General features: G+C 63.3%; 2 protein-coding genes across 3 annotated transcripts; one reads left to right on the top strand and one right to left on the bottom strand.

Annotated features, from left to right (window-relative positions):
• Nucleotides 1-37,152: 37,152 nt before the first annotated feature.
• WWP2 (WW domain containing E3 ubiquitin protein ligase 2) lies at nt 37,153-59,779 on the bottom strand. Its single transcript, XM_048515328.1, has 21 exons — nt 59,690-59,779; nt 58,608-58,671; nt 57,824-57,971; nt 57,051-57,169; nt 52,688-52,825; nt 52,251-52,347; nt 51,953-52,029; nt 49,449-49,514; nt 48,538-48,669; nt 48,155-48,323; nt 45,574-45,663; nt 45,036-45,210; nt 42,867-42,921; nt 41,733-41,814; nt 41,298-41,426; nt 40,947-41,025; nt 40,243-40,314; nt 40,059-40,147; nt 39,434-39,593; nt 37,973-38,106; nt 37,153-37,324 (listed from the first exon to the last, which is right to left on the bottom strand). Exons 2-21 carry the CDS (start codon nt 58,654-58,656, stop codon nt 37,180-37,182), a joined length of 2,205 nt encoding a protein of 734 aa, XP_048371285.1. The 5' UTR covers nt 58,657-58,671; nt 59,690-59,779; the 3' UTR covers nt 37,153-37,179.
• Nucleotides 59,780-59,856: 77 nt separating this feature from the next.
• Nucleotides 59,857-63,996, top strand: NOB1 (NIN1 (RPN12) binding protein 1 homolog). Of its 2 annotated transcripts, none has more exons than XM_048515793.1 (9): nt 59,857-59,971; nt 60,067-60,185; nt 60,304-60,437; nt 60,960-61,031; nt 61,367-61,522; nt 61,628-61,795; nt 62,839-62,936; nt 63,041-63,185; nt 63,524-63,996. In XM_048515793.1, exons 1-9 carry the CDS (start codon nt 59,865-59,867, stop codon nt 63,791-63,793), a joined length of 1,269 nt encoding a protein of 422 aa, XP_048371750.1. In that variant the 5' UTR covers nt 59,857-59,864; the 3' UTR covers nt 63,794-63,996. The 2 variants fall into 2 exon arrangements, with proteins under 2 accessions (XP_048371750.1, XP_048371751.1); XM_048515794.1 differs by having other exon boundaries at nt 60,067-60,199.
• The last annotated feature ends 4,736 nt before the right edge of the window (nt 63,997-68,732 follow it).

Raw genomic sequence — 68,732 nt, 5'->3', positions numbered from 1 at the left:
TTATGTAGGCTAAGCCAAGGGGCCAAACATCACCACAGCACTTGGTGCTCTACACAACCAATCAAACTTCCAACAGCCAAAAGCCTTCCTGGTCCCATCTACTTTCTATAGCCCTCGAAGGGTGCCCTGGTTCCCAAGACCAGCCGCCAAAAGCTCCAGTGGGGATCTGTATAATGTACGAGCATCCCTCCTCTAGCTTCTGAGTGGGCAGGTCCCAGAGAATGACAGGCCACAGCATTGTGCAAAGACTAAGCCCAGGTTCGTAACCTGCGGTTTCTCCAATGTTCATGGACTGCAATTCTCATCAGCCGCTGCCAACATGGCCAATTGTCCATGCTGGCAGGGGCTGATGGGATTTGTAGTCCATGAACATCTGGAGAGCCACAGGTTGCAGACTCCTGGGCTAGACAGACTAGGGCCCCTTCCGCACGTGCAGAATAATGCACTTTCAATCCACTTTCACAATTGTTTGGAAGTGGGTTTCCGCTGTCCCCAAGCACAGCCGCAAGCAGACAGTGGTTTCAGCAGGTGCACCAGATTTTGACTCCTGTAACGCTGGTGAATCACAGGCGTCATTAGAGACAGCTTTTATGGCTTTTCCTGGCTGTGGTCAGGAACAGGGAGCCCAGAAGGCAGCGGCGCAGGAAGCGTCGCAGGAGCCGCACTGCCTTGGCGGGCCTCCTTGGTGAAATCCAGGGGAGCCGCAAGGCAGTGCGCTTCCTGCAGCTGTGCGCACTGCTTCCTGAAAAGCTGCTGCACTGCCTTCTGGGGTGCTTCCCTGTTTCCCGGACCAGGGAGCCGCTAAAGGTAGGTGTGCTCCTGTGGCTGCTGGTGCGCCCTGCCAAGCAGGAGTAAAAAAATCTGGTCACCTTTAACTTCGAGCCACTCTGATTGCGGGGCGGGAAACCCGAGAGCGCCAGGCAGTAATAAGGCAATGCTACTCCTGCAGCCGCAGGCGCTACTCCCGCGCTCGCCGCGACTGCTCTTTCGGGGCCTCGGGCGGGAAACAGGGAAGCGCCCCAGAAGGCAGTGCGGCAGCGCAGGAGCGCGCACACGGCTGCAGGAGCGCATTGCCTAATCGGGACAATTTTAAAACCCCGCGGGACACATTGCGGAAAAGCGTGAGTGTCCCGCCAAAAGCGGGACGGCTGGTCACCTTACTTGAAAGTGCATTATTCTGCATGTGCAGAAGGGGCGTTAGAATCCCCACTGCCTGGCAGGGCAGGAGACGAGATTGGAAGACAGGCAGGTGACTTTGATGAAACAGCACCAAGCCCAAGATCCCCCCTCTGCAATTGAAGAGAAGCCTCTGGAAAGATGGAACTCATTACGACCATCTGCAGCTCCATCCTTATATTTCCTCTCTAGCAGCTCATTCTTCAAAAACTCAGTAGCTTCCTCCCTTTACATTTGTAAATGCCGTTGACTGTGGATAAAATCCATGTTTACTTTGTATCGGGGGCCTGTTTTAATCGCCAACAGATGTTCTGCTCTGCTCTGCTTTGCTTGGCACTCACCCTCAGAGGGGAAGAAAAAAGAAAAAGAAATCTTTATTTTGAATTTAAATTGTAGATCGTTGCAGACTAAATAAAATGCCAAATTATTATTGGAAGCAACACGGCTGCTGCAATAACCAGACTTGACATTTGTGCTCCATACAATTATAATTTTTGTTTTCTGGCATTGTTTAACACAAGATGGTTTCCACATTGGGAGACTTTTTTCCCCTTTTCCAGAATGATCTGCAATGAGGCCACAGACATTTCAGATTTATTTGTGCTTAATACTTTCCTGTAAGTTGATGGAATACTGGGACTTTTAGGCTACGTACAGTAGAGAGATTTTTGAACAGGCACCGTCCCTCGGGCCCACATTTCAATGCACATTATCCTCCCGAACCCATCTGAGAAAGGCCCCCGGTGCCTGCAGACCTCTCTATAAATATGCAACGTCTCCAAGGGCTGATCTGGCCATTCGATTCTCTTTTCTTAATCTCTGGTTTCTTTCATATTTATAGACCTGATCTTTGATGTGCAATAGGCATGCGCCGTTCCTCTGGCTTATATTTATCTCCCATTTGTGTCCACTGGAACTTCCATCAGCAGCAAGAAGGAGCAAACAAGCCCTCCGAGTCTTCTCTGCTTCCTGGATTGCACAAAAAACTCGCCCGTGCTTGCTCCCCACCCCTCAAGTGGCTCCAGCTGCCTTCTCAGTCACTTCGCTCTGCTCTTTGCATGACAAAACAAACGGCGACCCCCTGAAGCACAGCCGGCACGTCCACTGCCGCCTGTATGTTGTGCACGGGGCACCCCACCGGGTAGGCCTTTTATGATCACTGCAGAGCCTTGTGTGATCTTTTCTGGACTGCAGCACTGCCGAAGTGCCTGGAAAGGACCATGAGCAATTCTGTCGCTGAACTATTGCCTCAGTAGTTGGAGTACTTACAAGAATGGTGGGATACAAAAATTTTAGTAACAGGTTCCCATGGTGGTGGGATTCAAACTGTGGCGTAGCGCCACTGGGGCTGGGTGGGGCACGACGGGGGCATGGCCGGGCATTCCGGGGGCGGGGCATTGCTGGGCGGGGCTGTGGCAAGGACGCAGCCGCTGCACCGGTCCTTGGGCGGGAAACAAATGCACGCAGGCACAAGCTGCCACGCACGCCGGTGCACCTCCTGCTAGACTGCTTCAAGTTCTGCGCGCTACTGCTGAGAGGAGGGGCGTAACTAAGGCAAAAATCACATGGCAAAATCACCCATTAGTAACCCCCTCTCGGCACACACAAATAATTAGTAACCTACTCTCAGGAACCTGTGAGAACCTGCTGGATCCCACCTCTGCTTACAAGATTGTTATGAATTCTAGTTTGTAGTTATTATTATTTATTATTGATGAATTTGAAGGTCTGGATTAGAGACTTCCAGCTCTACGTCTGGCCAATCCCATAAATGATGCCCAAAACAATGCCCAAGAAATTCAAAGGTGACTCAAGTCTCACGTCTGAGTGTTGCTGCACTACAGAGGTCAACATCCACTCAACTATTCTCCTGGCTGCCCAAAAACTATTCTGCTACTGTGACCCTTAATAGGAATAATTCAAGCACACAAAGAGAGTATAGAACTATTCAAAACAGAGTCTTTCAAGAGGGTATCTTTACATAGGTAACAGGGTTGCACTACACAAAATGGCTTACCCAGATGATTATGGACTGTGATCTAGGCTACTGCACTTTGCTTACTGAAACCAGAACCCGGTCATGTAATTTTTAATAATTGCTAATTGTTAATAATTCTGCTTTGCTTCACTTCTGTATCTTGGATTCCTGGTTGATTCTACAATCCTAATCCTATTGCATTTTGTATTAAATGTCTCATTCTGTTGACGGTACTGACTCACTCTGTGTAAACCATCTTGAGTGAAAAAGGCAGAATATAAATACACAAATAAATAAATATTTGTCCACAGAACCAACTTCACTCTGGCTAAGGCATAAGGCCCAGTTTCTTGTCTCCTGGAAATTCCAAGTAGCCTCTCCTGCGAGGGGCACCTTCGTTCCACACCGCTGGCCTACTGGCTAGCAACCAAGAGCTTCGGCCTGAGCCAGGCACTTTGCCAGTCAGGAGAAGAAGGAAGCCTCCTCTCTGTATAGGGAGAAGGTATAGCTTCAGGCACAGGCTGGAAGCTGCATCCTGACCTTTTAACACACTGGTCTGAGTGAACAGATCACGAAGAAGAAGAAGAAGAAGAAGAAGAAGAAGAAGAAGAAGAAGAAGAAGAAGAAGAAGAAGAAGAAGAAGAAGAAGAAGAAGAAGAAGAAGAAGAAGAAGAAGAAGAAGAAGAAGAAGAAGAAGAAGAAGAGAGGAGGAGGAGTTTGGATTTATATCCCCCCTTTCTCTCCTGAGGAGGAGGAGTTTGGATTTATATCCCCCCTTTCTCTCCTGCAGGAGACTCAAAGGGGCTGACAATCTCCTTGCCCTTCCCCCCTCACAACAAACACCCTGTGAGGTAGGTGGGGCTGAGAGAGCTCTGAAGAACTGTGACTAGCCCAAGGTCACCCAGCTGGCGTGTGTGGGAGTGTACAGGCTAATCTGAATTCCCCAGATAAGCCTCCACAGCTCTGGTGGCAGAGCGGGGAATCAAACCCGGTTCCTCCAGATTAGATACACGAGCTCTTAACCTCCTACGCCACTGCTGCTCCTAAGCAAAGCTCTTTGCAAGCCTGAGCCAAAAAGGAAAACCACAAAGATAGTCCCAGATCATTTCCACCCGATGTATGAACCTGAAAAGATGCCAGCGGGCTGAGCCCCAACCACGCAGGTGAGTGCTGGCCCCCCGTCCTGAGATGTCAGCCACACACTCAGGCCTCCTTCCATGGATGCAGAAAAACATTTCGTCCAGGGCTGGGGCATGATGCCTGCTTCATAAAATACGGGAACATTTATAACAAATGCCTCGTTAAATCTCAAGAGGAATGGACTCTTTCGATGTGAAGTTTTCCCTCCAGAAATCCTGCAAATCATAGCCAACCATCAAGAGTTTAACATATTCTGAAAATCTGTTTGTGGTTTCCAGTTCATTTTGGAATATTATATCTGGTCAATGCTCAAATAGCCAAAGGATCCCTTGACATTTCAATGTGACAAAGTGTATTTAAATGTTTCTGGTAGGGTAGATTTACATTCCAGGTAAACGTGCTTTCTAAAAGTCAATTAACATTCTATGTTTCAAAATCCCATTTTCTGTCCAGTTTACCCTGTAACCTTATAAAAACCAGGGAAGAAATGTCAGTTCCTAACAAAGTTCTGTGCTGCTTTTTCTTTTCTTTTTTTAAATCAAAAGGCATCCTTCCCCCACCCACCCACCCCACCCCACCCCCCACTTCTTTTCAACACTGGAATTTTTCAATATCATCAAGAATGTATTTAGCTTGGGAATCTGCCTGAGGAAAGAATGAGCAATTTATGTCCTAATTCTAAACACTTGTGCTGGCAACTCTGCCCCCAATCCCTATGCATGCCAAAGACACGGATGTGTCTCATCTACAGATGCCAGCCTGCAGGTGGAACCCGGGGATCCCCTAGATTAATTATAGCTCAACTCCAGACAACTCCAGAGATCATAGAATCATAGAGTTGGAAGAGACTACAAGGGCCATCAAGTCCAACCCCCTGCCATGCAGAAACACACAATCAAAGCACTCCATCCAGCCTCTCTTTAAAAACCTCCAAAGAAGGAGACTCCACCACACTCTGAGGTAGTGCATTCCACTGTTGAACAGCCCTGACAGTCAGGAAGTTCTTCCTAATGTTTATGTGGAATCTCTTTTCCTGTACCTTGATTGCTCCCGGTCCTAGTCTGTGGAGCAACAGGAAACAAGCTTGCTCCCTCATCAACATGGCATCCTTTCAAATATGAAAACATGACTATCATGTCCCCTACTTAACCTTCTCTTCTCCAGACAAAACATACCCAACTCCCTAAGTCTCTCCTCATAGGGCATGGATGGATTCCAGATATTTGACCATTTGGGTTGCTCTCCTCTGAACCCGTTCCAGCTTGTCAATATCCTTCTTGAATTGTGGTGCCCAGAACTGGGCACAGGGTTCCAGGTGAGGTCTGATCAGTCCCCTAGGAGATCATGGAGTCTTGGAGCATGGACTCTGGTGCTGTGTCCCACTGTCCTCCCCAGGCTCCATCCCAAATCCCCAGGAGTTTCCCAACCTGGATCTTTCAACCCCACCCCCCATCCACTGTTGATGGCCACGGAGGACCCCACAAGCCACATCCTGCGGTAAGCATTCATGTGCTGGTTCTGGTAGCAATCATCAGCACAGCAAAGGGGCATTTCCAGATTAAAATGTAGAAGGAACTTCATTCAGGAACTAAGAGGCTGGACAGTGTAAGAGGAGAGAAAGAGACTCTGACTTCCCAGAACAGCAGGGTCTGGCCCTGAGAGGAGCCATCTGAAGGCAGACAAGGAGAGGAGTGAAGATGCTGACCAGGCTCCCCAGCGGCCCTCCTGCTGTCCCCTGGAGGTCTTCGCTGCTTCTTGGTACACCAGGCACTGCCTCTTCCAACAGGCTGCTGTGGAAAACAGGGGACTGAGCACTACTCACCTGAACGCTTCCTAAAATGAGATCAAAGCAAGAGCCGGCAGAGAAATTCCAGGGGCAGGATGGGGGAGGAAGGACCCGGCACATGTTGTGGGTGCCTGGGCCCTTCTCAGCTCCCACGCCACAGCAGGGGGGCACCTGCATCTCCTGCAAGTGGGATGTGCCAGGCCAGAGCCATCCAGCAGGGTAAAGAAAGCCCCTTCGCCTGGCTGCATCTCCCGGCTCGCCAGGCCTGCTAGATCCCCCTCCACTCTTAGCCTGCCCCTGGACTCCAGGCCCTGCTCAGGCATCTTCCGCAGGAGCCTCAGGCCAGACAAATGTAGCCCAGGAGCTGGGGGCAACACCTGGCCCATTCTGCAGGCTCCCCATGCCGCCTGCGTGGCAACACCCGAGAGGTCTCCTGTGCCCTGAAGCGGCTGGGGCATCAGCAGCTGCTGGTCCAACACTGGTGGAAGAGGCCACCTTCCAAAGCTCTGAGGGAGCCTCAGTCACACAACGCGGGTGGGGCGGGACGGGGGAAGCTAGCTAAGGTGATGCCAGGTGAGGTGAAATGGGTGGCCCTGAGAAGGGGGGGGGGTCAGGGACAGGCTTTCCTCCAAAGCAGGCCTCTAGTTGGGGAGGCACCTCTGGGTGTAAGGGAAGGGGACTGCAGAACATCCTCACAACACCAAAATGGGGGTGTCGTTTTTTTCCATGCTGTTATTTTCATGCATTTGCCATTTGAAGAGCTTCTCGTCCCTTAGAAAAGCAAGACCCCTTGCCAATTCATGTTATAGGTAATTTTTATTTCCTTTTTTCTAAACAAACCCCTAATTCTTGCAACATTTACTCCTTCTAATAAGCACTGCCAGCCTCGTAAAAGTTCAGTACCTTCAAGCCTTCATTATTGTCTGGAGACTGATTTAGCTTCCAAGAAAACTTATTAAAACTCCGCTATTAATGGAATTTAATTGGGGGTGGGGGAGAAACATTTGTGTTTTTAAATTATTCTTTAAGGTTGTTTTGAAATGCCGGCCCGTCACTGTCCCTGGCAGCGCTCACATTCCACGCCCCTGACTCATAAATTAAATCAGCATTTTAATTGGACCCATGTTTTGTGGTTCGTGGTAGGACACTCAGATCTGCTGTGAAGCCACAATCTAAAAGTCCTACAGAGTGATTAATTGCTCACCTGGCAGATGTAAAGATGGCACGCTGAAGAAAGACAGCATGCACATCCTGGCCTTTATATCTCTGGGGGGCTTCTGTACTTGGCCGGCAGCCCTGGTGTTTAAAAGAGATTCCATCCCCCACCCGCTGGCCCCCTCCTCTGGCCATTGCCCCCACCAGATCCCTCCTGAGCATCACACCCCTGCAGAGAGCTCCAGGGACCCTCAGACTCACCTGGTAGAGGCCTCTGCATCCTGTCACTCTTCCGGCTTGGCTGGGGAGACTGCAAGAGGTTGTGAGCATGTGCGGAGAAAGGCGCGAGCATTTTATCTGAGTCCTATTGAGAAAAGCCCTTTGCCCCAGTATTTCAAGCATTATGATTGCACTCTGTGTGTGCTCAGGAGCCTGGCTGCAGGCTTGTAGCTAGAAGAAAGGGTTAAAGGGAGGACCAGTGAAGCTCTCATGCTCTCTTCACTATAATGGCAGGACAACGGCTTCCTACTTCCTACTTCCTACTTCCTACGCCAGTGATGGTGAACCTATGGCATGGGTGCCAGAGGTGGCACTCAGAGCCCTCTCTGTGGGCACACGCAGAGTGCCCCCCCACACACACACACATCTAGGCTGGCCTGGGTTGCTGATCTCGATTATTAGCATTAAACCTAAGACCTAGTTTTGGTGAAGTAGTGTAGGTAACCCTGTTAAGCACTGTTAAACTAAAGCGTGATCCTTTACCTGAGAGTAAGCTCGGTTGCTGGAAATGGGGCTTGCTTCTGAGTAAACCCACCTAGGGTCGTGATTCACATGTTGGAAGAGTTGCACGGTTGCTTCAAAGCAAAGCCATTGACTACCACCAAGCTTACTCCTGAGTAATGCACGCCTCGAAGCCAACTGTTTTTGCTAAACGAAAACCTCAGTATTCAGGTTAAATTACCGTGTTGGCTCTTTGCGATAAATAAGTGGGTTTTGAGTTGCAATTTGGGCACTCGGGTCTCGAAAAGGTTCGCCATCGCTGTCCTATGCAGAGCCACAAAGCTGGGAAGATTGAAGGGATAGAAGGAGAACTGGATTGTCAAAGGCTTTCCTGGCCGGAATCACAAGGATGTTGTGGGTTTTCCGGGCTGTCTGGCCGTGTTCCCAGTAGCATCTTCTCCTGAGGTTTCGCCTGCATCTGTGGCTGGCATCTGCAGACGGTCTGAAGAGGGGCATCCTCTGAAGATGCCAGTTTGTTTTGGCAGCCCTGGGGAGTGGGGGACAAGGGGTAATGTGGCCAAGCGAATCTCTGATGTCATGGGGAGGGGGCTGCATAATGCACAGGCCTGCCTCGGAGAAGCCAGGGGGGTAGGAGAGCTGGTAGGCCAGGAACAGGCTGTGCAGATGATGCCGTTCCAGACCATGGGCATGCCGCTTGCTGCTGCCCACGTGATCCTGTGGTGGACTCTTGAGGGGTGGACTCACCCTCCCCGTATTCCACATGCCAAGCATGGGCTTGCCAAGAGCACACACATAACATCCCTCCCTGGCACCAAGACTCTGGGCGCATGTTGAGCTGTTTACTACTTATTGACAAACATATTTATTATTTCTTGTGATTTCCCACATACTAACAGCCTCAAAGCAAAAGCTTAAAATCACAGAAACAATGGCTTTTTTGAAGACAAGCAGATTTCGGGGGGGGGGAGCCACTGGCCCCGCCTCCTCTCACCAACCAGCCCCCAGTGAAGACACCTGGCAAGGAGAGTCCTCAAGGGCCGTGCCGCTTCTTCCTTGGGGCTTTCTCTGAACTTCTGTGCTGAAACACAGGTCGCACCGTCTCTGGCTTCGTGTGTGTGTGTTAAGTGCTGCCGAGTCACTTCCAACCCATGGCGACCCTATGAATTAAGGACCTCCAAAATGTCCTGTGACTGTCATTAAAAAACCTTGCTAGGATCTTGCAAACTTTATGGTCAGTCCAAGTTGGGTCTTCATCTATTCCTGCTGCCTTCAACTTTTCCTAGCATTATTGTCTTTTCTGGTGATTCTTGTCTTCTCATACTTTGTGACCAAATACAATAGCCTTAGTTTAGTCATTTTATCTTCTAGGGAGAGTTCAGGCTACAGCCTGCTGGTTTGTATTTTTGGCAGTCCACAGTGTCTTTAAAACTCTCCTCCAACACCACATTCCTTAGGAATTGGGTTTCTTCTTCCAGTCAGCTTTCTTCATTGTCCAACTTTCACACCCATACATAAGAATGGGGAGTATTATAGCATAAATTAACTTGATCTTCATCGCCAGTGACACATCCTTACACTTAAGGGCTGCTTCTGGCTGCTTCATGGCGACCTTCCCAGTCTGGCCTTTGCTGGACACATTTCCAAGTGGCTGGGAGGGAGTGAAGACCTCATTGGCTGGGAATTGGGTGGAATGGCTGCTGGTGCTGTTGGGTTGGTTTTCCCTTTTACGGTGTGGCCAGGATGCCAGGGCCAGGGAAGTATTTTCATCCTGTCTTCCCTCCTCCGAGGGGGAAGGGGAGCAGCCCTAGAAGGCAAATAAAAAATCCAGTTTCTTTCAAATGTCATGCATATAGAAAAAACCACTTCTAATGTTGGTGGAACACACATTGCAAACGTGTGCAAACCAAACGTACATAACTGGGCTTCGTAACAGAAAACAGTGCATACGGCAGAGAGAGACATCCAGGGGCAATTTTCCCATTGGTCTTGTGCCAGCTGTGGCTAGAATGTCCCTTGTCTACACAGTACACAACCCATGTGTTACTTCTGTGCTTTAAATTAACCTGTAACCCACTGTTTGTCCCTGTAAGGTATGTGGAGTGGGGAAAAGGTTGTGGCTTAGGGCCCTGTTCCATGTAGCAGTATGGACAGCTCTCTAGCTTCCTTTCTAGAAGGTTTAGAGAAGAACGCGAGAAGAGCCTGCCAAACCCACGGGGTCGTACCGGGGTGGTCCTGCCCTAGAGCCCTGATGCTGGCAGCCAGGCCTGTTGATCAGCTGCCAGGCTGTGACCAGCTGGCCAAGAAACAAGGCTCAGCAAACAGGGCATAGAGGATGACGAGGCCCTCCTCCCGCAACCTCTGGCAGGGGAGCATCCCTTTGATCCCTACAGCTGGAAGCCATGGAGGAAGCTCACCCCCCATGAACCTGGACCAGGACCAGAGGTGGGATCCAGCAGGTTCTCACAGGTTCCCGAGAGTAGGTTACTAATTATTGGTGTGTGCCGAGAGGGGGTTACTAATGGGTGATTTTGCCACGTGATTTTGGCCTTAGTTACGCCCCTCCTCTCAGCAGTAGCGCACAGAACTTGAAGCAGTCTAGCAGGAGGTGCACCGGCTAAGTGCAGGCACGCTCAAGTGGCGCCAAGGCATTCAAGCTTTCCCTCGGGCCTAAGGATCGGCCATGCCAGCTGCCGCGCCCTTGCTACAGCCCTGTTCCCCCCCTCGAATGCCTCGCCACGCCTGGGCACATGCCCTCCGCCTCTAGCCCCCATTGGTGCTACGCTACAGTTTGAATCCCACCACCATGGGAACCTGTTACTAAAATTTTTGGATCCCACAACTGACCAGAACACAGGGGGTGGCGAGTTGCTTTGTCCTGCTGGGTATATCAAGTCCTCACACCCCAGGCCAAGGAGGACCCCCTGGCCTATTCAAAGCCCCTGGGGGGGCAAGGGGAGAATCCATGGGAGGGGAGGTTGTAAGCCCCCTCCCTGCCCAAGCAGGACAGGGATGCAAAGACGGCACCCCTCCCCTGCCCCAGTGCCCCACCGCAGCTGCTATGAACAGGCAGAAACATTTTCCGGACACACACGGAGCTCTCAGCCTGCTTGTCCCCCACACCAACCCCCTGCCCCCGCCCCCTTCATGGCACTACTTCTTGGCCTCATCACAAGGGTTTAACTTATAAACTGTTTGAACTACACTCGCTTAAAAACTAAAAACACCCCTGCCCCGAATTTAAAGGGAGCTGCTGCTTAGTTTTAGCTAAGCAGAATCATCACCACGAGTGTTGGGGGGCCGGGGGGGGGGGGCTGGGGGTAGCGGGAACCAAAGGCCACGATGCTGATCCCTGCCGGCAGGAGAGAGAAGGGACAGGCACGGACTTCCATCCCTCTCACTCGCTTTCCCATCACAAGCTGTTTCCCGCACGTTTCCTTTGGGGGGGAATCTGCTCAGCTGCGCGCCAGGCGGCATCTGCCGAGGCCCGGCTGTTGGGAGGCTGCCAGGAAGGCTGGGATTTTAATCCCTCAAGCGCAGCTGAGCATGTTAACAACCAGGCAGGCCCAGAAGCAACAAAGACGGGCTTATTTCCCGCTCTGCCTTCCAACAGGTGGCCACTTTAGCCCTTATCCTGCCTCCTGCGGCGGGGAAGAGAAAGTGGGAAAATATTTTAGCATCAAAAATGCATAAGATCTGAGTGAAAATCAGGGGTCATCCCACCATTTCAGGGCTCCGTATTTCCTTCCATGCCACTGGAACCATCTGTGGCTGCAATTCTGAGCAGCTCAGTTGAGATTTGCCATCTACCTGGCCTTCAGCTGCAAATTGTTCTGGCGCTCACAAGCCAGGATTATGAACGGCCGGGTTGTTTCTGGGCAGAGATACCTCCAGAGCCGTACTGGTGGGAGTCCTCTGCAGAACGGCAAACAGACCTCCCCACAAGAGAGAGGAATTAACTTGCATCAGTCACGCCAGAACACGGTCTGCGTCCCGGGGTCCCACAAGCCCCTCTTGGGCGGGCTGTGTGATCCTCTCCGCTCCGCCAGGGCTATGCCAGGCTATCTCGCCAGGTGCCCAATCAACATCGACTGGCAGCAACGCTCTCCCCTCGTTCCAGCTCAGTTCCTTGTAGCATTACTAATGGCGTCCTCCAGAGAATCACCACTGGGAACACAGAGCGACAGCAATCATTTGCTTCTGTGCATGCAGTGCAATTTCATGCCCGACAGGGGGTGGCCGTGGGGAGGGGAGGGGAGGGGGAGGGAAGCACCAACTGACTTCAACAACAATTGAGCTGTTAATGTGCGAGGGGCTTTATGCTGCTCACCACGAGAGGGACAGCTGATGGAGCTGCAGAGAGGAAGAGGTGCCAGAACTTCCTGGGCTGAAAGAAAATTACAGCAGCAGCCAACGCCTGACTTCCCAAATCACCAGTGATTGGGGAACAACCAGGCATTCCCACCTGCCCTTGCGGCCAGAGTGTGCAGGCCGTCTCCCACCAGGTGCCACCTGTCAACAACAGCACAGGGAAAGCCTGCAGGACCATTGTAGACCTTCTTGAACCCAAGCAGCGCTCCTCGTGCTCCTGAGAGCTGGACAGCAGCAGGACGTACAGAAGGTGAGCCCAGAGCATCCAGTCTGCTGCTGACCAGCGTGGTGTGGGACACTGGCCCTGCTGGCAGGGGCTGATGGGAGTTTTAGTCCATGAACATCTGGAGTGCCATAGGTTCGCCACCACTTTGCTTGCCTCCCTCTGGCAATGGACATCTGACCAGCAGACACAAGGGGAAGTCCGATGGAGGGAGTCCTCCCCACAGCTGCTGCCCCTCAAGAGCACCATTTTGCTCTTTCTGCACAGTTCTTCTAAGACGGCCCCAGTTCTGTCTTTCTCACCTGTGGACGTTCATCCTGGGAACATGCAAGGGAGGCCTTCTGACGTCAGCTCTGCAACTTCATCCATGACCGAGCCCTGCCAAGGGTTCCTCGGGCCCCCACAGGAAAGAGGCCTTGGCCAGGCTGTGAGCACGAGCTGCATGAACTGGTGCTGGCGTGGGGAGATGTGGGGCAGGTTTTTCCAGCTGTGAGACTCCAGTCCTCTTGGAAGCAACCTTGCTTTTGATGTGAGAACCCGCTCCCTCTGAGAGCTGTCCAGGAGGAGGCTCCAAGCACTTTCCCTTCTGCAAAAGACGTGAGAATCCAGAGGCAAGAATCGGTTTATATATTTATGGATGGATGGATTTAAAACATTTATTAGCCACCTTTTTCCCTTGTGGAACCCGAGGCATCTTAGGCTATAAATAAAACAATTATTAAAAACACCATATGAATAAAGCAACAGAGTTTAAAAATCCATAAAAGGCCACAATTTAAAAAAATCTAATTAGGATTGCCAATAAATAAACTAAAAAGCCACCAAATCAGTCAAATGCAGCCCATGAAGAAGAAGATGAGGAGGAGGAGGAATTTGGATTTATACCCCACCTTTCTCTCCTGTAGGGAGACTCAAGGTGGCTTACAAGCTCCTTTCCCTCCCCCTTCCCAACCAACACCCTGTGAGGTAGTTGGGGCTGAGAGCTCCAAAGAACTAGCCCAAGGTCACCCAGCTGGCATGTATTGGAGTGCACAAGCTAATCTAGTTCCCCAGATAAGAAGAAGAAGAGTTTGGATTTATATCCTCCCTTTCTCTCCTGTAGGAGACTCAAAGGGGCTGACAATCTTCCCTTTCCACCCCTCACAAAAAATACCCTGTGAGGTGGGTGGGGCTGAGAGTACTCAGAAGAACTGTGACTAGCCCAAGGTCACCCAGCTGGCATGTGTGGGAGTGCACAGGCTAATCTGAATTCCCCAGATAAGTCTTCACAGATCAAGTGGCAGAGCGGGGAATCAAACCTGGTTCTCCAGATTAGAGCGCACCTGCTCTTAAGCACTACGCCACTGCCGCACTGTTTGGGAAGAAAGTGGTGAGAACTTTGAGGCTGCTGTTGCTGCTGCCACCAGGTGAGGCGACGGCTTCTCTACAGACCTTCTAGAGAAAATGTCAAGAAATTTCTGCTCAGGAAAGTTCCCTGGCTGACTATCCTCTTTTATTAAGATTTTATGAGGGTGTTTGAATGTTTGAAATGTTTATGTTGAACAACATTTGTTATTGTGGTGGTCAGCTGCTGGGGCTGGGCGTGGGGGGTCAGACAGTCCTACAAACGACTGGAAAGAAAAGCTGAAAAGTGCTTCAAGAGGCCTCTGTGAATGCAGTCTTGACCGTTCCACAGCCCAGGAGATGATGGCAGCCGGCCCGGTCAGCCAAAGGAGGCCTGTTGGCAGAAGGGCTGGGCACAGGGACGTAGGTAAGGGAGGGGTTCTCGGGCTTAAACACACACACCCCAATTGCATGTCCAGTGGGGGCAGGCGCTCCTGTGCACCCACACAAGCACAGCCCACATCACACGCTAGCAAGCCGCAAGCCAGCCGGAGCCCAGGAAAGACAGACTTTCTTTCCCAGGCTCCAGCTGGCTTGCAGGCTGGAGGTGGGGCTTGGAGAGGTGTGGCCATGCCCAGGGGTGGATGTGGGGCCACGCCCCCTGAGCCACGCCATTGCGAACCCACCCCATAAAATTTCTATACCTACCTCCCTGGCTGGGCAATATCTCTGTTGGAGCCCCTTGCAAGCCCCTTGACGTCCAAGTGGCACCACCGGAAGCCAAGACCAAACCAATTCTATGCCAGCTGGGGGCAAACAACTGGATGCCCAGCTCAGTCCTCTTCACTCCCCACTTGTGGCTTTTTTAGGAGCAGGTATAGAACGCTGGGCTTGACGGACTCTGCGCAGATCTCCTCCTCACGAGGAGTTCAAGCAGAGAGGCAAGGCAGGTTTGCGAAGGCCCAGGAGCTCCAGCCACTCCAGTGTCCCTCAGTGTCAACAAAAGAAAGTTGGTAGACATCCAAAGAAAAACAGCCCTTTTCTAAAGCACTAACTGCAGCTGGCTTCTGTCTCTGGGGCCCAGCGTACCTGCTCTAAAGGGCCATGATGAACCCACCCACCCCCTGTGATTTTCTCTTTCTGGTCTTCCCAGAGTGCTTCCCAAGGCACGCTCCTTCCACGTGGGATGCCTGGTGGCAACGGCTCACATGCTCCACTCAGGCACTCTTTCACACTGTCCACTGCACTGTCCTCAAGGAACGGTACAACATCAATATGGCAAAATGTCCACATTACTGGCCTGGCCTCACCTGTTCTGCGTGTCTTAAGGTGAGCCGTGGGTGAGTAAGGCAACTATTAGTCCAGAGGCCAGAACAGCAGCCTCCACTGCGACTCCAGACACCTCCCCTGGGGGCCAATGAGGCACAGCCCATGCATGCCGCACTTTGGGGCCTCCTCAGCAGCTTGTGCTGCAGTTGATGCCTTGAAACCGCAGCTTCCCAGCACCAGCAATTCCTCTGACGTCCCTTTGTGCGGTCAGTGGGCCCAGTTAGAGGAATCTCCTGCCCCTTCAAGAACTAGACAAGGAGACACAAGGTACCGAGGGATCGTTCTTCCTCCGAGGGGCTGTCCAGTCAAAAATGAGACCCCTCCCAAATCCTGAATATCTCCAAGATTTGCAACAACAAAAAAAGGATATTGCAGTAAGGGAAGAATTTTGTCACAGATGTGTTTGCCATTAAGCACAACCCAGCAAGCTTAGTTCAGGCTCTTTGCTGCAGTTCTGAAGTTCCTGAAGGGCGTCACGAGGCACAGAATCTCTCTGGCACTTCATTAACATCATGGATGTTGTGTTTTCTTTACTGAACTTGAGGCAAGATTCACCAAACTTCCTCCAACCGAAGCACTTCGACATTCCAGAGACGTCAGTGCAGAGACCGCAGGCCCCAGACAGTTCACAAAAGCGGAATGCGAAAGCCGAGATGCCTCTACATGGTGCTAATGCAGTCGGCAGATGACCTGACGCGGCTTCCCTGCCTCCCATAAATCTGAATTAATTGTATCATTTTATTTAAGTTTCCAACTTGCTGTGGTGCATTAGCATATTAAAATTAACTCTGCAGGCTGTAATCAATTCACTTTAATAAACCAACTTACTAGGACGAATTTGATAAAATTCTAGTACCCCCTCGTGGTGCCACCTTCATACCCCAGTAGGGCATTGCCTAATATTGTATTTTAAAACTTTTCTTCCACCAAGCTCAGTGGATAACTAATTAACCTTTTCTAGAATCCAAGAGGAGGCAGCCGGGGAAGACGGGATGACCGCCAGAGTCTGGAAACTGATGGGAAACGTGACATTTCCTCAGGAATGGAAGAAAACTTCTTCAGTCAAAACAAAACCACATGCATTTAGGTATCAACAAAACTGACCAGCCTCATTTATGATATGCCAGAGTCAAAGGGAATGGTGCCTTGCCCACAACGCACCACAGCAGTCCTCTTTGTTAAAAAAGCAAACAATTCAGGAATGACCTGCAAACAGGAGCCTCCCTTTGCCTTCCCTCAGGTGCCATTTTTCACTTTTCCACACAAAATCAAGCATGGGACTATCCCAGCATTGCAAACACCTTTACTTCTCCTAGAAAGTGAAATTAATTAGCAAACAAATATATTTTTGTTTTGTTTGTGTAACCCCCATGATCAGAATGGGTTGACCCAGAAAGGGGTGGAGACTCAAAGCAGCAAGAGGCTGCAGACCTCATGTAGTTTGGAGGAGACAAGGCTACCAGACTCAGACCTTGATTTCTATAAGCCCTTAACACCTTGTTAAGGGTTTTTATGTTTGTAATGGGTGAGTGTTCTCCTGGAAACCTTCATCATGTTGAATCCTGTTCATCAAGCCCTTGGAGTCTTCAGGAGCCAACCCACTTGCAAAGAAGAATTGGACTTGGCAGTATCAGTAGACTGTAAATATAAGGACTTGAAAATGCAACCTGAACAGGACCTTGAAGATGTTAAATGTTGATGTTTGATGTTGTATGTTAAGAAAGTAAACCATTTTGTTTTTAAAATTTGTTGTTGCAAACTCATTCCAAGTTCTGCCCCACAGAACCCACAGATAGAGGTTACATTTGCTTAAAACATTTTAATGCCACTGTTCCACCCAACTCAGGATCTTCTAGACAACAAATAATCATAACCATTAAAACAATTTTTAAGGATACATATTATAAAAACAATTAAAAAGAAAACACCAAAAAGGGAAGAAGGGTCAATGAGGGACTTTTTATCTGCTTGAAGAAAACAATAACAGGGGGACGGGACAGACAAATCTCCCTGGGGAGGGAATTACACAATGTTGCAAGAAAGGCAAAATGAGTTTTTTAAAAAATAGGTTTATTTCAAGGTAGATGAGTTGCTGACACATCATCCCCCCCCCTCTCTCACACACACACCTGGAATCAGAGACCTGGGTTCAAATTCCAGCTCAGTTGTGCAGCATTTAAGCCAACAGTGCGGATTAGATTGCCTTTGCATCACATTCAGGAGTCCTCAAACACCCACCAGGTCAGATCCTGCTCTGTGTTTGTCAGCTGGAAACAAGGAGACGAGTTTGCCAAGAGTTCCACAGGCTACTTTTCAAGTATGGCAAGGTGCCAAACACTCAGCAGCCCCTGGGCTATTCTCATTCTGGCAGGGCCTGTGACCACCCCCTCCTGCTTCCACCACCACCCGGCCCCTGCACGCGCCTGCCCACCCCCATTCACTGCGTGTCCCATCTCAGCAGACAGTTGTAGAAACAGTGAACAAATTAATCAACCAGTGATGGTAAACACTGCATTCTTAAAAGTGGTCACTTTGAGAGCCTGTCCCAGGGGCCATTTTCTGTAGATTCTGGCCATTCTTGCCTTCAGATCTTCCAAGACCTCAGTCAGCTCACATGGAAGGGAATAGCCAAATACAAGTTATTATTTCCCACTTTCATGGCAGCAAATCCAAAACCATCCTCTTGTCATTCTTCAGCTAAATCTTAAATCTGCCTGGCTGTTTTGTGGCAACATCCTGAAATTCCGCAGGAAGCAGCAATTGCGAACCAGCGCTGGGTGCAGTCCTGTCCACCGTGCATGTGATTAATAATCCACTGACGTGGCCTGCGTTTGCCTCGTGGGCTGCTCACGGGGCAGACTTGAAAAATATAGTTTCTTCTTTGCAGAACTGCTTACTAAGTCAGCAGAGATCCCTTGAACAGACGGACAACAGTATGAACAGGTATTTTTAATTCATAGCTTCCTGTGACAATGCAACAAATGCGCCCTCACAGGCCAGGAAGTGCTAACTATTTCAAAGGGTATGTTTGACTCTTCCTTCATGCGCTTCCAGTCAAAAGTTCTATCATTCTTTTTTTTTAAATCCTCTGCGAAATCTCTAAGAAAGGCCTCCTGTTTTCATTATTTATTCTGCATAGAATAATCAGCCACCATCTCTGGTAAGACCTTTGAGGATGGCTAGAGAGTAAGGGTTGCGGTATGTGCACCGCTGCTAAGAATTTCTTGTTCTTGTAAAAGAAAACAAGGCAACGCGGTTGCAACATCTGCTTTTCCCATTTTTGTTTAGGGCTCCGCCGGCTGCTCCCGTATATTCTCTCATACCTGACTAAGAAGAAACACAATGAGAACTTCACTCGCGCTCGCTTTCAGTTAACAGATGGTCTTTAAACGATCCAACATAAAAGCACACTTTTATAAAAACTGACCCCCAAACTGCTTCATAAAAGAAAAAAAGTTTTTTAAAGATCTTTAAAACCTTGAAAGAAATCACAATATAAATGGGGCCCTGGAGTACAAAGAACACTTATAATTTCCAACTTAAAATATCAGGCAAAAGACTTAACAATATGATAAGTATCAGAACAAACACAGAATTCCCTTTGCAGCTATATAAAAAGGAGCCCGCTTCCCTCTGGCCAAAATCTTTCCTACTCAGATTTTAAGTGCTGCCATAAAATGACAGCAAACTGGCCGAAGGACTCTCTCTGCAGCGGCTCCCCCCCCCCTCCCCGACCCTGCCAAAGCCCTGATTTCCTTGCATCTTGGCTACCCTGGTTAGAAGCTGGGCCCACAGCGCTGCGGAGTCACTTCCGCAGCAACAACACGCTGCACTTCAGCCACCGCTGGCCATTTCCCCTTGAGCAATCCCACTGGCCTTGGCTGCAGCAAGCAGCCTAAGGAGCTGTGAGTGAATTCCCTTGTGTTTCAGATTGCCACATCTGCAACCACTGCTGTGTGACATCACAGTGTGTCCTCATCTTAATGGGAGAGGACCAGGGTCAAGTCCATGCAGTCCCAGAGAGCGCTGCCTTCTCGCAAGGGTCCTGGAGTCTGCAGCGCTCCTGGTCTGGATCAAGGCCATTCTCTCGTGCTCTCTGAGCACAATCAGCACAGGGAAAAACATTCACTCACACGTCTCGTTCTTCAGGCTCAAACGAACAACCCGTGGCTCAAGTGTAGACCCAGTAATTTCAGAGGGGCACCTGCAGAGGACGAGTGCAGGAAGGACCCACCCAGGTAACCCTGGAGAGGCTATGAAAGGCCAAGAGTGGGACAGAGTGAGCCATGAGCCAGCTGTGGCCGCTTTCACGCTGCTCACCCCTTGGAGGGTTCCCAGAAGTTGCTCTGACCACCCCACACAAGTCACCAGGTCTAGAAACGCCAATTGCCTCTGGGTGGCAGGACGTGGCCTGCCAGGCTGGCTTCTCCATTTATACATGGCAGCGGCAGCAGCAATATTATAGGCACAAAAATGGAAAACATCACAGATACCCACAATGGAAGAATGCTTGTGAAGATACTGGAATTGGCAGAGCTTCCTTCTTTGATTAGAGAAAATAACTTATTGGAATGCCTGATTAGGGATAAAACAGGAAACAATGAACTGATGATTTGTGGATTTGAGCAAAAGGAGAACAGGCAAAAAGATACAACACAGAAAAGTGTGAATCTTACTAGTAATAATAATTAAGAATCCATTCTATAGTTGTAACTAGAGAGAGGTATATTTCTAATTGTGTTCCTCCTTGGCGCAGAGGAAGGTGGGGGCCCGCCTTTGGGTGCCTTTCAAAAGACCTCGTAATAAAAATTATTCCCAATATTTAAAGAACATTTTTAAAAGACTTGTTTCTCTGTGGCATGGGATTTAATTTTTCTTAGTTTTAAAAACAAAAGCTTCAAACTCAATTACATGATGCAGCCACTGCTTGCACATTTTATTTATGTTTAAATATTTTTCCCATTTTTCTCCCACATTGGGGACTCAAGGTGGTTTACAAACAGACATATAAATAATAAAATGTAAGCAAAAATATACAACCCAACAGATCCCTCCAACCAAACTTAAAACAAGGCTAAGCCAAAAAAAAAACTGTGTTCAAATTAAACTTCCCGCATTTCTGAAGAGCTGCCTGAACAGACTGGGCCACAGCTGTTTTCAAAAATGTCTCTGAAAGAGAAAATCAGCCGGAACTTGTAGGAAACCATCTTTGTGATGGGCTGGAATGACAAGAACTAAAAGCCTCTCTCTCACAAAAAGTAATTGGATTTATGTATTTAGAAGCTTGTTTTGGGTCCAAATCAGACTGAACCTCAACCAACTTACCTTGGACTCCACTACTTTTGTAAATGAATAGTTTCACAAGTTTCCTTCTCTAGCATGCAAAGTGTTCCTGTTTGTTTTTTCTTTGTTACAAATGAACATTTTCTCTCATCTGCCCATCACCGGAGAACAGAAACCAAATTATTATCTACCTCAGTGGGCCACAATGCGGAATAACCAAGTTTTGCTTCCCAGTATCCACATCACAAATCAGGAGAATGGGTTCTTGTTACAAAAAAATGAGGATTTTATAGTCCCCTAAATCAGAATTATCTGAGTTGTCCTAAGAAAGGTGGAAAAGGTAGTTTTTTCCCACCCAATTTCAAAAGTGTCATGCAAATAAAATAAAAATTAAGAGTGGAGGAATAAATAATGCTGGCAACGAATAGAAAGCAGGAAGTAAATTTGTATCACTCAGAGAATCTGCCGTTCCAGATGCATCATCAGCGGCTGCATCGCTGTCATCCATCATGGAGGGGAGATCGGGGGCTTCAGGAGCCGGGCCGAGCTACATGCCAGATAGACCAACACACACATTTTAAGAAGGTTATAGAACAAAAGAACTCATTTTATCACTTGGCTTTACCGCTTGAGAAAATGGCTCCTGGTGCGCTGAACGCCATGATGAATGCGCCCCCTCCAGATCTTTATTGCCCCTGTAAATCACAGGACTGACAGCAGTTAATAAGAAAGCTTTTGAGTGGTTTTGAAGTTTTGCTTTGTACAAAAAAAAGCCTCATATTAAAGAATTTGCTAGTCCTCAAGGTGTGGAAAAATTATTGCAAGTGAAACTGTTTGCTTTCTTGGTTTAAAAAAGGTATGTGCTAAGCACATGAGATGGCCCTTTTAATTTGCCTTCCTTTTGCCCTCTAGATGTTGCAATAGCTTTTGTATTTGAAATCTCCCAGACCTTCGCGTGAGCAACAGGGATTACGGGGGTGGGGGGGTATCCTTGCTACACATCTATTCAGAGAGTGTTTTACACTGTAGCAGAGACCAGGGAGGATTGTGCTTGCTCAGCTACATAATGGGATAGAAGAAATTTAAAATCTGTGGACAGATCGCAGAAAACCACCACCATCGTAGTGGGTAATCCATATTCTGGGCTGCTATGAGACAGGCTTCCCCTAGAGCAGGGGTCTGCAACCTGCGGCTCTCCAGATGTTCATGAACTACAATTCCCATCAGCCCCTGTCAGCATGGCCAATTGGCCATGCTGGCAGGGGCTGATGGGATTTGTAGTCCATGAGCATCTGGAGAGCCGCAGGTTGCAGACCCCTGCTCTAGAGTACTTGGCACACATTCTGTGCCACAAAAAACAAAGCAGTATTTTCACTGACCCAGCCTAGTCGGTATCCCCTGCATACAAAAGTGGTTTTTAAGGGGCCCAGACCCATTGAGGAACAGGTGGTGACGGATGAGATGTGCAACAGTGTTCCTTATTCCATGCGCTGTAATTCTGAACTCACAAGACGAAGCTCAGTCAGTGTAGCCATTCCTGCCTCTGTGCCCAAATATTCCTGACCCATATAGCCCACCTGTGCCCATAGTTTTGCTTGCCCACTCACAGCAGGGCTCCACAGCAATGTCAGAGCTCAGAGCGTGGCCACACACTGCTCTCGGGATCTGGTTTTGAGGGGGGGGTGTCATTTTGTTCCCCATAGTGGGATCCAGGGTAACTTTTCAGGTATGGAGCAATCCTTCCAAGCACACAAAGTCCCTACAGAGTATTCCCTACATTCAAGCTGATGCCTTTTCCTTAGAACTCCTAAGAAGCCAGGACTCTCCTTCACCAGCCAGTCAGTCATAGCCTCAAAACATCAGATGCTCGTGGATTTCTTGCAGAAGGTGAACCAGCGGTTTCCCTGAGATTGTAGCTATGAACAAAAGAAATATAGAAATTATTAAAACACTTGACTTTACAGGATCCGGTCCCGTTTTACTTCTGCAACTGCATAATCCCTCTGAATTCTTCCTTAACTACTCAAGAACGCATTGCCAAATCGTGCATTGGTGGCTGCGGGTCCACAGTTAAATCTCATCTATTCTCATCTGCTGGCCTTTATTGAGCTTCCAAGATTGCTCCATCGTTTGGCGGTTCTTTGATTAGGCAACAGACACGCTGCGTGTGCAGTCTACCTCTGCGAGCCGATTTGCTCAGTGGGACTGATCATCTGAAAGGAAGCCACTGGGTAGCTCCGATTGACGCCAAATGGCGGCATGCGGCATTATTAGCAGTAGAACCAATTGCATGGAGTTTCCCAATTGCCAAGTTGCAAAGAGATTGCAAGGACACCGCAGGGTGTATCACCTTCCAGAGCACAGGTGGCAAAGGTCAGGTAAGAGTATTGGTGAACCAGCCCACTGTTCCAAGCTGTGCTATCTTCTGTAGACTATTGGTTACCATCTGCCATGAAAACACCTTTACGCACCTCTTGAACATATCTGGTTAGCATCCAATAGCTATGAGGCTTGCGAGCTTGTTTTAAATCTCTTCTCACCAAGTCTATTCATTAACTATCGCCTGTCTAAACTAAATGCTTAATTGTCCAATAAAAATACACATTATAATTGCCTCCATGCGTGTGACATTTGGTACCTAATGAAGATAACAGACCCTCCCCAGTAATTAACACAGACTGATCTTCTGCTCAAGAAATCCTTGTAAGTGCAAGGAACGGCCATTCATAACATCAGCAGAGACCGCCCTTCAAAGGAAGACAGCATTCATTTGTATGATTTAAAATCCGCGCTTTAAATCTTTGATTAATGAACTAATCAATTAATGTGCCGATTAGTTTGATAAATGCTTTCAGATGTAGTTCTTGCCGAAAATGCTGATGTCAGAACCCAAAAGAGACGGAGGGTGTGATTGTCACATACAGAGTGTCTGGGTGGGAAAGGTCAGAGGAGCTTTCTGGTAAGCTGGCCCGCTGCTCCAAACTGTAGATCTTTTCTGTCCCATGGTTATTGCCTGACATGATTTAACAACTGTAATTCCTTATTTAACGATGTCAAAGGTTTTTAGGAAATTGACTGTATTTCACCAACAATATATTTCTTCTTGATTACCGAGTGGTTAAAATGATTTTAAACCAAGACAGCAAAATAAAGCAGTAATAAAATCAATAGAAGGTGCTTAAAACATTCTGTCTATTAGGTAATGGCATTTAAAATATCCGTAGCTTGTAATGGCACTTAGGGTAGGCCCAAAAATCAATGAGCTAAATTACTTATTGAACTAGTTAATTTGAGCATTGAGTTTTTTATATGTATATTGATAAAATGAGCTTACAAAACTGCCATCATTGTATGGTTACACGGCTCCCTCTGCTGGCAAAAACCAAAAATCCCAGGTGGGGGAATAATCGTGGAAAATTAACTAAGGTAACCTCTAGAAATACCGCAAGAGGTCCTTGGCTACTTAGCAGTTTTCTATTCAAAGTATAAGCCACGGTTAGGCACTCTTTCAACATTTCTTTCTCTTGTGGAAATCCTTTTGGGGTGCATAGAGTGGAAATGTTACACTTATTCAGGAGCAAGCACAGGCTTGCATTGGATATTTTGCTGACAGATCTTTCCAGAAAACATCATGCTGAGATGACACCAGGCCAAATCATGGCTGGATGCTGGGGAGAGTCCCTGTAGGTTCTATCATTCCCTCTCCCCTGACCCTGCATACACACACCCTTTTCCCTGGGTTTCACTAACACACACTATAGTTGCTGGTGGAACAGCCCTCCACTGCAGACCTTGAACCGTCCCTGCCGGAGGCCCTGCCTGCCGCTGTGATTCATGCCAACTTCGTTGGCAAATGCTCTCCAATCTGGGCTTTTAAACTGCAGTTTGGAGGCCAGGTGCTGCTAACCATAATCTGCCAATTCAGGTGACCGGGTAAAGCAAGGACCTGTGAGAAATGCTCACATATTACAAAGTGGAAAACAACTACCTTTTTGCCAAATGGCAGCTGGGTGTGAACGAAGTAATTCAGTTTGGAATTTTCTTGTTTTTTAACATTTTTAAAAGTGTTTCTGGAATCCAGGATCCGTTGCTCCAGTACTTGGAACAAGCATCGCGAGATTCATTAGGCAGGCAATTTTTTTCTGCCTGAGGATTAAACTCTGCCCTGAAACCCAGATTACAGAAATTCAATCCCTTCCCCTGAGATGGAAACCAATCCTGATTAAGATCTTATACTTCAATATCTTGAGCAGATAGGTTTGGCCAAAGGGCTTTCTTTACACAGTGTAGAATTCTGCAATACTCCCTTTCCATCTTCTTTTTCAGCTACAGGACAGGGCTGAGTAGGATGAAGGCAACTGTTCCTTTGGCTCAAGAGTCTGATGATGGTTCCGATCAGGTTGTCTTGAAGTATCTCATGGTCCTCCATAATTGCCTGGAACCTTCCTAAAGTGGCCCTCCCTCCTTTTATTTTTGGATTACTGATTGTCCATAATAATTGGCCACATGTAAACTGTGTGCCTCAACAGGTCTCTTCTTCAGATGCTGTTGTAACCACATTGGATGTGTTTATGAGGTAAATTTGGTTCTCTTTTTTCTGTTTTTTTAATTTTTGTTAATTTTATTGTATCATTTGAATTTTACATTTTATATAAGTATCCTTCATCATTTTCAAACAATACATTTTCCACTTTTTTCCCTCCCCCGTTACATCTTATTCATAATTTTATCACACAAACAGCAGTAAGTTCATTCTCTGTAGCCTCTTCTCCCATATTTCTTCATTGACTCGAGCTTCTTTCATCCAGTCCACATATGTTGCCCATATCTTCAAATTTTCATTCTGTTTATCTTGCCACAATTTATTTTTTATTATTATATTGAAAATATCTAGTGTCACTTGTTCCCAGATATATTCCAACCATTTCTGAATTGTCCGTTTTTTTCTTTTCTTTCCAGCCCAGTTCTCTTTTTTCTGTATATTTGACTGGACAGATAAGACAAAGGTGAAGGCCCACAGGTGAAGGCCGAAATAGCAGGTTGAACAGGAAAAACCCAAGGCATTCAATGGACTGTTCAGTGTTTTAGCTTAAATAAGTAAAATGACTCCCAACTGTGTACTGGATTCTAATTCAGTACAAGTTTTCAAGCATTCTAGCAGTTTCATCTAGACGCATCATCCTGCTTTTGAAATGCCTGTAAAGGGACTTCCGGTACAGAATATGGCGCTGAAGAAGAAGAGTTTGGATTTACATCCCCCCTTTCTCTCCTGCAGGAGACTCAAAGGGGCTGACAATCTCCTTGCCCTTCCCCCCCTCACGACAAACACCCTGTGAGGTAGGTGGGGCTGAGAGAGCTCCGAGAAGCTGTGACTAGCCCAAGGTCACCCAGCTGGCATGTGTGGGAGTGCCCAGGCTAATCTGAATTCCCCAGATAAGCCTCCACCGCTCAGGCGGCAGAGCTGGGAATCAAACCCGGTTCCTCCAGATTAGATACATCAGCTCTTAACCTCCTACGCCACTGCTGCTCCTACGCCACTGCTGAGTGGCCGTGCTTGGCTTTGCCAGGCACTGAAGTTCAAGTGTGCAGTTTTGAAAAGAGCTGCATAAGCCTCTCCAGATGGAGGAGAGAACCAGAGAAGCCACATGGACTCCTGAAGCGATCTCCTCTAGGCAGGATCATGCAGTAACACTCCCTGCTCCGGTCTAACTGATCTGCCTGGCAGACTCATCTCTGTGTAACTTGCAGCCCAGTGGCAGTTGGGTTGCCACCACCCCCTTGCAATGCAGGGTAAAGCTGCTTAGAAAAGCTTTTGTTTCAGTTTGCCGTTTATTGGATTCTATCTACGAAGTTGATTTTACTTTAAGAGTTAGTTTTGTCTGCATAAACTGCTTGGCTGTATTTGGGGAAGCTGAGTAAAACTATATTAAACAAAGAAACAAATGCAGAAGATGAAGCAATGTAATGGGTGTCTGCCATGATCCTCGCTTAGTGGGAAGTCTGTCTGGCCACGAGAAAAGGCCACCGTTTCTAGGGACTGCAAATGATCGTGCCTTGGAGACCACCAGAAGGGCTGGATTTAGTCCCTAGTGTTTGTGGGGGAGGGGTGTAGGCGTCAGGACCTGGTTCCAGACAGGGGCAAGTGCTGAAGGGTCACTTGGGACACTGAACTAAGTGGGCTTCTGCAAAGACCACAACTCAGAACAGAGGAAGGCAGGAAAGAGAAGGTCAGAGGAGGCCCCATGCCAGGGGAGGGATTCATGTTTCCCGTAACAGAAGTGCCAAAGGGGGACTGCAATTGAGACACCAGAAGGAGATGCGAGTCTGCGGACCCCCCCCCCCCCCCACCCCCCCCCCCCCCCCCCCCCCCCCCCCCCCACCCCCCCCCCCCCCCACCCCCCCCCCCCCCCACCCCCCCCCCCCCCCACCCCCCCCCCCCCCCACCCCCCCCCCCCCCCACCCCCCCCCCCCCCCACCCCCCCCCCCCCCCACCCCCCCCCCCCCCCACCCCCCCCCCCCCCCACCCCCCCCCCCCCCCACCCCCCCCCCCCCCCACCCCCCCCCCCCCCCACCCCCCCCCCCCCCCACCCCCCCCCCCCCCCACCCCCCCCCCCCCCCACCCCCCCCCCCCCCCACCCCCCCCCCCCCCCACCCCCCCCCCCCCCCACCCCCCCCCCCCCCCACCCCCCCCCCCCCCCACCCCCCCCCCCCCCCACCCCCCCCCCCCCCCACCCCCCCCCCCCCCCACCCCCCCCCCCCCCCACCCCCCCCCCCCCCCACCCCCCCCCCCCCCCACCCCCCCCCCCCCCCACCCCCCCCCCCCCCCACCCCCCCCCCCCCCCACCCCCCCCCCCCCCCACCCCCCCCCCCCCCCACCCCCCCCCCCCCCCACCCCCCCCCCCCCCCACCCCCCCCCCCCCCCACCCCCCCCCCCCCCCACCCCCCCCCCCCCCCACCCCCCCCCCCCCCCACCCCCCCCCCCCCCCACCCCCCCCCCCCCCCACCCCCCCCCCCCCCCACCCCCCCCCCCCCCCACCCCCCCCCCCCCCCACCCCCCCCCCCCCCCACCCCCCCCCCCCCCCACCCCCCCCCCCCCCCACCCCCCCCCCCCCCCACCCCCCCCCCCCCCCACCCCCCCCCCCCCCCACCCCCCCCCCCCCCCACCCCCCCCCCCCCCCACCCCCCCCCCCCCCCACCCCCCCCCCCCCCCACCCCCCCCCCCCCCCACCCCCCCCCCCCCCCACCCCCCCCCCCCCCCACCCCCCCCCCCCCCCACCCCCCCCCCCCCCCACCCCCCCCCCCCCCCACCCCCCCCCCCCCCCACCCCCCCCCCCCCCCACCCCCCCCCCCCCCCACCCCCCCCCCCCCCCACCCCCCCCCCCCCCCACCCCCCCCCCCCCCCACCCCCCCCCCCCCCCACCCCCCCCCCCCCCCACCCCCCCCCCCCCCCACCCCCCCCCCCCCCCACCCCCCCCCCCCCCCACCCCCCCCCCCCCCCACCCCCCCCCCCCCCCACCCCCCCCCCCCCCCACCCCCCCCCCCCCCCACCCCCCCCCCCCCCCACCCCCCCCCCCCCCCACCCCCCCCCCCCCCCACCCCCCCCCCCCCCCACCCCCCCCCCCCCCCACCCCCCCCCCCCCCCACCCCCCCCCCCCCCCACCCCCCCCCCCCCCCACCCCCCCCCCCCCCCACCCCCCCCCCCCCCCACCCCCCCCCCCCCCCACCCCCCCCCCCCCCCACCCCCCCCCCCCCCCACCCCCCCCCCCCCCCACCCCCCCCCCCCCCCACCCCCCCCCCCCCCCACCCCCCCCCCCCCCCACCCCCCCCCCCCCCCACCCCCCCCCCCCCCCACCCCCCCCCCCCCCCACCCCCCCCCCCCCCCACCCCCCCCCCCCCCCACCCCCCCCCCCCCCCACCCCCCCCCCCCCCCACCCCCCCCCCCCCCCACCCCCCCCCCCCCCCACCCCCCCCCCCCCCCACCCCCCCCCCCCCCCACCCCCCCCCCCCCCCACCCCCCCCCCCCCCCACCCCCCCCCCCCCCCACCCCCCCCCCCCCCCACCCCCCCCCCCCCCCACCCCCCCCCCCCCCCACCCCCCCCCCCCCCCACCCCCCCCCCCCCCCACCCCCCCCCCCCCCCACCCCCCCCCCCCCCCACCCCCCCCCCCCCCCACCCCCCCCCCCCCCCACCCCCCCCCCCCCCCACCCCCCCCCCCCCCCACCCCCCCCCCCCCCCACCCCCCCCCCCCCCCACCCCCCCCCCCCCCCACCCCCCCCCCCCCCCACCCCCCCCCCCCCCCACCCCCCCCCCCCCCCACCCCCCCCCCCCCCCACCCCCCCCCCCCCCCACCCCCCCCCCCCCCCACCCCCCCCCCCCCCCACCCCCCCCCCCCCCCACCCCCCCCCCCCCCCACCCCCCCCCCCCCCCACCCCCCCCCCCCCCCACCCCCCCCCCCCCCCACCCCCCCCCCCCCCCACCCCCCCCCCCCCCCACCCCCCCCCCCCCCCACCCCCCCCCCCCCCCACCCCCCCCCCCCCCCACCCCCCCCCCCCCCCACCCCCCCCCCCCCCCACCCCCCCCCCCCCCCACCCCCCCCCCCCCCCACCCCCCCCCCCCCCCACCCCCCCCCCCCCCCACCCCCCCCCCCCCCCACCCCCCCCCCCCCCCACCCCCCCCCCCCCCCACCCCCCCCCCCCCCCACCCCCCCCCCCCCCCACCCCCCCCCCCCCCCACCCCCCCCCCCCCCCACCCCCCCCCCCCCCCACCCCCCCCCCCCCCCACCCCCCCCCCCCCCCACCCCCCCCCCCCCCCACCCCCCCCCCCCCCCACCCCCCCCCCCCCCCACCCCCCCCCCCCCCCACCCCCCCCCCCCCCCACCCCCCCCCCCCCCCACCCCCCCCCCCCCCCACCCCCCCCCCCCCCCACCCCCCCCCCCCCCCACCCCCCCCCCCCCCCACCCCCCCCCCCCCCCACCCCCCCCCCCCCCCACCCCCCCCCCCCCCCACCCCCCCCCCCCCCCACCCCCCCCCCCCCCCACCCCCCCCCCCCCCCACCCCCCCCCCCCCCCACCCCCCCCCCCCCCCACCCCCCCCCCCCCCCACCCCCCCCCCCCCCCACCCCCCCCCCCCCCCACCCCCCCCCCCCCCCACCCCCCCCCCCCCCCACCCCCCCCCCCCCCCACCCCCCCCCCCCCCCACCCCCCCCCCCCCCCACCCCCCCCCCCCCCCACCCCCCCCCCCCCCCACCCCCCCCCCCCCCCACCCCCCCCCCCCCCCACCCCCCCCCCCCCCCACCCCCCCCCCCCCCCACCCCCCCCCCCCCCCACCCCCCCCCCCCCCCACCCCCCCCCCCCCCCACCCCCCCCCCCCCCCACCCCCCCCCCCCCCCACCCCCCCCCCCCCCCACCCCCCCCCCCCCCCACCCCCCCCCCCCCCCACCCCCCCCCCCCCCCACCCCCCCCCCCCCCCACCCCCCCCCCCCCCCACCCCCCCCCCCCCCCACCCCCCCCCCCCCCCACCCCCCCCCCCCCCCACCCCCCCCCCCCCCCACCCCCCCCCCCCCCCACCCCCCCCCCCCCCCACCCCCCCCCCCCCCCACCCCCCCCCCCCCCCACCCCCCCCCCCCCCCACCCCCCCCCCCCCCCACCCCCCCCCCCCCCCACCCCCCCCCCCCCCCACCCCCCCCCCCCCCCACCCCCCCCCCCCCCCACCCCCCCCCCCCCCCACCCCCCCCCCCCCCCACCCCCCCCCCCCCCCACCCCCCCCCCCCCCCACCCCCCCCCCCCCCCACCCCCCCCCCCCCCCACCCCCCCCCCCCCCCACCCCCCCCCCCCCCCACCCCCCCCCCCCCCCACCCCCCCCCCCCCCCACCCCCCCCCCCCCCCACCCCCCCCCCCCCCCACCCCCCCCCCCCCCCACCCCCCCCCCCCCCCACCCCCCCCCCCCCCCACCCCCCCCCCCCCCCACCCCCCCCCCCCCCCACCCCCCCCCCCCCCCACCCCCCCCCCCCCCCACCCCCCCCCCCCCCCACCCCCCCCCCCCCCCACCCCCCCCCCCCCCCACCCCCCCCCCCCCCCACCCCCCCCCCCCCCCACCCCCCCCCCCCCCCACCCCCCCCCCCCCCCACCCCCCCCCCCCCCCACCCCCCCCCCCCCCCACCCCCCCCCCCCCCCACCCCCCCCCCCCCCCACCCCCCCCCCCCCCCACCCCCCCCCCCCCCCACCCCCCCCCCCCCCCACCCCCCCCCCCCCCCACCCCCCCCCCCCCCCACCCCCCCCCCCCCCCACCCCCCCCCCCCCCCACCCCCCCCCCCCCCCACCCCCCCCCCCCCCCACCCCCCCCCCCCCCCACCCCCCCCCCCCCCCACCCCCCCCCCCCCCCACCCCCCCCCCCCCCCACCCCCCCCCCCCCCCACCCCCCCCCCCCCCCACCCCCCCCCCCCCCCACCCCCCCCCCCCCCCACCCCCCCCCCCCCCCACCCCCCCCCCCCCCCACCCCCCCCCCCCCCCACCCCCCCCCCCCCCCACCCCCCCCCCCCCCCACCCCCCCCCCCCCCCACCCCCCCCCCCCCCCACCCCCCCCCCCCCCCACCCCCCCCCCCCCCCACCCCCCCCCCCCCCCACCCCCCCCCCCCCCCACCCCCCCCCCCCCCCACCCCCCCCCCCCCCCACCCCCCCCCCCCCCCACCCCCCCCCCCCCCCACCCCCCCCCCCCCCCACCCCCCCCCCCCCCCACCCCCCCCCCCCCCCACCCCCCCCCCCCCCCACCCCCCCCCCCCCCCACCCCCCCCCCCCCCCACCCCCCCCCCCCCCCACCCCCCCCCCCCCCCACCCCCCCCCCCCCCCACCCCCCCCCCCCCCCACCCCCCCCCCCCCCCACCCCCCCCCCCCCCCACCCCCCCCCCCCCCCACCCCCCCCCCCCCCCACCCCCCCCCCCCCCCACCCCCCCCCCCCCCCACCCCCCCCCCCCCCCACCCCCCCCCCCCCCCACCCCCCCCCCCCCCCACCCCCCCCCCCCCCCACCCCCCCCCCCCCCCACCCCCCCCCCCCCCCACCCCCCCCCCCCCCCACCCCCCCCCCCCCCCACCCCCCCCCCCCCCCACCCCCCCCCCCCCCCACCCCCCCCCCCCCCCACCCCCCCCCCCCCCCACCCCCCCCCCCCCCCACCCCCCCCCCCCCCCACCCCCCCCCCCCCCCACCCCCCCCCCCCCCCACCCCCCCCCCCCCCCACCCCCCCCCCCCCCCACCCCCCCCCCCCCCCACCCCCCCCCCCCCCCACCCCCCCCCCCCCCCACCCCCCCCCCCCCCCACCCCCCCCCCCCCCCACCCCCCCCCCCCCCCACCCCCCCCCCCCCCCACCCCCCCCCCCCCCCACCCCCCCCCCCCCCCACCCCCCCCCCCCCCCACCCCCCCCCCCCCCCACCCCCCCCCCCCCCCACCCCCCCCCCCCCCCACCCCCCCCCCCCCCCACCCCCCCCCCCCCCCACCCCCCCCCCCCCCCACCCCCCCCCCCCCCCACCCCCCCCCCCCCCCACCCCCCCCCCCCCCCACCCCCCCCCCCCCCCACCCCCCCCCCCCCCCACCCCCCCCCCCCCCCACCCCCCCCCCCCCCCACCCCCCCCCCCCCCCACCCCCCCCCCCCCCCACCCCCCCCCCCCCCCACCCCCCCCCCCCCCCACCCCCCCCCCCCCCCACCCCCCCCCCCCCCCACCCCCCCCCCCCCCCACCCCCCCCCCCCCCCACCCCCCCCCCCCCCCACCCCCCCCCCCCCCCACCCCCCCCCCCCCCCACCCCCCCCCCCCCCCACCCCCCCCCCCCCCCACCCCCCCCCCCCCCCACCCCCCCCCCCCCCCACCCCCCCCCCCCCCCACCCCCCCCCCCCCCCACCCCCCCCCCCCCCCACCCCCCCCCCCCCCCACCCCCCCCCCCCCCCACCCCCCCCCCCCCCCACCCCCCCCCCCCCCCACCCCCCCCCCCCCCCACCCCCCCCCCCCCCCACCCCCCCCCCCCCCCACCCCCCCCCCCCCCCACCCCCCCCCCCCCCCACCCCCCCCCCCCCCCACCCCCCCCCCCCCCCACCCCCCCCCCCCCCCACCCCCCCCCCCCCCCACCCCCCCCCCCCCCCACCCCCCCCCCCCCCCACCCCCCCCCCCCCCCACCCCCCCCCCCCCCCACCCCCCCCCCCCCCCACCCCCCCCCCCCCCCACCCCCCCCCCCCCCCACCCCCCCCCCCCCCCACCCCCCCCCCCCCCCACCCCCCCCCCCCCCCACCCCCCCCCCCCCCCACCCCCCCCCCCCCCCACCCCCCCCCCCCCCCACCCCCCCCCCCCCCCACCCCCCCCCCCCCCCACCCCCCCCCCCCCCCACCCCCCCCCCCCCCCACCCCCCCCCCCCCCCACCCCCCCCCCCCCCCACCCCCCCCCCCCCCCACCCCCCCCCCCCCCCACCCCCCCCCCCCCCCACCCCCCCCCCCCCCCACCCCCCCCCCCCCCCACCCCCCCCCCCCCCCACCCCCCCCCCCCCCCACCCCCCCCCCCCCCCACCCCCCCCCCCCCCCACCCCCCCCCCCCCCCACCCCCCCCCCCCCCCACCCCCCCCCCCCCCCACCCCCCCCCCCCCCCACCCCCCCCCCCCCCCACCCCCCCCCCCCCCCACCCCCCCCCCCCCCCACCCCCCCCCCCCCCCACCCCCCCCCCCCCCCACCCCCCCCCCCCCCCACCCCCCCCCCCCCCCACCCCCCCCCCCCCCCACCCCCCCCCCCCCCCACCCCCCCCCCCCCCCACCCCCCCCCCCCCCCACCCCCCCCCCCCCCCACCCCCCCCCCCCCCCACCCCCCCCCCCCCCCACCCCCCCCCCCCCCCACCCCCCCCCCCCCCCACCCCCCCCCCCCCCCACCCCCCCCCCCCCCCACCCCCCCCCCCCCCCACCCCCCCCCCCCCCCACCCCCCCCCCCCCCCACCCCCCCCCCCCCCCACCCCCCCCCCCCCCCACCCCCCCCCCCCCCCACCCCCCCCCCCCCCCACCCCCCCCCCCCCCCACCCCCCCCCCCCCCCACCCCCCCCCCCCCCCACCCCCCCCCCCCCCCACCCCCCCCCCCCCCCACCCCCCCCCCCCCCCACCCCCCCCCCCCCCCACCCCCCCCCCCCCCCACCCCCCCCCCCCCCCACCCCCCCCCCCCCCCACCCCCCCCCCCCCCCACCCCCCCCCCCCCCCACCCCCCCCCCCCCCCACCCCCCCCCCCCCCCACCCCCCCCCCCCCCCACCCCCCCCCCCCCCCACCCCCCCCCCCCCCCACCCCCCCCCCCCCCCACCCCCCCCCCCCCCCACCCCCCCCCCCCCCCACCCCCCCCCCCCCCCACCCCCCCCCCCCCCCACCCCCCCCCCCCCCCACCCCCCCCCCCCCCCACCCCCCCCCCCCCCCACCCCCCCCCCCCCCCACCCCCCCCCCCCCCCACCCCCCCCCCCCCCCACCCCCCCCCCCCCCCACCCCCCCCCCCCCCCACCCCCCCCCCCCCCCACCCCCCCCCCCCCCCACCCCCCCCCCCCCCCACCCCCCCCCCCCCCCACCCCCCCCCCCCCCCACCCCCCCCCCCCCCCACCCCCCCCCCCCCCCACCCCCCCCCCCCCCCACCCCCCCCCCCCCCCACCCCCCCCCCCCCCCACCCCCCCCCCCCCCCACCCCCCCCCCCCCCCACCCCCCCCCCCCCCCACCCCCCCCCCCCCCCACCCCCCCCCCCCCCCACCCCCCCCCCCCCCCACCCCCCCCCCCCCCCACCCCCCCCCCCCCCCACCCCCCCCCCCCCCCACCCCCCCCCCCCCCCACCCCCCCCCCCCCCCACCCCCCCCCCCCCCCACCCCCCCCCCCCCCCACCCCCCCCCCCCCCCACCCCCCCCCCCCCCCACCCCCCCCCCCCCCCACCCCCCCCCCCCCCCACCCCCCCCCCCCCCCACCCCCCCCCCCCCCCACCCCCCCCCCCCCCCACCCCCCCCCCCCCCCACCCCCCCCCCCCCCCACCCCCCCCCCCCCCCACCCCCCCCCCCCCCCACCCCCCCCCCCCCCCACCCCCCCCCCCCCCCACCCCCCCCCCCCCCCACCCCCCCCCCCCCCCACCCCCCCCCCCCCCCACCCCCCCCCCCCCCCACCCCCCCCCCCCCCCACCCCCCCCCCCCCCCACCCCCCCCCCCCCCCACCCCCCCCCCCCCCCACCCCCCCCCCCCCCCACCCCCCCCCCCCCCCACCCCCCCCCCCCCCCACCCCCCCCCCCCCCCACCCCCCCCCCCCCCCACCCCCCCCCCCCCCCACCCCCCCCCCCCCCCACCCCCCCCCCCCCCCACCCCCCCCCCCCCCCACCCCCCCCCCCCCCCACCCCCCCCCCCCCCCACCCCCCCCCCCCCCCACCCCCCCCCCCCCCCACCCCCCCCCCCCCCCACCCCCCCCCCCCCCCACCCCCCCCCCCCCCCACCCCCCCCCCCCCCCACCCCCCCCCCCCCCCACCCCCCCCCCCCCCCACCCCCCCCCCCCCCCACCCCCCCCCCCCCCCACCCCCCCCCCCCCCCACCCCCCCCCCCCCCCACCCCCCCCCCCCCCCACCCCCCCCCCCCCCCACCCCCCCCCCCCCCCACCCCCCCCCCCCCCCACCCCCCCCCCCCCCCACCCCCCCCCCCCCCCACCCCCCCCCCCCCCCACCCCCCCCCCCCCCCACCCCCCCCCCCCCCCACCCCCCCCCCCCCCCACCCCCCCCCCCCCCCACCCCCCCCCCCCCCCACCCCCCCCCCCCCCCACCCCCCCCCCCCCCCACCCCCCCCCCCCCCCACCCCCCCCCCCCCCCACCCCCCCCCCCCCCCACCCCCCCCCCCCCCCACCCCCCCCCCCCCCCACCCCCCCCCCCCCCCACCCCCCCCCCCCCCCACCCCCCCCCCCCCCCACCCCCCCCCCCCCCCACCCCCCCCCCCCCCCACCCCCCCCCCCCCCCACCCCCCCCCCCCCCCACCCCCCCCCCCCCCCACCCCCCCCCCCCCCCACCCCCCCCCCCCCCCACCCCCCCCCCCCCCCACCCCCCCCCCCCCCCACCCCCCCCCCCCCCCACCCCCCCCCCCCCCCACCCCCCCCCCCCCCCACCCCCCCCCCCCCCCACCCCCCCCCCCCCCCACCCCCCCCCCCCCCCACCCCCCCCCCCCCCCACCCCCCCCCCCCCCCACCCCCCCCCCCCCCCACCCCCCCCCCCCCCCACCCCCCCCCCCCCCCACCCCCCCCCCCCCCCACCCCCCCCCCCCCCCACCCCCCCCCCCCCCCACCCCCCCCCCCCCCCACCCCCCCCCCCCCCCACCCCCCCCCCCCCCCACCCCCCCCCCCCCCCACCCCCCCCCCCCCCCACCCCCCCCCCCCCCCACCCCCCCCCCCCCCCACCCCCCCCCCCCCCCACCCCCCCCCCCCCCCACCCCCCCCCCCCCCCACCCCCCCCCCCCCCCACCCCCCCCCCCCCCCACCCCCCCCCCCCCCCACCCCCCCCCCCCCCCACCCCCCCCCCCCCCCACCCCCCCCCCCCCCCACCCCCCCCCCCCCCCACCCCCCCCCCCCCCCACCCCCCCCCCCCCCCACCCCCCCCCCCCCCCACCCCCCCCCCCCCCCACCCCCCCCCCCCCCCACCCCCCCCCCCCCCCACCCCCCCCCCCCCCCACCCCCCCCCCCCCCCACCCCCCCCCCCCCCCACCCCCCCCCCCCCCCACCCCCCCCCCCCCCCACCCCCCCCCCCCCCCACCCCCCCCCCCCCCCACCCCCCCCCCCCCCCACCCCCCCCCCCCCCCACCCCCCCCCCCCCCCACCCCCCCCCCCCCCCACCCCCCCCCCCCCCCACCCCCCCCCCCCCCCACCCCCCCCCCCCCCCACCCCCCCCCCCCCCCACCCCCCCCCCCCCCCACCCCCCCCCCCCCCCACCCCCCCCCCCCCCCACCCCCCCCCCCCCCCACCCCCCCCCCCCCCCACCCCCCCCCCCCCCCACCCCCCCCCCCCCCCACCCCCCCCCCCCCCCACCCCCCCCCCCCCCCCCCCCCCCCCCCCCCCACCCCCCCCCCCCCCGACCCCCATCCCCCCCCTCCCCCCACGCCCCCCCCCCCCCCCCCACCAAACCCCTCCCCCCCCCCCCCCCCCCCCCCCCCACCCCCCCTCCCCCCCCCCCCCCCCCCCCCCCACCCCCCCCCCCCCCCCCCCCCCCCCCCCCCCCCCCCCCCCCCCCCCAACCCCCCCCCCCCCCAACCCCCCCCCCCCCCCCCACCCCCCCCCCCCCCAACCCCCCCCCCCCCCCCCCCCCCCCCCCCCCCCCCCCCCCCCCCCCCAGCCTCCTCCGAGCAGCACGGAGGAACCGGGGGGGGGGGGGGGGGGGGGCCGGGGGGGGCCCGCCCCCCCCCCCCACCCACCCCCACTTGGTCCCCCCCTTTTTTTTTCTCTGTGGGCCGGAATGTCCACCACAGCGAGGGGTGGGTCCCCCCCCCCCACCCCCCCCCTCCCCCCCACCCCCCCTCCCCCCCACCCCCCACCCCCCCCGCGCCGTTCCCGCCCCCCCCCCCCCCCCCCCCCCCAAAAAAAATTTTTCCCCCCCCCCCCAGGGGGGGGGGGGGGGGGGGGGGGGGGGGGGGGGGGGGGGGAGGCTCAGGAAGTGCGCTCAGCAGCCCCCCAGACACACTCACATGATGTACTCCTCTTTGTTCTCCTCGGTGACCCGGATGTTCTCCCCGCCCTCCTTCAGCTCGTGGGTGGTCACCTTGCCCAAGATCTCCATGTCCTGGATGAAGTAGAGCTCCAAGCCGCACTCCTCCAGGTTGTTCTCTCTGCAGGGGGAGGGGCCAGGGAGCCACGCGGCTCGTCAGCAGAGGGAACCGTGGCCGTGACTCCTGCCATCCCTTCCGTGGCAGCCCAGCCGTGCCCCAGGTGCACATAGAGGCCGGGACGCCTGAAGCCACAGGAGGCTGCCCTGCCCTCCGGAACCAGGAGCCCACCTTTCCCACCTGGTACCTGCCCTGACCGCCACCCACTCGCCCCGTCAGACACAACGGAGGCTGGCCAGCGGCACAGATCTCTTTGCCGTCCCCACCAGAAGCACAATGGGCTCTGGGCTCCCCTCTTCAGTCCTCCGTCCCTCACGCTGCTATTCACACTTTCAAGATGGGGTCATCAAAGGGCTGGTTGTTCCTCTTCCTTCACCGCCAGATCCGGGGCCCTCTGGCGCCACCCCGGAGGCAAGAAGCAGCCGAGGAGGCCCTGCCACACTCTGGGGACAGCTGACTAGCAGCTGCAGCGGCACGGGATTGGGGAGCGGCAGCCAATGCGTTGGGCGCTGCGAGGTTGTTACCCTCGCTGCCAGTAGGCCGGGCCGATATCCAGGCAAGGCTGTAGGGGCCCTCCGGCCTCTGGGTGGGGCTCCGGGGGACAGTGGGTGGGTGGGTGGGTGGGAGGCAGCCAACCCCCGGCCTACTCACTTGATCCACATGATGGAGTTGTAGAACTCGGGGTCAATGGACTCCAGATCCTTCAGGGTGGGGCGCTTGTTCAGCATCCGCTTGTAGAAGGGAAGCGTGAAGCCCGTGTCGATGAACTTGCCGTGGTACAAGGCCTGTCGGGGAAAGAGAGGCCCCCCCCGTGAGCAGAGCCAGGGATCCGCCCCCGCAGCAGCTTCCCCTCTCTGCCCTGGTAGGAAAAGCTTGCCGAGAAACCACACAAAACCCGCTGGGTCCGGTGAGTGCCAAGGATGGGCTGAAGACCCCCAGGAAGAAGCAGCCCCCGCCCCCCGCTTCCTCCTTGGCTGGGGGCGGCCAAATATGCCGTCCCCCTCTGGGGAGCCAGCTCTCCACACAGCCTCAGAGCAGCATTTGTTTCAAGCAGCCCTCTGCGGCCACAGGCCGGCCGGCCCGAGCCAAGAAAAACGGAGACGGCTGCGCGCGTCTGGAGAAGCCCAGGCGGGCCGTGAGTAATAGTGTCTGGGTTTGGGTGGGGGCAGAGGATGCTTTGGGGGGGAGATGTTGGCTGGCAAGATCTTCTGTGCAGGGAGGTTTCCTGGCACTGCCCCTCCCCAGCCAGAGCCATCCAGGGCGCAGGCCCAGAGAAACCGGAGGCACCAAGCGGGGCGCTGCCGGGTCTGCTGAGCACTTCCGTTCCCAAAGCCACAGCACCACTGGGTGGGGTAGGGAGGCGGGGGGGGGGGGCTTCGGACTGTGGTCCCATCAGGCCTCTTGCTGGAGAAAAGGGCTCAGAGGGGAGAAACGAGGCCTTCAGGAGCCTTGGGGAAAAGGCAGCTCTCCTGGCACAGAGGGGTCACGGGGGGGGGGGGGGGGGGGGGGCCCCCCCCCCGACAGCCTGGTTCTCAGTTAGGGACCTCGTCCCCCCCAGAGCAGGAGGGGGAAATCAAGCTCCCCCAAGCCTCAGGGTGGTCTTCCAGGGAGAAAAAGGGCGGCCCACTCACTCCTCTTGGGTCTTTAAAGGCCCTGAACATGCCTGCAGCTCCAGCTCTCTGACCCACTCCCATGGGAGGTCACCCCTCGGGCCCCCAAATCCTCCTCCGCACTCTCTGTACCCAGAGGCTGCCAGCCCTTTCTTGGAAACAGCCGGGCCTCCTGACTGCAGCGCCCTCACACCTCATTCGGCAAACTGGGCTTGAGCGGCAGGAGGGGGGGGTGTCTCTTTTTCAGCCCCTCCAAAGCACAGCGGATTTGTTCACAGGAAGTGGAACTGAGCACAACACGGCCGCTCAGCCCTTCCGCTGGCCCCACAGTGCTGGGAGAGGTCAGGGCTGGGAAGGCACCGAACCAGCAGCAGCCAACTCAATGCCACGAGCAGCGCAAGAAGCTGCCACCTCCAGATGCTGGAGCATTTTTACAGGGCAGGCAAGCAGCCCCCCCGCCCCCCCCCCCGGGCAAACGTCTCCCCCCCATCCGGAACCTCACCATGGCGATGAACCTGCCAATGAAGCGGAAGTAGGTGAGGTGGTCGGGGTTGATGGAGGAGGCCGGGTTGATCTGAAGGCAGTAGTTGTTCTTGCCGGCGTATTCAAAGAGGCAGTACATGGGGTTGAGCACCTCGTGGGACAGGAGGAAGAACCACTCCCTGGCAGGGGGCAGGAGGGCAGACATCACGGGAGGCCACGCGTGGGCTCCGAGCATCATGGGAGCGCTTACCTCTTCCTCGCAGCGGAGAGCAAGGGACGGCGCCCACAGGATCTGCTGAGCCCAACCTCCCCACCCCTGGCTGCCCCCCACCACACAGCCCTCAAGCCCCAGCCTAGCCCCACCCCCCACCCCAGGGCCCCTGCACTGCACATGGAGGAGTTCCCTTCTCTTGACTCGTCCTGTCGTCCTCGCAGGAAGGCCCGGCATCCTGTCCGTGGTTCTACCCTGTGGTAGAACAGCCTGACGTCACCTACCATAGGGTAAAACCACTGGCGGGACACAGAGAGACGCACTCGGGGCTCGGGCCCCACGGCAGCCACCACCGGAAGTGGAAGAAGCCACACGCAGAGGGCCAGAACTTGCTGCGACACTCAGCCCCGGCCCCCCCACGAGCCCCACGCACCTGGCAATGCCGCCGTAATCCAGGCCCTCTTCCCCACGCATGATGATGTACAGCCGGCGACGAAGATCGTACGGCTTCATGTTCATGATCTGGGGGGATGACAGGAGAGGAGAAAAATGGCCGCCAACCAGCCCAGGGACCCCTCAGCCCTGCCCCCACCCCACCTCCCAGACTGAGACCTCACCTGCTGGAAGGAATCTTCAAAGAGAGTCTGCCGTGAGACACTGATCTTGACATGGCTGGGCAGAGCATTCGACTGCAGAGGAGACACAGGGGATGACAGGCCTGAATGCGCACCTCCCCCCCCCCCGCCCCCACACACACTCCTTTCACAGGTCCTGGAAGAGTCCCGTGGATCCGCCCAGTTGCCCCTTGACCTCAGCACCCTGCCTGACACGGTGGCCCAACAAAGAGCATAGAAGACAAGGTCTCATGGCATGGGCTATTCAGAGGTTGACTGCCTCTAGAAGTGGAGGTTCTTCCTGCTAGACCTGTCCAAAACCCTTAAAACTCAAGGCCACCCCTGTGAACTGAGAATGAATCCCAGAATTCGATGACTGACTAAGAAAATAAGTCATCCCTTCCGCCCATTCAGCTTCACCAAGTGCCCCTGAGTGGCAGCACGGTGGGAGACGGGGGCGCTCCCCCTGTGCAGACTCTCTGTCCTGGGCATCGTTCTATAAACCTCTATCACCCCCTCCGTGTTAGTTGCCTCCTGTCTAAACTTCAATGCTTCCTGCCTCTCGAGAGAGGAAAAGTGCTGCAACTGTGTTCCCCCTCCCCCAATCATTTTGGTGGGGCCCCCGCCTGCATTCTTCTTGGCTCTGCAATATTGTTTTTTAAAGGTGGGCTCATGCCACCGACCCCCGACCCCCCACAATCACTTACATGACACAGGAAGCGGAACTGGTGGTATTTCCAACGAAAGCTCCGGTCGTAGGCGCCAGGAGAGCCCCCTGGTTTGCTCCTGCCACAGCAAATGCCGGTCATCAGCCAGATGGCAGCTATGCAGCGAAAGCCCCCCCGCCCCCCACCCCAAAGTCAGGCCAGTCCTCTGGGGAACAGCTAGACCCCTCCCCAGGATGCTGAGGTGCGCATGGAGACTACCCCCCGGGAGCTTCCTCCGCAGGGATTCTTTCCAGGGGCATGACAAGAGCAGCACAAGATGCCTGCACTGCAGGGCTGGCAGAGGCATCACACTGGAATTGCCGACAGGGCAGGCAATGGGGAGGGACTTACCCAGACTCAAATCCAGGACGGGGGTCTTTGAAAGTGGTGGTGCGGGTGTTGTGGTCCACAAAGTAACACACTCCTTCGCTCGTATATTTCATCTCCCAGCCGGGTGGCAGGGCCGGTTCCTGGATCATCCTGCCACAAAGAGACCGGGGGCTGATCCAGACGCCTCACCTGGGGGCCCCCACCCAGCATGTCTCCCTGGCTAGCTGGCTACTCCCCCCATCTAGGTCCAGCCCCCCCCCCCCCCGCATCCTGTTGCATGCCCTTCCAAAGACCGTGAAGGCAGAGGCCAGTCTGAGCAAAACTCTGCCCCTGTCCAAGGCACGCGGGGGCTGAAGAGCTCCGGGCGGCTCCTGCCCCCAAAGGGCCCAGACACTGCTAGCCAAGAGCCCTAGAGGGCGAGCTGGGTGGCACCAAGCTGCCAGTCAGTCCTCCTACCCCTGAGTGCGGGGGTCCTCCCATTGTGTGGTGCGAGTGTTGTGGTTCACATAGTAAACTCGTCCGTTGTCCTGCCTCTTTTCTGGAAGGAGAGCGAGAGGAAGAGGGCAGTGAGTCTCCCCGACTGCTGGGAGCCAAATGCTGAAACCGCAGACCACCTTGTCAGAAGCTGAGGGGGGCAGCACGTCTGGGCCGGGATCAAGCTGCTCTGTGGCTCGTGGCGGAGCAGCCAAACGCCTCTCCCCCGCCCACTACGCGAAGCAAAGAGCTCCCTCGAGAAGCGGGCACTAACTGAAGGGCAGAGAGCTGTACAGACCAGGGACAGTTCCGCCTTGTCTCACCGTTGTGTCAAGAGCCCGGGAGAAGAATCCCAGAGCGCCCTCCCTCCCCTGCGCAGTTGCTGGCAGCTCCCCTCCCCTGGCCCCCCAGGTGCTTCTCTGCAGGGATCTGCCCCACACATCTCTCCTCCATCTCCAGCCCTCAGAGCCAGGCATCCCCTCCTCCTCCCCCTCCCTTTCATTCACACCAGCGAACTGCAAGAGAGCACCAGCGCCAACCGGCTTCCGTGGCCCCTCAGGGATTCTTCCAAAGTCCAGCGGGAGGGGACCCAGGGCTCATTCCAGCTGGCCCAGCATCTGGCAGGGAAACAGTAGCACCCCACACACACACACACACACACGTGCACACACTGTCTGTGTTATTTCAATTTGACATTCCCTTGGGACATTGTTGTGGGGACACACGCATTGTGGCCAGCCTCTTGCTGGGGGCGGGATGTTATCACGGAGGTCTGCCCATCCCAGCCTATCTCCCCCACTCAGCTCACAACAGGGGCCGAGCGGCTTCTAGACAGCAGGAAGCCTGCCTGGCCCACCCCCTTCTTCCTCCTTTCCAACATGTGGGCAGCAGAAGCTCTGAGCCAGAAGCAAAAGCCCCCCCCCCCTCCACTCCATACTTCTGGTTTGGAAGCCAGGAGACATCCCACAATAAAAGCCAGGTTTTGAACCCAGAGCCCAGGTAGGTCCTTGGGCCAGTCTAGCTGACTCAAGTATCCCAAAAAGCACCTGCCTGGAGTGAAAGGACAAGCCCCCCAGGAGGGCGAATCCCAGTGGGAGGCAAGAAGGGGGTACTTACCCCAGCCCGGAGGAAGGGGGCCAAGTGGGTCATTGTCCGATGGGGCGCCCGAAGACTAGAGGAGGCAAACACAACCGGCATGGTGGTTAGGAAGAAGATGCCAGTGGGTGGAGCGGAGGCCGGCCAGCCTGCCAGCCTTCCCTTCCCAGGTGAGCTAGAAAGGGAGGCTGCAGAGAGGACAAAGCCCAGCGCGGAAGGTGTGCGGATCGGGGCAGGGGCTGAGCGGAGGCTGGAGCTGGAGGGGAGAGGCCGGGCGGCTGCTGTCCCGGTGCTGGCCAAGGCAACTGAGAGCCCCACGCGCTGTCCCACCTCCAGCCTCTTCCAAGAACCACACTCAAGAGGGGGAAAATATCGCAGGCCTTTCCAATGAAATCATTCCCACAAGTCCTGTCCACGCCCAGGGCTTCCTGGCTCGGGCGGCCTCCCCCTCCCCCCTCACAGCAGCGGCAGCGGCAGCAGCAGGCCGCGAAACCCGGCAGGCAGCCGGTGGGAGATGCAAGATGCTCTCAGGCAGACTGAGGGCGCATTCATGCCCGCACAGACAGGCGTTTCCCCCAACCCCACCCCCCCACCGGTCCTGTACAAAGCACCTTTATCCAATGGCAGGCAGCCTGGGCTGGGCTGGGCCAGGAGGCTGCTCTGGTGAAGGCAGGCGGGGCGGAGGGGGCGGCCCAGGACTTGGAAGCCAAAAGCTTTTCAGATGACTCCAAAGGGAAATGGGCCCCCCCTCTCCTAGTCACTTCTCTATGCACAAGGCAGGTCTGTCCACTGTCTGTACTGCCTAACCCCCCCACCAAAAAAAATTGGTAGTATTCCAACCTGGAGAACCATTGGGAGGACGAGGAGACTTTGGGGCAGGGGTGGAGGGGGGGTCCTCTGAAGCCAGTGAAGCTCGGGGGAATTCCAAAACAGGGACCCATAGTCATATTGCCCCATCAGATGCACACAAATTGCAGAGACCACTAGGCAAGCTGGCTACAGGCCCAGTGTGAAGCCCGGACCCCAGAACAGGAGAAAACACACACACACACACACACCAAAAGGCCATCACAACACCCCTTGACTCTCAGTTAGAAGACGTTAGTGCTCCCCCCAGCCCAGGGCAGTCTGGACACCCCACAGTAGTTCGCAACCTCTAAGACACCGTGGAAGCCACCAAAGTCAAGTCAAGTCTTTATTTGCGGTCAGTGACCAAATACACCACCGGACCAGAAAAAGAGACACACCCCAGCCTTTGCCTTCAAGCAGACATTTCCAGTGACGGTCATCTGATTATCAGGAGCCTACGTGGGCCAACCTTTCTCTTTCAGTCTATCCTACCTTACAGGGTTGTGGTTGGGACTATATGGAAGCAGGGAAAGAGAGGCACGCAGCCTTCAGTTGCTCTGAGGATACGCCAGGTAAAAATATACAAAATAAACACATCTGAAAAAACAACAATCCTGCATCCATTGTGAGAGATATTCTTAAGGGGGTTATTTGTGACAGCAGCCTTGGATGGGGGAGCAACCAAGCACAGCACCCCCCCCCCCATCACTGTGATGCTTTGAAATGGGGGGAGGGGGGACTTGAGCAGCAGCAGCAGCCGGGCTCTCTGTCCCTCTCCCTTGACACTGGGAGGCTTTGGGAATCTCCTCTCCTGCCTCTGCTGTGTACACACAACACACACACACACATTCAGAGGGTCTCCAGCTTGAGACGCTGAAGAAAGAGACCCTCCGAGGATCTCTCTCTTTCCCCAGGGTGAGGCTGCCAAGAGGCAACAAGGCCAGAGGGGTGCCAAACCCACGAGAAGCCCACGAGCCACCTGCCCGCCCACACAAACTCCCCCCACCCGGTCCAGTTCAAGAAGAAGAAGAAGAAGAGTTTGGATTTACATCCCCACTTTCTCTCCCGTAAGGAGGCCCAAAGGGGCCTACAATTTCCTTTCCCTTCCCACCCATTTCCCCAACAAATATCCTGTGAGGTGAGTGGGGCTGAGAGAGCTCCGAAGAACTGGGACTAGCCCAAGGTCACCCAGCTGGCGTGTGTTGGAATGCACAAACTAATCAGCTCAAGTGGCAGAGCGGGGAATCAAACCTGCTCTTAACCACTACGCCACTGCTGCTCAAGATCATCAAGCCATCAGTGGGTTAGTGGGGGGGGGGGGAAACAGGGCCCCTCCCTCACCTGGTAGAGGAACCTCTGGCTGAAGTGCTGCATGGCCCCCTGGAGCTGGCTGCGCTGGCTCTGCCACTGCTCGTAGTTGCGCACGTATTCGGCCGTGGGGCGCTGCCAGGTGGTGGTCCGAGTGTTGTGATCCACGTAGTAGTTCCTGCCACGCGGATCCACACGCTTCTCCCAGCTGAACAGACAAGGGGGGGGGGGGGTCATGAGAACTGAAATCACACACACACACACACACTTTGTGATTGGTAAGTTCCCCTTCTCCCCACCCCCCAACCGGCTCCAGCACTGCCACACGTGGGCGGGGGCCTCCCCAGGTGGCCCTTACAGGATCCACCCAGATCGCTTCTTCCCACCTGAGCACTGCAGGGAGGATCATGCTGGACTCCAGCCAGCAGCCGCTGGAATCTGCACACCCCACGTTGGGCCTCAGCCGCTTAGGGTGCCCTCAGCCCCACTGACTCCTGGCCCCCCGGCTTCGCCTGACCCAACTCCTCCTCCTCCTCCTTTCTGCAGCAAAATGCACGACTGAGCCACCTACCCTGGGGGAAGGGGCCGCTCCCAAGTTGTGGTCTTGGTGTTGTGGTCCACATAGTACACCCTCCCATTGGGCAGCTCCCGCTGCTCCCACCTGAAGGAGAAAAGGGGGCCGTGAGTGGGCTGGTGCAGAGTCCAGCCATTTAATCCCTCCCCACCCACCCCACCCCCACAGAAGTGCTTTCCAGTTCTTATTGATTACCCCAAGAGCCCTGCGAGGTAGGCACACCTCCTCGCTCCAGGCACCAAGGGAGTCTGCGGGGGGGCACCAAGGTTCAAACCCAGAACTCCTCCTGTCTTACTGAGCTGCCTCCACCCAGATCCAAGCAAGCTCATTGGCGGCAGCTGGCAAACACCCCCCCCCTCACCCAGGCAATCTGCACATGTGCAGAGGGGGGGATTGGGAGACGCAGCCCCTCCTCCTCCGCAGCAGAGTGTGTGGGTGCCCATCCTTATTTTGCTTTGGCTGGGCTTGGGGAGGGGAGGGGACGGACAAGGGCGGGGTGGTGCTGTCTGGATCGGGCATCTTTGGCCTCCAAACCTTCACAAGGTTTTCAAGCTCGTGAGGCCAGAAGCTCCCTCTATTTTCTGAACACATGACAAGCAGAGTGTCGGGGTGCCAGGCTCCACGCGCAGCCCTCTAAGCGCTCCTCAAGCTCCACGTCTGCCCACAAGCAACACGCCCCCCCCCCCCAAGTCAGAAAGCAACGTCCTGCCACGCCAGGTGCCGCCTCCTGCCACGGGAGAAAGGGTGGCTGGAAGCAAAACAGCAGCACCGAGGGAGGGAAACTTGCCGGCCAAGCGAGACGCCTGCCTTTACGTAAGGAACCGCAGCCCGTGCCTGCTGCCAGCGAGCATAATGCACGGCTTTGTGTGTGCGAGACGAGGCGCAAACTGGTGTGCACGCTGGCTGCCGTGTTAATGAGGGCTGCTGTCCTCGGCGCAGAGCCTGTTGATAGGAACCAGATGCAGGAGGCCCAGAGGGAGCCAGCCCCCCGCACCCCCCCCCACGGCCGAGGGTGTTAGGGGAGGCTCCTGCCCCCCTCCTCGCCGACGGCTGCCTCTCCCAGGAGCACCAACTCCCCTCTGCCATGATTCGGTCCCACCTGGACACTCCTGCTCCGGGGGTGGCAAACGGCAGATGTCCGTGGGTGCAGGAGAGCGGCCCCAGGCCCCGTCCACAAGAGGTGTTGCCTCTAAGCGTGCGACACTCCTGTTCCCATGCAAGAGGGCGGCAGGTAAAATCAGGGGGCGTCTGGGGCATGGAGAAAGTGGCTGGGATTTTCCCCTGCTGGGTCTGTGTGGTGGGAGGGGGCCTGGGGCATCTCCACACACACACTGAAGCAGCGGTGGGGGGGGGGATGGACTTTGACGCCTGCCGGCAGTGCTGCTGCCACACCTCACAGGGTGGCTCAGGAGGCCCTGATCCGGCAGCCCAAGGGAAAGGAGGGGGGCTGCCTGAGTGGAAAGGAAAGCCCCAGCAGTGCCGGCAAAGAGCAGGAGGCAGCTGGGCCAGTCGAGGGTCAGGCTGCCCCTCATCAGGAAGCAGTGCAGGGGCCCAGCCACCCCCCCCCCCCAGCTTGCCAGTTGGGTTGCTGCTGGATGGCCCCCCCCTTCACAAGGCCTCCTCAGCTCCTAAAACCCTCCCCCCTCCTGCATCCAAAGAATTGCTGCAGTAATAAAAGACAGCACAAGACAGCAGTTAGAGTTAGCAGGAGAACCTTTGGCACCCCAGATCGAGGGACTGGCTTCCCATCAGCGCCCTGCCAACTGGCTGAAGGCGCTGGTGGTGGGCTAAGATGAGAATTGTAGTCCATAACATCTGGAGTGCCAAAGGTTCGCCACCACAGATCTAGGAGACCCCGATCGAATGCCCTCTTTGCCAAGGATGCTCAGGACTGTTGTCGTAAAAAAAAGATGAAGGGGAGAAGAACGCTGCGGGCTCCCATTGGGAAGAAATCCATGTTCAGTGTGCTGCCCCTTGTTTCAGACATTCTTCCGCCACCCGGCACCCCACCCCACCCCCATCAGAGTTGCGCAGAGGAAACAGCCGTGCCTTTGAACCACTCCAACCAGAGGGCAGGTTGGACCCTTTGCAATTGTGGACAACTTTGCAATTTGACTGTGCTTCCAAGGATCCACAGACCTAACGCCAGCCCTGCAAAGGGGGCCTGCCTTCCTGCAGTGGGGGGAGGGATGAGAAAGGGAGGCTTGTCTCAGAGCCCCCAGAGTGCATCCCCAGACCCTCAAGTCAGGCGACTCCACTGGCCACCTCTGCTCCCAATGAAGCCCTGGGGTCCCCCTTCTGGAACCTTCACCAAGCTGGGTCTGGATCTCACCAAGGGTGAACACTCCCTAGCAGCCAAAATGGCCACACTGTAGCCACAGCAAGAGAAGACGTGGCTCGCGGGAAGAGGCAAGAACGTGAAGAAAAGTGGCAAACAGCAGGAGAAGAAAGCCTCGGCCCTCAGGGGCCCAGACCTGAGTGAGGCTGACAATGAGAGAGCCTCTCAGAAGGTCACCATGAGCTGGAGGAACGCTGGTTGCCCTCCTCAGGACTGCCCGCCTCGCAGGGCACCACTTACCCCGGGGGCAGCATCTCCAGGGCCTGCGCTGCCGGCTGGGAAGTCTGTGCTTCCGAGCAAGAGGCCGGCTCCTCCGCCCCCCCTGCGGGGTCACAGGCAGTGGGGGGATCGGGGCTCCTGGTCTCCTCCTCTTCAGCACTGGGGACGGGACCCGCAGACTCGCCGCTCACTACAACACAAAGTGGGGGTGTTAGGGTGCGGAGGAGCCCCCCGCTGCAGCCCCAGCACCCAAGACTGGCACTATTTCGGGCTTCCCGTGCACCACAGGCCCAGGGGCAGGGGCTGCTTCCCGCCTCAAAGCAGGCCTCAGAACCAGAGAGGCCCAGGCAGAGGGCAGGAGGGGTGAGGAGGGGGCCCCTTAGGCGGAGCAGCAGCAGGCCCACCTGTGCCATTCACCATGCCAGCCTGGCTCTTGCCCAGTGGCGTAATCAGTCTCAGCTGTGGGGTTCTCTGCTTCCATTGGACCTCAAGTTTCCTTGTCCAGCTTCTCTCCAGCTGCATGCCTCTCTGCTCCCCTGCATGTAAGAACTTGGAGGAGAGGAGACAGGCAATGGGGATTGTTTCTGAAGCACTGGAGGGGTGTGGTGGCTCCTAACAATCTCCACTCCTACCAAAGCTAGCTAAGGAGGTCAGTGGAAACCTTGGGGATGCTGTTCTGGCCAAGATGTGCTACATCAAACTCACCCTATCCTTACATGGATTCTGCAGCCTGAAGAAACGTGGCGCAGCGTGGTTAGTGTCAGACTCTGATCTGGGAGACCCAAGTTCCAATCCCCACTTGGCCATGGAGGCTTGCTTGGTCACACTCTCAGTCTGACCTACCCCACAGGGCTGTTGTGAGGATTAACCAGAGGTCCACAAAATGATGCAAGTAACTTTGGTTCCCCGTTAGGAAAAAGGTGAACTTTTTTTTAAGAAGACGAAATAAAATAAGATGCTGCTCGTTTGCTGTGAGGTGTGCGGGCGTTTCCGATCATGAGCTCCACCCCCCGGCACTCCTGCACGGCTCCCTCCCTTCTGAGGTTTCTTTAAATATTTGTCCACGTCCACCAGGGCTAGAAAATTGCCAGGAAGAACAGTCAGACACTGAGCTCTGCACCAGGTGCCAAATTCTGCATTTGCACACTGTGTAGAATTCACACAGCCCTGGCAGCAGGGCAAGGCGGCGGGGGGGAGGGGGGGGCGGAGAGCAGAGAGAGTCACACCCGCAGGCTTGGAGACAGAAGGGGGAACTGCCTATAAGTTTGTTTTCACACAGCTAGACAACACTCAAAACGTAGGAAAATAACCATACCAAATTCTGCGTGAACCTGTGGCACAAGCCAGCGGCCTTCTTGGCTCAGCCCCCACGAAGATGTATCTGGGAATGGGCAAGAGGAAGCCACAAGCGGCACATCCCTTCTTGGGGAGACAAACAAGTCCCAAGCCTCCAGGGTTGTGTGTGTGTGTGTGCGTGTGTGTTTTTTTAGAAAGCCAAATGAGCTGTTTCCGAAGCACCGCTCCAACCCAGCAGCCTGAAATTAGCCTGCCTGCCTTCCTACAGGGCTCCAAGCTTGGCACCCTCTTTTAATAGCTGTGTGGAAATAAACCAAACATGGTCACGTGGCACAGCCTGTGCAGAAGAGCAGCTTAAAATAGGTTTTGGGGGGGGCAACAGAGAACAGCTCTTGGGGGGGGAGATAGGGGAGGTCCGCCCAGTACAGGCTTGGCAGAGAAATGGAGCCCCCCCCCGCCCCCTCCTCGCAGTGATCCATACTTTGAGGGCCTGAAAGTCAGGCATGGCCAAAGCTGGGGCACCCGGGGACTCAGGGACACCAAGACCCTGTGGGGAAAGCCAGGCATTCCAGGCTGCCCCCCAGGCAAGGGAGCGTGCAGAGAGTGGCCACTAGTGCCCTGCCAGGGCTGGCATGAAAGCAGAGGCCCCTGCCAAGGAGAGGCAGAGGGTCCAGCGAGGCTGGGAGAGGCCCACAGCCCCCAGTGCACGCCTCTGCCTTGATTTCCCTAAGAGAGCCCAACAACTCCACACACACCCCCCCACCCGTGTGCAATCGAGACTTGGCAGCAGTCTGCAGACTGTGGGACAGCCACAGCTAACGGGAATGGCCCTCATAGAGGGAAGGAGGAGGCGGCAGCCGCCCCTCTTGCCACAGAGCTGAGAAATTCCTCCCCTCTGCAAGAAGACGGGGGAGGGGAGGCAAGCTGTGGACGCTTTTGCCTTCAGGAGCCCAGTGGCCAAGGAGCCCCCCCCCCATCCCCCCCACTCAGGACTCTTCCTCTCCCGTGAAAAAAGGGTCTTCCAGAGTCAACAGAAGACCCCCCCTTCCCCGTGCCAATTAAGCCACGGCTGCCAGAAATGGAACTACCCAGAACTGAGACAGTCTATCTCCAATCACGAGATGGAAACATTAAAAAAAACCACAGGAGGAGGATATCTTTGTTCTATCCTTTTCTTGACTCTCCTGGAGGCATCCCGCGCTGCCTCACTACTCAGGGACACGACCCCACCCTGGACAGGTGGGGGTCTGACCCTTGCAGTTCAGTGCTTCCCAAAGAGTGCATGTTTTCTTAGCACTCCTTTCTGGGGAATTTTGCACCTCGGTGCCAACACGCGGAGGCAGAGCTCAATTTCTCCCCACCAGTGAAGAATGCCCCAAAGCAGACGGCTGGACTGATGCCAAAGCCTGAAGGCAGTCTGTGGGGGCCAGCTGACCAGCCCAGTGTCCTTCCAGGGCACCCATGACCCTGCGGCATCACAGGGAAGTGAGAGTTCCCCCCCGCCCCGCCCTCCACCCCCAGGGCTTTTGCCATGAGCAGCTGAACGGGTCCAGATCCTGCAGCCACCAAGCGCTGCATGAATTTTGTGTCTTCAAAGTGCACGATTAAGAATCTTTATTTTTAAAAAGCAAATCTAGTCCTTGGGAGTGCGAAGGGAAGAAGAAGAAGAAGAAGAAGAAAAAGAAGAAGAAGAAGAAGAAGAAGAAGAAGAAGAAGAAGAAGAAGAAGAGGAGGAGGAGGAGGAGGAGGAGGAGGAGGAGGAGTTTGGATTTATATCCCCCCTTTCTCTCCTGCAGGAGACTCAGGGGCTTACAATCTCCTTGCCCTTCCCCCCTCACAACAAACACCCTGTGAGGTGGGTGGGGCTGAGAGAGCTCCGAAAAGCTGTGACTATCCCAAGGTCACCCAGTTGATGCAGGGAGTGCACAGGCCAATCTGAATTCCCCAGATAAGCCTCCACAACTCAAGCGGCAGAGCTGGGAATCAAACCCGGTTCCTCCAGATCAGAGTGCACCTGCTCTTAGCCACTACGCCACAGTTGCTCCTGCTCTTAGCCACTACGCCACAGCTCAATAAACTGAGTGAAATTATGGGAGCCACATTTTGGCGGGGCGGGGGGGGGGCATAGGGAAGGGAGGGGAGTGAGCAGAGTTTCCCTCGGCAGATTCTCTGGGTCTACAGAATCAAAAGGTGCAAAGCACGCATTCATTCATTCATTCATTCATTCATTCATTCATTCATTCATTCATTCATTCATTCATTCATTCATTCATTCATTTAAATTTATAGACTGCCCAATCGCCAATCAGACCCTTGGTCCACCAAGGTCAGTCTGGTCTACTCAGATTGGTAGCAGATCTCCAGGGTCTCAGAGAGAGAAGGGGGGGGGGTCTTTCACAACAACCACCGCCTAACGCTTTTCCACCTGGAGATATCAGGGCTTCGGGCACGCTGCGCAGCTGCACTGCCACTGAGCCACTGACACCCCCGGGCTCCACTTGCACAATGTCCTTTGGGGCTCACGCAGGCGAAGCCAAGAGCCCCCCAGCAAGCAGGTGCTTGAGAACGAGGCCGTCTCCTCCAGCATCAGGCTGGCCTGTCTGCAAAGGTGGCCATGGAGACCTCGTCTGGGGGCTCACAGATCCTCCTCCGGCCGGGCCCATGCGTCCCCTCTCGCTTTGGCCCACTGCTCAGCTGGGAAAGGCCAGGCAAGAAGAGATGGGAAGGGGCAGCCCCGCTTGCTCTCCCCATACAGCAGAGGGGCCGCCTGGATCCCTTGCCCTCGCTCCTGCCACGGCCACACCCCATGAGCAAGCCTTACCTGGACCTGCTCCCAGTGCAGTTGGCACCAGAGGTCTGATGCTTGCCCTCTGGCAAGGAAGCCAGGCCTCCGCTCTCCTTGTCGCTCAGCTGGCACCCTGGGGGAGCAAAGAGGCACGGGCCTGGTCAGAAGGCCACTGAAGCACCCCGGAAGAAGGGGCAGCCTGCCTGCCTGCCAGCTGGGGAGAATGGGGCTAGGCCAGGAGAGCGAAAGTCTGCTGTCACAAGGATGGCTGTCCAGGTGCAGAGACAGGGGTCACTGCTCTGGGCCTCAATCCAAACCCAGAACCAGCTGCGAGGATACCTTCCCTCCCTCCCTCCCTCCCTGCGTCCAGCCCTCACCAGTACCGAGGCCACGGGACCCAAACTCCACTGGAGGCCCCACCAACTTCCCAGACTGCTCCGGCCCAAGCAGAGAAGCTGGCCTGCGGCACTCACCTTCGGCCACGAGGCTGCCGTTGGGCACGCTGCCCGGGTCGACAGCAGGCCCCTCCAGGAAGACAGTCACCTCCCCTCCGGAGACAAGGGCGCCTCTGTGCTCCATCTGCAGGCTCAGGGTCAGCGGCTGGTTCTTCCCTGAAAGGAGCACAGCGCAAGAGGGGCGTAAGAGCCGCCCGGCTGCTGGGTCAGACCAGACTCCTGCCTCACGCAGCAGTCGGCAAGTTACCCTGGAAGCCCAACCACCGGGCAGAGGGGCCAAAGGCTTCCCCCTGATGCTACCGGGGTCAGGGCCGCCAGCCGCCAGGTGGGACAGGAGAATTCCACTGCAATCACAGCTCAGTCCCAGCCCAGAGAGATCAGCTCCCCTGCAGAGAAGGGATGGGGTGGGGGGCGACTTGATTTGTCTTCTCCAGGTTTCCCCCCCCAAAATCCCCCCCAAATCTCCAGGTTTCCCCCCCCCACCCCAAATCCCCAAATCTCCCCTTAACCTCCCCATCCCCTGCTGGGGGGGACCGGGCAACCCTCGGCCCTCTCCTGGTGCCGGGACCCCAAGGCCAAGTGCCTCTGGACGCAGAAGCTGGGCCATGGGTTGATCAACTCAGGAGGCTCCAGCCACAGCCCCAACCCCCCCCCCCACACCCCTGCCCCCTCTGGGCCACCTCATCCCAGCCAATGAGCTAAAGCAGCAGGGGCCTTGGGGGGGCATGGGCAGAAGGCCCCGAGAGGCCCCCTTGCTACTGAACGGCCACAGCCAGCTCCCCCCAGGGCTGCTGGGCTCCTTCTGGAGAAGCAAAGGTGAAGGGGGGACATGACGGCCATGTTTAAATATCTGAAGGGATGCCATGTGGAGGAGGGAGCAAGCTTGTTTTCTGCTGCCTCGGAGACGAGGACACGGAGTCATGGGTTCAAGAGGTGCAGGAAAAGAGATTCCACCTAAACGTTAGGAAGAACTTCCTGACCATCAGGGCTATTCAACAGTGGAATTCACTGCCTCGGAGAGGGGTGGGGTCTCCTCCTTTGGAGGTGTTTAAACAGAGGCTGGATGAACATATGTCGGGAGTGCTTTGATTGTGTGTTCCTGCAAGGCAGGGGGTTGGACTTGATGGCCTTTGGGGGTCTCCTCCAACTCTGTGATTCTATGACTCTCAGCCTACTGAGCCCTGGCGGCCCCCTCTGGGAGCAGAAGCCCCGGACGGGAGGGCAACAGAGCTGGGCCTGAGTCCCGCTCAAACGTGTCCGTTTCTCAGCATGATGCCTACTGAAGTGGCTGCCAAGCCCAGTGTCACTCCCCCCACCTTTCTTTGAAGGGAAACGCGCCATGTCCAGAAGTGTCAAATGCTGCGCAAGAAGCCACGTTCCCTGCGAAAGCCCCGTCTCCCCCAGGGTGAGCCCCAGGGGTCCCCTTCTGAACTCCCCTCCCACCTGCCACTCAGGGCCTCAGAGCACCCCACGAGAAAAGGCCACAGATTGCTGCTCACCCCTGGGGAGGCCAGCAGGGAAGCCATGCGCAGCCGGGGAGGCCTGCAGGTGGGTGGCCACCCCCCCCCCCCCCCCGGGACCGTGGCAGAAGCAGGCGCGCTCCTCCCGCTCTCTTCCTGCCCTGCTGCCAACTCGGCCACGGCTCATTCCTGCCGCTGCAGGCCACACAAGCCCCCTTTGTCCCCAGCCAAGAAAAAGGTGTCTTGTGTGTTTCCAGGCGAGGCAAGCAGGCAAGCGGCTGCCTTTAAGAAAACAAGCACTCGGGAGCCCCCCTGCCCACAGCCCTGCAAGCGGAGGGTCCCTCTCCGTGGCACACAAAGCAGGCCTGTGTGTCCGCCTGCAGGCGGGTTGTTATGCTTTGGGGAAGGGGCAGCCTCCGCCCTGAATGAGTCCTCAGTGCTGCGCCTCCTGGGCCATTCCCAGCCAACTCCAAGAGGTGGGGCCAGCCGCAGGACTCGGCTCACCGGGGCAGCGCAGCCCAGGAGGGCAAAAGGCACCGGCGCTCTGGAAGAACCAGGCCGGGCTTTAAAAAGCAAAGGAGAGGCGGGTGGTGCCTCTTTCCTGCACCCCCCCTCCCCCGGGCTGAATCCTCAGGCCCCCAGAGAAACTGCTGGGCTAGTCAGACTTCCCAAGCCAGTGGCCCAAATGGGACTAGGGCACCACCGGCTCCTCCCAAGGAACACCTGGCCACAGTGGGCCGAGCAGCTGGCTCTGGGGCGCAAGTCCACCCATCTGCCCAGACAGGAGGAGGGATGGGGGGGCTGTTTCTTAGGAGAAGGCGTTGCAGCTGCCGGGGCACAGCAGAACAGGAGGCTGGGGAAGGGAGGGGGCGCTGCCTAAACAAGAGCCCCTTGCAACCTGAGAAGCGGGGGCTGGGTTGCAGCTACCGGCAGCCCCCTCACCTCAGCCAGCAAACAGAGCAGCCAAGGTGCCTTCCACTCACTCTCTATCTCACACACACACACCCTGCCCAGGGCACGACACCCCCCCCCGCCCCCCCAGTCTCCTGTGCCTTTTTCCCGCCAGCAGGGACAGGAAGAGGCCACGTTCCTCTGGTGGGGCTGAGAGGCCCCCCCCCCCAAGACCAGCACTCCACACTATTCCAGGCAGCCCCAGGAACAAAGGAGTCCTTTCTCGGGTGGCGGGGGGGCTGGAGCTGCAAATGAGGTGTTTGACAGGGTTGCCTGTTCATGGGTAAGGCGTTAACTCGCTGCCTGCCACTCAGTTCGTTTTGCTCTCCCGCCCCCAAAGTCCCCTGCCCAGGAGCTGTGCGGGGCAGTACTGGAGGGGGGGGGAGATAGGAGTCCTGGGCTGGGGGGGAGGGCAGAGCAGAGCCAAAGGCAGGAGCCACTCCAAGGGCACACAGAGATCTGCCGGGAAGGGCACCATGGCACCGAAGGAGCCGAGAAGCCCCTGAGGAGATCCACAGGCTCCTCCTGGAGTTCGGGCTCAGCTGGCAGAGAGCCAGGATGAAGCCAGACAGGGCAGCGGACTAGACTCGGAGAGGAGAGGAGGGGGCGCAAGTTCCACCCCCTACTCAGCCATGAAGGCTGCTGGGAGAAAGAGCAAATCTTGTCAAGGGCTTTCACGGCCGGCATCGCTGGGGTGTTGTGGGGTTCCCAGTTCCAGTAGCATTTTCTCCTGACGTTTTGCCTGCATCTTCAGATGCCAGCCACAGATGGAGACAAAACGTTAGGAGAAAATGCTACTGGAACTGGGAACCCCACAACACCCCGAAGAGCGAGTCTTGTTACCTCTCAGGACACTACAAGGCTAAAAGGTGCCCCTCAAGAGACTGGCTGGAAAGCCTCAGTCACGTCTCTCCCCCCGCCCTGAAGCCAAGAACTTGTGCAGCGCTGGCTCCAGGCCAGGTGGGTTCCCAGACCCATTTGCATGAAGGATCCATCATCAGCCTGGGCATCATGACTGGTCCATACTCCGGGGCCTGAGGCAGGAGGTGAGCTGGGAACCCTGGCCCCCCTTTGCACAGTTTCTGTGTAGACAGAACTGGGGGCTCTTTGCCACAAGTGACCAATGCTGAGAAGGGGAGCTGGCCACCGCAGTCGCACCTTGGCCAGCCGCGGCCTGGAACCGGCTCCTTCAGCCGCATCTCCTGCTAGAGAGCCCCGAAGGGATCGCAGGGCCCAGAGCAGGAGCGCGCCGCTCCTCAGACGCCTGCCCTGGCAGCCAGAGCGAGGAGGGAAAATTCCACCCTTCAGGGAACCCGGCAAGGCTGTTTCCACTGGCTCCCTCGGCCCCTCCCTGCCTCATAAAAGGCTCCTTGTGTCCACACAAGGAACAGAGCTCAGGTGGGGAAACAAGAGGGCGTGGGTGGCCCTTGGCCTCCAAGGAAAGGCACACACAAATGCACCCCCCCACACACACACACGGAGCTTCCTGCTCCTGAGACTGCACGTCTCCTCCCTGCCCTTTGGGGCTGCGTGCTCTCTCCCCTTAGTTGGTAGCCCAGGGGCCCAGGATTACAAGTTCCGGCAGGCAGACAGCTCGATGCCAGCGTACCTCCCTGCCCACCCCCAGCCCCAGCAAGAAGGGACCAAACCCTGAAAAAGGAAAGGAGTCTGCTGCGAGACCCCCCTCCCCCGCCAGCCCCCTAAATAGAGACCCTTCGCAGCAGCTTCCAGGGCCAGGAGCTGCGACGACCAACCCAGGGCTCGGCTGGGCCAGGCAGGCCGCTCTCCCTCCAGCGCACACCGGCAGCCCTGAGCGCCTGACAGGCCGCCCAGCCCCGGACAATGAGGCCTTGTTCCTTCCAGAGATCAGGACGGCTCTCACCAGGCAAGCGGCCTGCAAGGCCAAGGCACAGAGAGCGGAGAGCCCCCAGGCGGAGCAGGGACCGGAGGGAGCCCGGGCCAGGGCGTACCTTTCCCCCTGCTCTGCTGGAGGCTGGACAGGCTGACGGAGGCGGAGCCCAGCAGCTCATTCCGGAGGGTGTGGCAGCTCCACAGCTTCACCTCGAGGTGGCTCTGGGCGGTGACGTTCCTGGGGACAGAGATGGCACAGAGGAGGGCCGGCGGGTGACGCCATCACCAAGCAAAGAGGGGAGCCGCTGCCTGTTTCGAATGTGGAGGCAGCGCCCGAAGCCCCTTCCTGGCTCAGGAATTCCCACCTGCACCAACGTCCCCAGACAGACACCACCGGCCTGGCCTTTCAGGCAGCTATAACCAGCCAAGTTTCTCAAAGCTCCACCTGACTGCCCCTCCACCTGACTGCCACAGACACCTTTGCTACACCTGGCAAGCCGCTGCGGAGTGCACCCTCTCCATTCTCAACCCTCCCTGCCTGTGACCTTTGCCCCTCGAGTTCCACTGCCACCCACAGCATCCTGTTCCCCCATAGGTCCTTGTGGCTGGGATGGCCTCCTGGAACCCTAGGGCCTCCTCCGTGACAAGGAAGTGCTTGCCACTCTGTGGCCCGTGGTGCCCACCCCCCCACCCCCCGCCTCTCCTGCAGGGAAGTTTTGAGAGCCGTGACACTCGCTGCGCCCTTCCCAGGACCGGAGCAGATGTCCCCAGGAAGGCAGCCCGCCCCCCTCCCTCCCAGCAGGCCTTTCTCCACCGCTACGCCCACCCTGGCCAAGCTAAGCAGGCGCCAGCACTCCACCCCAGGCTCTCTGTCCCAAACAGGCGCTCTTACAGGGTGAGGCTTTCGTTCCAGAGGACCTCCGAGCTCCCAATCCGCCTCCCTGTTTTCTTGGTCTCGCTGCTCAGGCCGTCTGCTGCCACCTCCACAAAGGAGCTGATCCGAGGCTGGCGGCCATGCGCCGGGGGCTTGGCTGACACCACTAGCGGAAGGAAGCGCAGAGTTCAGCGGCCGGGCCTGCCCCTCCAGCACTCGCCGAGCGGGGGAGGCAGCCAGGTCTCCCCACAAGCCAGGAACGATGCGATTCCCATGCCAAGGAATCCTTCTCCCCTCCAAGGAAGCTCCGGAACTGCACCCCAACAGAGTCTCCTATGTGGGGCCCACCCCAGCTGGACACGGCTAGAGGCCGAGCTGATGTTTTGGTCAGCAAGAAGAGGGGCCCCCCACAAGCCCAAGAGCTTGGAGCCCTCTGGTGGTGGACAGCGTGCCTTGTTATCTGCACAACTGGCCAGCGGCAACAGCGGCCACTCCAGCCAGGCAACCAACCCCCACCCCACCCCCCAGTGCTTGAAATGCAAGCAGATTGGGATCGCCCCCTACAGGGACGCCCTAGGAGCAGGAAACCAAGCCTGCTCTTGGGAGGAGGAGGAGGTGGGGGGAGAACAGGCTGGTTGGGACCGATCTTTGCAAGCACCTCAAGTGTCTCTTGACTGCCCACAGCCATCCAGAAGGCTAAACTAACACTCCCCTGCAATGCAGGGGGTGGGGGGAACAATCCAGAGGCAATCCAGAGGCCACCCCCAACAGCAGAGAGGTGCCCACGGAGCAGAGAGCTCACCCTTCACAGTAAGCGGAGACTTCTCTTCAGCTGCACCTGCAGAGGCCATTTCATCCTGGGAACCCTAAAAGACACCCCCCTGCCACCTTAATGGGAGCGAAGGACAGAGAGGGTCCCACCTGCCCGGAGGAGCCTTCAGCACCAGCAAAGACGTGAGAAGGGGGCCCTGCAGGGCAGCTGGCGGCATTTTGTGCCGGACCCCCCAGTCCCCTCCCGCCCCCTGCCGTTCTTCACAGCTTTCAGGTGCCGGGGAGGTTGCCTGAAGCCGCCTTCCACTGGGCCGGGCCATCAGGGGTAGCGGTGCCTACTCAGACTGCAGCGGCGGTCCAAGCAGGGCCTCCAGCAGAAAAGGGTCTTGCACCTCACCCACCCACCCACCCACCCACCCGCGGAGCGTTTTCCTGGAGGTGCACCTGAGCCTCCCCGCATATCCAGCAGACGCTTCCACGGCCCCTCTCCGAGCGCCACCCCCGAAGGACCCCCGCCCCCCATCCTGCGTGAAGGCTCCTCGGGCCAGAGGCTGAAGGAGGCACGACCCAGGCGGGGCCACCGGGAAAGGCAGCGGGCAGAGAACCGCAGGACCCCCGCGCTGCAAGGGAGGAAGGCAGCAGCAGCAGGTGCCCGGCCAGGAGGTGCCCCGGGAGCCGCTGGCCCGGCAGGCGCGCCTCATTGACCCCAGCAGCAGCAGCAGGAGGAGGCGCCGCAGGAGACCGGGGGGGGGGGGGAGGAGACCGAGGGGGGCGGGGGGACCAAGGCCAGCGGACCCTCCCGTCACTCGGCGCCAGGGAAAGGAGATGGAGCCACAGCACGGTCGACCCCCCCCCTCGGCAAGCCCCACAGCCCCCCGCCCGCTGGGAGCCCCCCACGGGCACGACCGGCCCCCGCTCCTCGGCAGCCTCCAGCCCCGGGGCCTCCTCCTCCCGGTACCGCGGGCGCAGGAGGCAGCCCCGGCCGCGCCCCCGCCGCACAGCCCCGGCCAGGCAGGCAGACTCTCCGCGGCGCCTGCGGCGGGGGGCTGCGGCGGAGCTCCCCGGCAGAGAAGGGGGTCCCTGGAGCCGCACCCTCCCCTGCGGGCGACTCACCGGCGCCGGTCCCGTTCCGGCCACTTCCGCCTCCTGGAGTCACCGGTCATGTGGCCCCGACGAGTCACGTGGCTTCGGCAGGGCCTCCAGGCGCGGAGGAACTACAACTCCCGGCGTGCCTCGCGAAGCTCCTCGGTCGCCGGGACGACGCGGTCCTCTGCGGACCCCTCCCGGCATGCCTTGCGCGCCTTCCGCGACGAGACCGAGACGCCAGGCGAGATGGCGCCCGTGGAGCACGTGGTGGCCGACGCTGGCGCGTTCCTGCGCGGAGCCCCGCTGCAGGTAGGAGGCCGGCGCAGGTAGGCTGCGCCCGCGGGGGGAGGCTCGCCGAGGCCCCTCCTCCGGCCCTGACCCGTCCCTTCCTTCTCGCCGCGCAGGAGATCGGCAGGCAGATCTACACGACCCGCGAGGTGGTGGCCGAGATCCGCGACAAGGAGACGCGGCGGCGCCTGGCCGTGCTGCCCTACCGGCTCCGCTTCAAGCAGCCCGGCACGGAGTACGTTCGGCTCGGTGAGCGCCGCCTGGGCCCCGGCCGCCCCCCCCCCCCGTAGCCCCCCGGGGCCGGAGCCGCGCACCCCCTCCCCCACCAACCAGCTCTCTCTCCTCTCCTGCAGTGACCGAGTTCTCCAAGCAGACCGGCGACTACCCGAGCCTGTCGGCTGCCGACCTCCAGGTGCTGGCCCTCACCTACCAGCTGCACGTCGAGCACGTCGGGGCGGCTCACCTGAGGACGGAGCCACTGCGGCAGGTGCCTGGCTTGACAGGGCCGCGGACGGGCAGGGCAGGGCGCTCACCTGCGGGGGCTGCCGCCGGCCTGAGGTCTGCGGGGGAGGGGGCAGCCCCGAGGGGCGCCGACGTGGCGCCTGTCGTCCAGAGCCAGCCAGGGGAGGCTTCCCAGACCCTGCCCAGAGCGGGACCTTTTGCCGCAAGCTCACCACCCCCAGACTTGTGCTCTCTGGGGCCAGGTTTGGGCCCTGTTTGCTGGCTATCTGGTCCCGTGGGTGGGGCGGGGGTGACTCTCAGCCCAGAAGGCCTGCTGCAAATAGCAGAGGTGAAAAGAAAACCTTTCCTGCGCTTTTCTAAACGGAGCCAATCGAAGGCAGGCTGCACTTCTTACTCATTCTTTGCTTTTGGGGATGTCGCCTCTTTTTGTCGTTCTTGTAGCCATTCAGAAGTTGAGTGAGGCCGGTGGGAGACTGGAAGATTCGCAGGGAGGGCATTTTTGCCGCTCCTGATACAGTGCTCTGTTTTTCTCCCGTTTTTCACGCAGGTCACGCTCAGCACAACCAACCAGCACCCTGAAGCACCTGTTCACCTGGCCGGCTTCTATCTCCCTTCCAAGGTAGCTGCATGCCAGACTGAGCTTGGTCAGCCTTCTGGAAGGGGCTGATCGGGGCAGCCGCCATCTGTGGCCGGGGGGTGGGGAGGGGGAGGCTTCTCTTAGGATGCGCATGCAGCAGGAGCAGGAAGTGGCGGGACAGACACAGCTGCTCTGCGCGGGCCCCGTCGTATCTTCCTTGAGGAAGGGCCAGTTTGGATCCTGAGCGGAGTCCTTGGCATCGGCTTTCTAACTGCAGTCAGCTAGGCTTGAACCCGGGGCCTCCCACATCCCGAGCAGGTAGTGCCTGGCTTCGCCCCTGATGAATGGCATTCGGCCCCTGTTCCCTTGGAACCTAGACCAAGCCTCCAAAGAGGGAAGAGAGCCCGTCGCTGGGAGCAAGTCAAGGACATCTCTCCCCAGCTGGGGCTGACGAAGAGGCGGCTGCATTTGGCTCTTTCATGTTCTGGAGGCCTCCCTTGCCCAACATTGAGGAAGACCTGCAGGAACTGCTGGTGAGTGGTCCCAGGGACTCCCCCGCCCCGATGGGCTGCCGTGGGGGGCACCGGCTGGCCAGAAACTCTGACCCCTCGGACCTGTCTCTTGTCTGCCTTGCACAGAAAGCAGCTGGCAGCTCCGTGGAGCCAGGGGAGCCCCAAGAGCAGGAGAGCGCTGAAGAGGACGAGGAGGGCTGGATCACACCCAGCAACATCAGGGCGGACGCAGGGCAAGGGGCTGAGCTTCCAGATGTGCAGGTTGCCTGCCTGACCACAGACTTTGCCATGCAGGCAAGTGGAGGAGGAACCAGGGCGGAGGAGGGGCCGTTGGGCTGGCCTGTTTGCCCTGTTCCCATCCATGCTGGCTGGAACCTGAAGTAGCAGCAAGCAATTGCTGGAGGTCCCCTGGGAGGCTTTTCACAATTTAGCCTGCAGAAGAAAAGAAGGCGAGGGGAAGGGGCCGTGAGGGGCTGGAGAGCCAGGGTGCGCGTGGCCTTTGGGGCTAAGGCTGTGATGGCGAACCTTTTCGAGACCGAGTGCCCAAACCGCAACCCCAAACCCACTTATTTATCGCAAAGTGCCAACCCGGCAATTTAACCGGAATACTGAGGTTTTAGTTTAGAAAAAACGGTTGGCTCCAAGGTGTGTGTTACTCAGGAGTAAGCTTGGTGGTAGTTGGTGGCTTTGCTCTGAAACAACCGTTCAACTCTTCCAAGGGGTGAGACACGACCCTAGGAGGGTTTACTCAGAAGCAAGCCCCATTGCCAGCAACTGAGCTTACTCCCAGGTAAAGATCACACTTTTGTTCTTCACATGAAAATCAGTGGGGTTTAACAGCGCTTAACAGGGTTACCTACACTTCTTTCCCAAAACTAGGTCTTAGGTTTAATGCTAATAATCGAGCCCAGCGGCCCAGGCCAACCTAGATGTGTGTGTGGGGGGGGGGCACTGTTTGTGAGTGCCCACAGAGTGGGCTCTGAGTGCCACCTCTGCCACCCGTGCCATAGGTTCGCCACCACTGGGCTGAGGCTTTCAAGTGGGCAAAATGCATGGCTGACTGGAGAGAAGGACGGGAGAACCCTTTGGGGTGTGGAAGGGCGAGGAGGAGGTTTTGTGCAAAATCTGGAAAGATTGAAGGGTGGGCCGGGGGGCATTCTGGGTACACGACAGACAAAGATTGGCCCCCTGTGGAGAAGGAGCCGCCTTTGATTGGAGCCTTGCTTGAAGGACGAGGAGGCCTCGTGGCTTGGAGACCCGGCCCCTTCGCTCCAGCCCTCACTGACAAGAGGTCTTGTCTGGCCCCCCTCTGACCGGGTCCCGCTTCTCTCTGGCAGAACGTCCTGCTGCAGATGGGCTTACAGGTCCTGGCCGTGAACGGCCTGCTGATCCAGCATGCCCGGAGCCACATCCTGCGCTGCCACGGCTGCTTCAGGTACGGGGTCGGCTAAGCTCGGGACCAACGCCTGGATCTTGGCAGCTTCCAGGAGCTGCCGGCTGCTGTCCACTGCTTGGGCTCTCACCACCGCTCTCTTCCAGGACGACATCGGACATGACTCGCCTTTTCTGTCCCCACTGCGGGAACAAGACCCTGAAGAAGGTGGCGGTGACCACAGACAGCGGGGGGAACCTCCACATGCACTTCTCTCGCAACCCAAAGGTGCTGAACCCTCGCGGACTCCGGGTGAGTCGGGAGGCACAACCAGAGCACTGAGGCAAAAGCCATTTTTCCTCACTTAAGTGTGCAACCTAATCTGTTCTTGTGGGGGTGGGGTGGGGGATTCTCTACCTGATCACAGCCAGGGCAGGAGCACCAGCAAATCCCCCCCCCCACGGGGGCACATGCCAGATGTTGGAACGTAAGACCTGCCAATCACGGCAGATGAATCAACCGCTCCAGCCCCTGCACATGGGGGGAACCTGTGGGGTACAACTTCCTGGTGTGTGTTGGCAAGGGAGTTTTTGCGTAGATATTTGTTCAATAGGGTCACTTGTAAAGCGTGTGTTTCCTCCCTTCCCCAGCACTCGCTGCCTGCTCCCCAAGGGGGCAAACACGCCCACAACCCCCACCTGGTGGATGACCAGCGCTTCCCCCAGCAGCGGCTCTCCCGCAAGGCCAAGCAGAAGACAAACGTCTTTGACCCGGATTACCTGGCCGGCATGTCTCCGTTTGCAGAGAACGACATCTACAGTCGGGCAGCCAATCTGCAGATTCGGGATGGGGCCCTGGGGGCAGGCAGGAGGCGCATGAATCCCAACACCTCCACAAAAAAGTGTATGAAAAAGAGGTGAAGGGGGGCCGTCCTGCCCCAACCAGGGCTGCAAGAAGGTGAGATGTGAAGCCCGGCCTCCCCCCAGGACAACGGACTGGCTGTGTTTCCTGGGCACCTGCAGGCTACTGGCAGTGGGGGTGAGAGCCACGTCTCTGGAGAAGACCTTAGAGGGGTGGGGGCTGGGCAGGAAGTTTGGAAAGCCCTGCTTTGGTCTCAGCATACTCCACTCCCCCCCCCCCCCCCACCCCCCCCCCCCCCCCTACCCCCCCCCCCACCCCCCCCCCCCCCCCCCCCCCCCCCCCCCCCCCCCCCCCCCCCCCCCCCCCACCGCCCCTCCATCCCAACTCCCCCCCTCCCACCCCCCCCCCCCCCCGCCCCCCCCCCCCCCCACCCCCCCCCCCCCCCCCCCCCCCCCCCCCCCACCCCCCCCCCCCCCCACCCCCCCCCCCCCCCACCCCCCCCCCCCCCCACCCCCCCCCCCCCCCACCCCCCCCCCCCCCCACCCCCCCCCCCCCCCACCCCCCCCCCCCCCCACCCCCCCCCCCCCCCACCCCCCCCCCCCCCCACCCCCCCCCCCCCCCACCCCCCCCCCCCCCCACCCCCCCCCCCCCCCACCCCCCCCCCCCCCCACCCCCCCCCCCCCCCACCCCCCCCCCCCCCCACCCCCCCCCCCCCCCACCCCCCCCCCCCCCCACCCCCCCCCCCCCCCACCCCCCCCCCCCCCCACCCCCCCCCCCCCCCACCCCCCCCCCCCCCCACCCCCCCCCCCCCCCACCCCCCCCCCCCCCCACCCCCCCCCCCCCCCACCCCCCCCCCCCCCCACCCCCCCCCCCCCCCACCCCCCCCCCCCCCCACCCCCCCCCCCCCCCACCCCCCCCCCCCCCCACCCCCCCCCCCCCCCACCCCCCCCCCCCCCCACCCCCCCCCCCCCCCACCCCCCCCCCCCCCCACCCCCCCCCCCCCCCACCCCCCCCCCCCCCCACCCCCCCCCCCCCCCACCCCCCCCCCCCCCCACCCCCCCCCCCCCCCACCCCCCCCCCCCCCCACCCCCCCCCCCCCCCACCCCCCCCCCCCCCCACCCCCCCCCCCCCCCACCCCCCCCCCCCCCCACCCCCCCCCCCCCCCACCCCCCCCCCCCCCCACCCCCCCCCCCCCCCACCCCCCCCCCCCCCCACCCCCCCCCCCCCCCACCCCCCCCCCCCCCCACCCCCCCCCCCCCCCACCCCCCCCCCCCCCCACCCCCCCCCCCCCCCACCCCCCCCCCCCCCCACCCCCCCCCCCCCCCACCCCCCCCCCCCCCCACCCCCCCCCCCCCCCACCCCCCCCCCCCCCCACCCCCCCCCCCCCCCACCCCCCCCCCCCCCCACCCCCCCCCCCCCCCACCCCCCCCCCCCCCCACCCCCCCCCCCCCCCACCCCCCCCCCCCCCCACCCCCCCCCCCCCCCACCCCCCCCCCCCCCCACCCCCCCCCCCCCCCACCCCCCCCCCCCCCCACCCCCCCCCCCCCCCACCCCCCCCCCCCCCCACCCCCCCCCCCCCCCACCCCCCCCCCCCCCCACCCCCCCCCCCCCCCACCCCCCCCCCCCCCCACCCCCCCCCCCCCCCACCCCCCCCCCCCCCCACCCCCCCCCCCCCCCACCCCCCCCCCCCCCCACCCCCCCCCCCCCCCACCCCCCCCCCCCCCCACCCCCCCCCCCCCCCACCCCCCCCCCCCCCCACCCCCCCCCCCCCCCACCCCCCCCCCCCCCCACCCCCCCCCCCCCCCACCCCCCCCCCCCCCCACCCCCCCCCCCCCCCACCCCCCCCCCCCCCCACCCCCCCCCCCCCCCACCCCCCCCCCCCCCCACCCCCCCCCCCCCCCACCCCCCCCCCCCCCCACCCCCCCCCCCCCCCACCCCCCCCCCCCCCCACCCCCCCCCCCCCCCACCCCCCCCCCCCCCCACCCCCCCCCCCCCCCACCCCCCCCCCCCCCCACCCCCCCCCCCCCCCACCCCCCCCCCCCCCCACCCCCCCCCCCCCCCACCCCCCCCCCCCCCCACCCCCCCCCCCCCCCACCCCCCCCCCCCCCCACCCCCCCCCCCCCCCACCCCCCCCCCCCCCCACCCCCCCCCCCCCCCACCCCCCCCCCCCCCCACCCCCCCCCCCCCCCACCCCCCCCCCCCCCCACCCCCCCCCCCCCCCACCCCCCCCCCCCCCCACCCCCCCCCCCCCCCACCCCCCCCCCCCCCCACCCCCCCCCCCCCCCACCCCCCCCCCCCCCCACCCCCCCCCCCCCCCACCCCCCCCCCCCCCCACCCCCCCCCCCCCCCACCCCCCCCCCCCCCCACCCCCCCCCCCCCCCACCCCCCCCCCCCCCCACCCCCCCCCCCCCCCACCCCCCCCCCCCCCCACCCCCCCCCCCCCCCACCCCCCCCCCCCCCCACCCCCCCCCCCCCCCACCCCCCCCCCCCCCCACCCCCCCCCCCCCCCACCCCCCCCCCCCCCCACCCCCCCCCCCCCCCACCCCCCCCCCCCCCCACCCCCCCCCCCCCCCACCCCCCCCCCCCCCCACCCCCCCCCCCCCCCACCCCCCCCCCCCCCCACCCCCCCCCCCCCCCACCCCCCCCCCCCCCCACCCCCCCCCCCCCCCACCCCCCCCCCCCCCCACCCCCCCCCCCCCCCACCCCCCCCCCCCCCCACCCCCCCCCCCCCCCACCCCCCCCCCCCCCCACCCCCCCCCCCCCCCACCCCCCCCCCCCCCCACCCCCCCCCCCCCCCACCCCCCCCCCCCCCCACCCCCCCCCCCCCCCACCCCCCCCCCCCCCCACCCCCCCCCCCCCCCACCCCCCCCCCCCCCCACCCCCCCCCCCCCCCACCCCCCCCCCCCCCCACCCCCCCCCCCCCCCACCCCCCCCCCCCCCCACCCCCCCCCCCCCCCACCCCCCCCCCCCCCCACCCCCCCCCCCCCCCACCCCCCCCCCCCCCCACCCCCCCCCCCCCCCACCCCCCCCCCCCCCCACCCCCCCCCCCCCCCACCCCCCCCCCCCCCCACCCCCCCCCCCCCCCACCCCCCCCCCCCCCCACCCCCCCCCCCCCCCACCCCCCCCCCCCCCCACCCCCCCCCCCCCCCACCCCCCCCCCCCCCCACCCCCCCCCCCCCCCACCCCCCCCCCCCCCCACCCCCCCCCCCCCCCACCCCCCCCCCCCCCCACCCCCCCCCCCCCCCACCCCCCCCCCCCCCCACCCCCCCCCCCCCCCACCCCCCCCCCCCCCCACCCCCCCCCCCCCCCACCCCCCCCCCCCCCCACCCCCCCCCCCCCCCACCCCCCCCCCCCCCCACCCCCCCCCCCCCCCACCCCCCCCCCCCCCCACCCCCCCCCCCCCCCACCCCCCCCCCCCCCCACCCCCCCCCCCCCCCACCCCCCCCCCCCCCCACCCCCCCCCCCCCCCACCCCCCCCCCCCCCCACCCCCCCCCCCCCCCACCCCCCCCCCCCCCCACCCCCCCCCCCCCCCACCCCCCCCCCCCCCCACCCCCCCCCCCCCCCACCCCCCCCCCCCCCCACCCCCCCCCCCCCCCACCCCCCCCCCCCCCCACCCCCCCCCCCCCCCACCCCCCCCCCCCCCCACCCCCCCCCCCCCCCACCCCCCCCCCCCCCCACCCCCCCCCCCCCCCACCCCCCCCCCCCCCCACCCCCCCCCCCCCCCACCCCCCCCCCCCCCCACCCCCCCCCCCCCCCACCCCCCCCCCCCCCCACCCCCCCCCCCCCCCACCCCCCCCCCCCCCCACCCCCCCCCCCCCCCACCCCCCCCCCCCCCCACCCCCCCCCCCCCCCACCCCCCCCCCCCCCCACCCCCCCCCCCCCCCACCCCCCCCCCCCCCCACCCCCCCCCCCCCCCACCCCCCCCCCCCCCCACCCCCCCCCCCCCCCACCCCCCCCCCCCCCCACCCCCCCCCCCCCCCACCCCCCCCCCCCCCCACCCCCCCCCCCCCCCACCCCCCCCCCCCCCCACCCCCCCCCCCCCCCACCCCCCCCCCCCCCCACCCCCCCCCCCCCCCACCCCCCCCCCCCCCCACCCCCCCCCCCCCCCACCCCCCCCCCCCCCCACCCCCCCCCCCCCCCACCCCCCCCCCCCCCCACCCCCCCCCCCCCCCACCCCCCCCCCCCCCCACCCCCCCCCCCCCCCACCCCCCCCCCCCCCCACCCCCCCCCCCCCCCACCCCCCCCCCCCCCCACCCCCCCCCCCCCCCACCCCCCCCCCCCCCCACCCCCCCCCCCCCCCACCCCCCCCCCCCCCCACCCCCCCCCCCCCCCACCCCCCCCCCCCCCCACCCCCCCCCCCCCCCACCCCCCCCCCCCCCCACCCCCCCCCCCCCCCACCCCCCCCCCCCCCCACCCCCCCCCCCCCCCACCCCCCCCCCCCCCCACCCCCCCCCCCCCCCACCCCCCCCCCCCCCCACCCCCCCCCCCCCCCACCCCCCCCCCCCCCCACCCCCCCCCCCCCCCACCCCCCCCCCCCCCCACCCCCCCCCCCCCCCACCCCCCCCCCCCCCCACCCCCCCCCCCCCCCACCCCCCCCCCCCCCCACCCCCCCCCCCCCCCACCCCCCCCCCCCCCCACCCCCCCCCCCCCCCACCCCCCCCCCCCCCCACCCCCCCCCCCCCCCACCCCCCCCCCCCCCCACCCCCCCCCCCCCCCACCCCCCCCCCCCCCCACCCCCCCCCCCCCCCACCCCCCCCCCCCCCCACCCCCCCCCCCCCCCACCCCCCCCCCCCCCCACCCCCCCCCCCCCCCACCCCCCCCCCCCCCCACCCCCCCCCCCCCCCACCCCCCCCCCCCCCCACCCCCCCCCCCCCCCACCCCCCCCCCCCCCCACCCCCCCCCCCCCCCACCCCCCCCCCCCCCCACCCCCCCCCCCCCCCACCCCCCCCCCCCCCCACCCCCCCCCCCCCCCACCCCCCCCCCCCCCCACCCCCCCC

This window comes from Sphaerodactylus townsendi, linkage group LG14, assembly GCF_021028975.2.
Source record: "Sphaerodactylus townsendi isolate TG3544 linkage group LG14, MPM_Stown_v2.3, whole genome shotgun sequence".
NCBI classification, from domain to species: domain Eukaryota; kingdom Metazoa; phylum Chordata; class Lepidosauria; order Squamata; family Sphaerodactylidae; genus Sphaerodactylus; species Sphaerodactylus townsendi.
This window is presented reverse-complemented; position numbering and strand designations above follow the sequence as displayed.

Bases quoted from the DNA above. Each gene is read 5' to 3' on its own strand.
- NOB1 (XM_048515793.1), top strand. From the start codon at position 59,865: ATGCCTTGCGCGCCTTCCGCGACGAGACCGAGACGCCAGGCGAGATGG. The intron at 60,186-60,303 runs GTACGTTCGGCT...CCTCTCCTGCAG, and splicing joins TTCAAGCAGCCCGGCACGGA to TGACCGAGTTCTCCAAGCAG. The intron at 60,438-60,959 runs GTGCCTGGCTTG...TTTTTCACGCAG, and splicing joins GGACGGAGCCACTGCGGCAG to GTCACGCTCAGCACAACCAA.
- WWP2 (XM_048515328.1), bottom strand. From the start codon at position 58,656: ATGGCCTCTGCAGGTGCAGCTGAAGAGAAGTCTCCGCTTACTGTGAAG. The intron at 45,664-48,154 runs GTAAGTGGTGCC...TTTCTCCTTCAG, and splicing joins CTGGAGATGCTGCCCCCGGG to GTGGGAGCAGCGGGAGCTGC. The intron at 37,325-37,972 runs GTGAGTAGGCCG...CTCCCCCTGCAG, and splicing joins AACTCCATCATGTGGATCAA to AGAGAACAACCTGGAGGAGT.